This window comes from Macaca fascicularis, chromosome 10 (assembly GCF_037993035.2).
Source record: "Macaca fascicularis isolate 582-1 chromosome 10, T2T-MFA8v1.1".
Taxonomy (NCBI): Eukaryota; Metazoa; Chordata; class Mammalia; order Primates; family Cercopithecidae; genus Macaca; species Macaca fascicularis.
The window spans coordinates 110,247,197-110,319,285 of NC_088384.1; the positions used below are offsets into that span (position 1 = coordinate 110,247,197).

The 72,089-nt window shown below is 41.0% G+C and overlaps 1 protein-coding gene across 1 annotated transcript; it reads left to right on the top strand.

The window, feature by feature from the left end:
- Positions 1 to 25,975: 25,975 nt before the first annotated feature.
- Positions 25,976 to 37,134, top strand: PFDN4 (prefoldin subunit 4). The gene is made up of 4 exons (XM_005569385.4): positions 25,976 to 26,015; positions 32,103 to 32,210; positions 33,068 to 33,208; positions 36,749 to 37,134. The coding sequence occupies exons 1-4, from the start codon at positions 25,992 to 25,994 to the stop codon at positions 36,878 to 36,880; spliced, it is 405 nt and encodes a 134-aa protein (XP_005569442.1). The 5' UTR covers positions 25,976 to 25,991; the 3' UTR covers positions 36,881 to 37,134.
- Positions 37,135 to 72,089: the final 34,955 nt, after the last annotated feature.

Consider the following 72,089-nt stretch of genomic DNA (forward strand, 5'->3'; position numbering starts at 1 on the left):
CCGTGATTTGCTGGGGACACCAAGTAGAGAAGGCTGGCCTTATGGCAAAGCCAGCACAAAGGAAAGCACAACTAAGAGAGGAGCTGGAAGACGGAAGAAAAGGGAATGTCAGATCCTCATGCCATTGTTCGGGGCCATTCATCCATCTCTGGATTTCCTGTACATGAGCCAGCAAATTCCTCACGTTGCTTATTCCACTTTGATCTGGGTTTCTCCTCTTGCAGTTTGAAGAACACTGACTGATACCGTCATTCTAAACTATATATTGCTATTTGGATTTTATTTATTTTTAATGATGGGAAAAATCATCCAGGACTAGGAAAGGGTATAATCTTTCCGGCCTCAAGCAACTTAATGAAGCACAATTATGCATGGACCTAGCTAGAGTTCCCAGTCCTGAAATCAACAGTATTTTATTTCTTTATTTCTATTCATTTTACATAGATGTTCCATCTAGTATGCTTTTCAAAAATATATTTAATTGTTGGTGTTGAGGCATAATGTGGTGGCTACACATGTGGGCTCCAGATTAGGCTGCCACCTTTATTTTTTCCCTTGTCAGCTGTGTGAGCCTCTCTGAAGATTTTTTTTTTTTTAATTGGGGGAAGCAATATTTACCTCGTAGCATTATTGTAAGGATTAAGTAGGATAATATAAGCCAATCACTTAGCAAGTGCTTGGCAGAGGGTAGGCTCTTACTTAAATTAGCTCTTATTATTATTCAATAGATAATATATGGCCCATCTGATGTCACGTGCTTCAATCTGGTATTATTTGTGTTTATTACATATGCTTCCCTCACAAATCAACCACAAGCTATCTGTTACTTTGTCTTTCCCTTTAGGTATCTCTATTGGAGATGAACGCACGTTCAATGCATGTGGCCTGCCTGAGTCATTAGCAAAGTGTCCAACCACTCTGAGGTACTGAAAAATGAAATGACTAGTTAACATAGATTGAGAGTCCACATGCCAGTCACATCTCGTCTCCCCTAAATCTCCCACCAAACTTCTAAGAAAGATGCAACCAAGATCGTGAAACTCAGGAGGACACCAAGTCACACAGCACTCAGTTGTGGTTTGAACCCCCGGGGGTCCCCGACTCCTAAGCCATCACCCTTGTTCACATTGAGACTGCCTGTGTCCCTGCCTTTCCCCAAAGAATATTCATAACTTGTAGGGCTTAAAATGCATGCCCATGACTTGAACATGAAAAAGAATAACTATTTTCTATAACTGGCTTCATCTGACTCTGTAACCCCTATTCTTGTTGTGCCACTCTTGGGTAAACACCTAGGAGTAGAATAGCTGGATCCTCTTGTGGTTGGGTGTTTAGCTGTTTAAGAAACTGTCGAGCTGTTTCCCAATGTGATTGTACCTTTTCACATTCCTGCCAGCAGCATGGGAAAGTTCTGATCCTTCCACATCCTCCCCAACACTCCATGTGATCTTCTAAATTTTAGCCATTCTACTAAGTGCGGAGTTCTATTTATTGAGTCAGTTTTTATGTTGTGATTTTTCGGGAAATCTGTCCATTTTTTTCTAAGACATTGAATCATTGACATATAATTCTTTATCATATGTCTTTATTATCTTTTTAATGTCTGTTAAAGCTGTAATTATATCTGCTCTCTTATTCCTGATATTGTTTTCATTTGTGTGTGTGTGTGTGTTTTTTATTAGTCTTACCTTGGGTTTATGTATTATACTCATCTTTTCAAAGATCCAACTTTATGAAATTTCTCTATTATTTGTTTACTGTTTCATAGATTTTTGCTATGATACTCATTTTACTTATTTGTTCTGTTTTGCTCTTAAGCTCCCAATATTTGGACACTGTTATGGATATCTTATCTTGTATTGTTATTGATTTCCAATTTAATTCCAGTATAACCAGAGAACATACTCTTGAAGATTTCAATCTTTTAAAATATACTGAGACTTATTTTTTCAATGTAGTACTTAGTTTATCAGGGTGAATATGCCATTGAGCACTGAAAATGAAAACGTATTTTGCAGTTGTTGAGTGGAGTGTTCTACAAATACCAGCTGGGTTGTTTTCCATTTATTCCTTCTGTTGTTGTTGGCACTACTGCTGTTAGAATATTGCTCTATTCTTGCCTTTTTCGAGAGGGTTAATCAAATCTTTAAGCATTCCATTTTATTTCTTTGATTGGCTTCTTTGCTACAACTCTTAATTGTTTATTTTTGTTTCTCCAGGGCAAGTAATTTGCATTCAGAATGTATCATGTACCCAAGCCCATTTAGAGTCAAAAGATGTCATGGCCTTCAACAATACAATTTTAGCTACGCATCCCAATTTTTTGTGTTCTTCTTATTATATCCTTTACTTCTATTTACATTATAGATCCAAGCTTACAATGCTGTGAATTTTGCTTTAGTCCTTTTAAGAAAATTACAGGAATTACAGGAAGCATAGCTTTTTATGTTTAGCCATTTATTTAACATTTCTGGGGCTACTCCCTCCCACTGAAGATCCACTTTATCTTTCTTTCAGCCAGAAGAACAAATGTTAGCCTTTCTGGGACTCTCCTCTGCTTTTTCACTTAATCCAGCAGTTTGGGAACAGCATCAGGCCTCTTGTTTTGTTTCTAGTTGCAGCCTCTTAACGGCATGCCCTAAGGGTGCTTTATCCAATATTGTAAAAGGAAACTAAAGCAAGATTTGTTTTGAGGATTGCTTGGTGCTCCTTTAAAAAAATTAGACACCAATCCAGGAAAAGAGTTGGAAAAAAGTATCCCAAAATTTTCCCATTTACCTAGGCTGTCTTTAAAACCAATATCAGTCACCAGCAATTACCTTTTGTGCCCAGACAACAAGAAAACTGAATGGATGCATCAACGCTAAAAAGCTTGGACTGAATCAGACACTTTCCTCAGAAGTGAAAAATACCTGACAACAAGTCCTAGTTAATTTAAGGCCACTTAGATGGCAACTCCAGGAAAATTCCAGCTCAGTGCCCCAAGATTTCTCAGGGATTTGGATTTCTCTCTAATCTTCTGGAAAAGAATTTGTCATCAGCAAAGCTCTTCCGTAGAGAAACTTGAGATAAAATGGGTCTTTCAACAGGGCTGTGATTGTGTGAAAGGATATAAACTGGCAAGAACTGTGCTCCTCATTCTTGATGGAAGGTTAAGATGATTAGGATCTCCAAAAGTCTCATATAGCAAGATTAAATTCTATCTTACATATGGAAATCTCAGATATTCAAATTTCCACTACCATGTTAGATTCTTAATGTGCTCCCTTTATGTGGGAAATCGCTAACAACCACAAAGCACACTCACTCCCTCCTCAGGCATAGGCACACCCAGACCCACCCACAGGCGCACACACCCATACATCCACACGTGCACCCAGGCACCCGTGGTGCATGCCCTCACATGCACAACCCTACATGCAAGCACACCTCCATGCAACTTTCCTCACCAACACGAACATGCACCTACATTACACACCCCGTATCTATTCCCCCACATGCACCTCTTCCCACAAACACATCTTCCATACATGCACACCCCCCGCACTCATGATTTAATGGCATGCATGATGCAGAATGTCTGTGACACCATTTCCAACCTGTTTCTGTAGTAACCTGTGCTTCTCAGTCCAAAAGATAGTGGAACTTACGTTTTCAGGAAAATATGAAACAGGAATTTCTCAATCTCCTAGCAGCATCCCCACCCTGCTGTACTAATATTAGTCCGTGTTGCTCATAGCAGCAGCCCATGGCAGACTGGCTGCCTCTCCTCCCCACCCAATCCCCACTTTGCTTGTTTGTAATTGAAGAACAACCGACCGTATCTCGTGCTCGGGTTGACCAACGAGTAAGCGAAAGTGTCATGAGGGGAGATAGCCTTCTAATTCTGCAGAAATTATTAAAATAATCCAACACAGGTACCTGTGCATTTTTCAGTTTCTGGGATGAGAGGTATGTCATCTTGCTTTCAAAAGGCCAACCCTGGCTCGCTTCGTTGGCTCCCTTCTCAAGGTCTGATACAGGACCCAAAAAGGTGTATGCATCCTGTGGCAAGAAGGTGGTATCCTCACAATCTGGGACCTGCCTCTGGTGAAAAGTGTTCTTTAGGGAACAGATGATTGATCTTTTTACCTTTGCTGCTCACCACCCTTTAAGAGGAAGATCTCCCCCAAATCTCTCTTCAAATCAAATGTCGGATGTCAATGGTTCTGACCTAAAGCTGAGCCCCTAGAATCACCTGGGCAGCGCGTTGTTTTGTTTTATTAGCGCTGATTTCTAGCCCCTCCCTGAGACCTACTCCATGAGACTCTCTGGAGTCTCTATGAACCAGAATTTCACCTGGGAAATCGAGGGGAAGCGAGGTTTGGGAATCACTGGCCAATATGGCGATGCCTGTCCAGAGCCTGGACTTTAGAACCCAGTGATGTCAACCACACTCATTCCACCCATCGTGCCTCGAGATGTGGGTTCCACATGCAGGGGAGGCCTCTGTGCGTGGTGGCCAGAGAACTCGCCATCCCTCTTTGTGAGCTCTGGCCCAGCTCCCCAGGCAGTCAAGGGCTAAAGGGAGAGGTGGGTGGGAGCACCCTTGAGCAGAGGGGCCTTTGTAGTGTTAGGGAGGCTTAAGAGGGAATTTCCTGCCCTGTTCTGGAGCTTGGGTCCCCAGTCCTGCCCGAAGCCCCAGAGCCCACAGTGGCACAGATAGAGGCAGCTTCAGTAGACCTTGGAGAAGAATCTCAGCAATAACTGGGGGCAGGGCAGGGTGCTAATTACCAAAGGACACTCACTCCCTACAGAGTTCTCATCCCTTACACAACTTGATGGAAAGTAAACACCCACACGGGACATTTAAATAATGCCCAAGCCGGAATGCATTGATAACCAATGGTGTGGACATTCGGCAGCTTTCCATTTCCAGCACATACTCGACTGTGGAGAAAAGATGATGGTAGCTACCTGAGGGCCTTGGCATTTGAGCCCTGGTAGGTAAGGGAATCTGTCACAGTGAATAATACACTTGGTACCCCCAAAAACCACAGCCTCCCTTAATGGTTTAGGCTATAAACCCTCCTGATTTTTTGCAAGAATTCCACTTGCTCTGTAGTTCTGCTGGTTACATTTTCCATAAATAGTGGTTAAGACCAGAGTGAGAGAAACCTGCTTTTAACGTATGAGACCAGGCAAGTGAGCCCATCTTTCTTAGACACAATTTTGGCTTCTGACAAATGGCTGTACTTACTTCACAGAATTGCTTCAGGAATTAAATAAGATCATGAATATAAAGCATGAATATAAAGCATGAATAAATATTGGTACATAAATATTAGCATATTACTAATTGTAAATTACTAATTATTAAATTAACTGAAGCCCGAGAAAAGGGGATTCCTTAGTTTCATAAGAAATGTTTATGGTAGATGTTTCGAGCAGGTTAATTTGTGGTGGAAATTTTGGCCAGGTGGCATTTTTATATGTATAATTTTATATCATAATTATATGTATATGTCTTTAGAAGCCTCCATCATGAGAGAGGAAGAGAAGATTCTTTTTTTTTTTTTTTTTTGAGACAGAGTTTCACTCTGTTGTCCAGGCTGGAGTGCAGTGGTGCAATCTCGGCTCACCGCAGCCTCTGCCTCCCGGTTTCAATTGATTCTCATGCCTCAGCCTCCGGAGTGGCTGGGATTACAGGCGTGCGCCACAAAGCCTGGCTAATTTTTGTATTTTTAGTAGAGACAGGGTTTCACCATGTTGGCTAGGCTGGTCTTGAACTCCTCGGCTCATGCAATCCTCTTGCCTCAGCTTCTCAAAGTGCTGGGATTACAGGCGTGAGCCACCGGGCCCAGCCTAAGAGAAGATTACTAAAAGGAATGTTTATATAATATCTTGAAAAGCATGCACCTAGAAGGAACTTCCAAGGGTCACATCCACCTGGTTAGCTTTAGGGAAAAAAGTGCCTACGGTGTTACATTTTCAAGGATGTTTGAAGAATGTGTGAATGGAATTTTCTATGCAGTTTCACAGGGAGAGCAATTATTTGGGTGTCCTTCAGAATTCAACACTACATCTCTCTCAGTCTATCCTACTTTAAGGCACTTTCCCTGCTATATAGCTTCATTCATGTTAGTTCTGCTTCGAGTGGAAATGGGGAATTAATATATAATAGCATTTCTAATGTTTTGATTTAATTTTTTAAAGTTGTGAATTTCCAAGCTCTCACCATCTCCTTAGATCTTCACAAGTCATGAGATAAATACCATGTTGACAACCATTTTACAAATAAGAAAATTCTGAGCGTAGAGAATTTAAATCCTGTCTTTATTCAGCTCTTACCATAATCCCCCATTTTCCATCTTGACTGTAGTATCTTTCCATACCTTTGTTGATTATTGAGTTTTCTTTACATTTAGATGACAAATACAACTCCAAAATACCCATCTATCTTGAGTCCTTCGCAGACCAACATTTGAACCTAGAGTATTTAGAGAAATCCTAAAACAGAGACATTGGCACCAATTCCGGAAGCTGAAGGGGCTCAAAACTCTGGGCTCTCAGCTCGCCAATGGCTAGAGATCATGTGACTAACCTCAGCCAATCCCATGCTCTGTCTGGAGGTGTTCAGCGTGCAAAGAAACATTGCAGACTTCAGACATATTTGGTGGCGGCAGCCACAGCTTTCAGCGTCCAGTGCCAGCAGTCTGCTATTGCTTGTAATACTGTCCATGAATATGAATCAAACCAGACTTTCCCTTTGGTATAATTTTGGCCGCAGTTTGGCTGCCTCATTTCCCTAGATGCCTGCCTATTTATTCAGGCCTGGTTGTCCAGCCTTCTTATCAATTCTACGGACTCCCCAATATTCATCAACAAATTCCATTGCTGCGTAACCACCAAAGACATCTGTTCTTCATAAACAAGAAATGTGGTCATTGCAACCACATGATAAATAAGAGGCGGTATTCTTCCCAGATGTTTCAGGGCATCTTCTCTTAAACCTTCAAAGCCTCCTGAGCTGCTCATTTCCGGGACTCGCTGAGCCCTGACAGTAAACAGACTTTTAACAAAGACTCTCTAAATGTTCAGATTTTTTTTTTTTTAATTAATAAGAGAATGGTCCATTTTCTTTTCAGATCTTAACACAGAGCTGACAGGATATCCCCCATAGAGTTCAGAGTCTGAAGTTTTTTATGCGCCGACATTCCCTTTGTGGTCCTCTTGCCTCTATCCAGCAGTTCTCATCTCCTTGGCTTGGTCTGTGCAATGGTTAAAAGGGGTTGATTTAATCCAGAGCACCTGAGTTTAAATCTAACGTTCCAGCTTTCTGGCTATACAACCTTGGGCAATGCTCAGTGTTTCTGTGTCTGTTTCTTCATCTATAAAATATATAAATTATGATAATACCTACCTCCTAAGGTTATGAAAATGGTTAAATGAGTTAATTCATATAAAGCACTTAGAACAGTGCCTGGCTGGTAGTAAATGCGCTGTAAAAGTCGACTATTAACGTATTATCTTCACCTCTGATCCATACTTGCTCACTTACCTTTTCTTTTCTCAAAACCAGCTCTTATAAAATAATCTGAAATTCCTGACTGTTTTCATTCTAAATCTGTTTCTCTCACAGGCGTGTCCTCAATGAAGCCTTGTCTCTAACTGTGAAATTCCTGGTAAGAGAAGCTGAGGCATTAATAATGGATCAGGAGGTATTTTTAGGGGAAGAGGAGTCTCAGTATTCATGGAACTCAATGAGAACTCCACCTACACAAGGCCAAGGCTGCATATGGATGTAGAGAAATAAAATTCAGGCGTTGAAAAGTATCTGAAGAGATGATAGCAAAGGGAAATTATCTTTTATCTTTCAGATAAATAGTCATTTCATGGAACGCCACAGGAGGAAGTTTTTGTTACAAGTTCTGAAGACTTGTGGTGAATGAGTCCATAGTTTAACCTTTGAAAATGTTCCTGGGAATGTCAATTCCATCACTTTTACTTATATTACACTCACAATCAGTTCATCTTGCCAACAAAAATAATAATACTATCCTCATGCCCAAGCTTGTGACTTGATTTCAAAACCAGTAAATCACAAATAAAACTTCCTGTGTGTTTTTTTACATGAATCCAAGTGACTCAGATATCGTGTTATTCAATAACACTATTACCATGACTCAGGTAAAAGGGCCGTTTATATTTTCTGAAGTCTCAAGTCTAGGGTCCAAAATAAAATTACCATCTTTTATAGAATAATTTTTCTCTAAAGTGAAAATGTGTATGTCACCTGGTTGTCAAAATCCCTTGTTTAAATCTTTAAGGCGAAAAGCAATGGTTTGGAGAGTGGACTTAGGCAATTGATGTGCTTGGATTCAAATCATAGCTCCAGATTCTATCAGCCTGTATAAGTATAGGCGGGCGGCATTACCTTTCGCAGTCTTGACTTTCTTATTGGTGAAAAAAAAAAAGAGAGAATATTCCCAGTCTTGAAATGTTGTTGTGTGTATCCTATTTAGCAGAGTGCCTGGCACATGTATGCAGGTGATATAAGGCTCTCTTTGCTTCTGGCCAAAACTTCCTGGCACAGGAGGACAAGGTACTCAGATGTGAGAACATGCTCTGTCTTCTGCAGGAAACCAGAAGGGGTTCTCCCTTCTTTGATTGCAGGAGAAAAGAATTCTAATGGAATCAGTGTCTTCTTTGGCCCCATTTAAAACTCCACACTCTGGAAAAGTAGATGGTGTCCTGGAGTAAATCCCAAAGTCAGGCCCACTGGAAAGGGTCACTGGCCTTTCTCCTGCTTCAGTGGCCTGGGATTTTAAAAGTTGGAAAAGTTTATCCATATGACTTTATTGGAAAAGATTGTTTTTTTATTCTATTCTTGCCCTTTTCTTTCATGGTATAAAGTCTTTGCTTTTATGTTGTTAATTTTAGATGTAGACGAAGTAAAAAGTTGGCAACTCTTTGAAGTTGCTGCAACCATATCCCCAGCTACAGTATCCTTCTATGCGCCTCTGCTCTCTTAATAGGTATAGCCCCAGGGATAGAAATAGACCAATTATTGGCCAGGCACGGTGGCTCACACCTGTAATCCCAGCACTTTGGGAGGCCAAGGTGGGTGGATCACGAGGTCAGGCGTTCGAGACCAGCCTGACCAACATAGTGAAACTCCGTCTCTACTAAAAATACAAAAATTAACTGGGCGTGGTGGCACATGCCTGTAATCCCAGCTACCTGGGAGGCTGAGGCAGGAGAACTGCTTCAACCTGGGAGGCGGAGGTTGCAGTGAGCCGAGATTGTGCCACTGCACTCCAGCTCGGGCAAAAGTGCAAGACTCTGATCAGGTAAAATGAACCAGGATATTTTATTTTAATTTTTTAAAGACAAAGTCTTGCTGTGTTGCCCAGGCTGCAGTGCAGTGGCATGATCATAGCTCATGGCAGCCTTGAACACCTGGGCTCAAGCGATCCTCCTGCCTCAGCCGACTGAATAGCTGGGACTATAGGGGTGTGCCACCATGCCTGCTAATTTAAAATATATATATATTTTTGGTAGAGATGGGATCTCGCTATGTTGCCGATGTTGGTCTTGAACTCTTGGCCTAAGCAATCCCTCCCACCTTGGCCTCCTAAAGTATTGGGATTCCAGACGTGAGCCACCATGCCTGGCCCCAGGAAATTTATAACTAGGACAATGAATGAAGGCACAAAAGACCAATCCCAGTTGGTCTATCCTCTACTATTTTATTTGTCAACAAACTTTTCATTTGTGACATTTATAGGATGGTGGCCTCTGCTGCATGCCAATCTTGTGAAGCACACACAGAGGGGCATGCCAGGTACAGGACAGTAATTACAGACTCCAACACAGAACTTCCCCGGAATGGAATCACTGCTCAAAGAATCCCACAAGAAAGACAAGTAAGTGAGTGTGAAAAGCCAGATATGAAAGGCCCCAGAAATGCTTCACAGGAAGTAAGCCACTTATGGAAGCTCTAGAAAAGCAGGAAGGGATTAAACATGTATTGATTAAGATATACTAAATGGGCCGGGCGCAGTGGCTCACACTTGTAATCCCAGCACTTTAGGAGGCCGAGATGGGTGGATCATGAGGTCAGGAGATCGAGACCATCCTGGCTAACACAGTGAAACCCCGTCTCTACTAAAAATACAAAAAATCAGCCGGGCGTCATGGCAGGCACCTGTGGTCCCAGGTACTCGGGAGGCTGAGGCAGGAGAATGGCATGAACCTGGGAGGTGGAGCTGGCAGTGAGCCGAGATGGCGCCTCTGCACTCCAGCCTGGGTGAAAGAGAGAGACTCCGTCTCAAAAAAAAAAAAAAAAAAAAAAAGATATGCTAAATGATTAGGAGGAGCATGGGAAAAGTTGTAGGTAGAGGTGGAAAGGCAGGTGAGTTATCTGGGATTACATTTTAGAGAGCAGGAAGATCACAGAGGAAAACTCCCTCTAGGGTAACAGTCTCATCTGGGATGAAGTGGAAGTTTCTGGCATTGTTTCCCCAGTTCGTGAGGAACTGCACCACTGCTCCCGCGTTCTGGAAATGACTTCTATTCTCGCCCCACAGGCCCGGGCCCTTAGCAGCCATGCAGACACAGCATGACACTAGGTTTTGGCCATAGATGAACTTGATCCAATCTGGGCCACTCAGACTTTTACTCGTAAGCACTGATTTGGGATTCGAGAAAAATCCAGCTCATCCGTGTGATCTGGTCTCTTGATCTCAGAAGCTAGGGGAGACCATTTTGCTCCACACATAACTGAAGCCAGTAGAGGAAGGTGGTTTGCAGAGGTAAAGAGGATTGAAGCAGTTGAGCAGACAGCAGACAGGAGAAATGAGGCAAAGGTCTGATGTCCTGACGGTTTCCATTTGCAGTCTCTTCCAGAGGCACTTTCTGATCAAGTAGCAATTTGGACTTTTTTTAGTTGTAAGCAACAGAAACTGGCCCTGGCTATCCTCATCTATAGAGAATGCATTGCATTTGGCAAAGGCTTGCAAGAGTGTGGCTGGATGATCAAGCTTGGGATGTGGGGAGGATTCCAAAACGGAAACCCACCACTGATGCATGGCCAGAACCCCCCACCAGAGGATCCTGCTGTAAAGAATTAAGAGCCACGGATCCATCGACGCCAGGTCATGTACCCACCCTCTGGCTGCTGGCAGTGGGAACGGCAAGTTAGTGCCCTTCCACTTCTGTAGTTGATACTGGTGTCCTGATTGCTACCTGGGTGTCTGGTTATATATCACACTCCAGACTTGGTGGTGTGAAACAGCAATAGTCTTTTATTATTATCATACCTCCTCATGCTGGGAGTGACTCCCATCTCCTCACTGAGGTTTCCTGTGCAGTTGCAGAGAGTTGGTGGCTGGGGCTGGATTCACTTTAAGGCTTCCTCACTCAGGTCTGGCAGTTGATACTGGCTGAGAGCTGGGGTCTCGGCAGGGACCACTGACTGGAACACTGACATGTGGTCCTGCTGGGTGCCTGGGCTTCCTCGCAGCACAAAAGGTGGGCACCAAGGGTGAGTACCCCCAGAGAGAACAAGTGAAACTAGATTGCCTCTTCTAACCCAGCCTTAGAAGTCATAAGGCAACTTCTGCTTCTGCTGCACTCTTTTTGGTTAGAGGGGACTCACCAGGTAAGTCCATATTCAAAGGAAGGGCAGTAGGCTTTTGATGGGAGGATGTCAAAGAATTTGCAGAAATGTTTTAAAAGTACAATTGCCTTAACACGAAGGAATCTACTTGATTTCCTAAAAATAGAATCCTGGTTGCTAAAGGTTCCATAAGACACGCTATGTATTGCTTAGCAAATCACCACTCATTGTTTAAAGTAGTTCGAATGTGTTTCAATTGCTTGCAGGCAAAGACACCCAGTGTAAGCATTGGATTCCAAGAAATTGAATTCCTTGAAAGGAGAGATTTAAAAGTAGAATTGTATTCTAGCTTCAAAAGTAGATTTAGAAGCTAGAATACAAGCTTCCAGATGACATTTATTAAAATTGGTCAACTATACTTTGAGAAAATGATTGATATGGATTACAGTGTGATTGACCTGTGGTCTCAGATCCAAACCATAAATCCTACACATTCCATTAATCATTTTAGAAGTAGACCAATCTCCAGATAATAAATGAAGACTCAATGGATTTTGGAAGTCAGTTTGGCACAAAGGCCCTGGAACAGCTTCCGGTGCTAGAGGTGGAGTTTCCCGTTGCTAAGGTGGAAGATCACCAGACAATGAGGAAACACGCCTCTTCCATGGCTTGAGGGCAAGTCTAAGTTTGCTCAGTATCTGTAAGTTACTCTCTGGTTGAACTTTCTTTTAATTCTCCTATCAGCCAAGCCTTGTCTCTGAGGTCTTATAGGAAGTTTTTGGCCAAGTGGCAGAGGTAGTGAAGGACACACCATGACAAAATCTGGAGCCAATGAAGCCGAAAGACTTATTCTAGAATACATGGTGTGGCTCCTAGAAAACTCTAGATATGAAAGGTAAAAACCTGTGGAGGGAAGAGTGCGTTAACATTCAACATTGAAGCAAGTTAACCTCAACAAATGGTTATTTGGTTTATAAAAAACAGACCCAAACAGAGTGATATTCAGCCAGTATCATTCAAATACCTGTGGGTTATTTGAACAACGTTCTTGCTTTCACATTCTTAATGCTCAAATTGCTTAGGCATTTTTCTTTCTCAAACAGGTGGGTAAATCTAACTTTTTTGGTATCTCTCTTGGACATTCCAGTTAATGCTGATAGTTAAAATTATACTAGCCAATCCCATAGGAAGCTGCCCCTCGGAGAGCCCCCTGCTTCCCCTTGGAGACATATCTGACAGTTTTCAAAATCACCAGATTGCCATCCCTGCATTAGAACCACCAATGTAATCACTGATTCTTCAGTTGTACTCCAGGGGCTTAGGGAACAAGTTGCATGAGCAATTTTATGTGTATATAATATATAATTATAGATTTATTTTATCTACATATATTTATGTAATGTAAATATATAAACATTAGTTTATTGATATAGTTATAGAGGGCAGAGGGTATAGCATGGGTGAGTGCCCCAGAGAGAATAAGGATGGAACAAATATATAATAAATATCTATATTTATATATATAAACAAATGGAACAAATATATATAAATATTATATAAGTATATATGCATATATAATAAATATATATTTAATTTAATTATATATTATTTATATAAACATTACATATATAATATATATATACACACACATAATAGTGAATCAAGCTCACTATAGCGAGGGCTCATGCTGTGAAAGATATCTGGGAAAGGAGACTGATGGAGGGAACCATATACATCCCAGGCTAGGCTCTAAGCTTTTTGAGTATGGGTGCCATATCGGTTTTGCTTGCCAGTGTATGCCCAGAACCTAGCACAATAAGTGACACCTAGGTGACAGGATGGACTTTGCAAGCATGCAGCCCGTGTAGTCACATAGGATCCCACACTCACACGATCCCCGCATTGTTGCCATCCTGAAATTCTTATTGGTGTTTGAACAAGGGGCCCTGAGTTTTCGTTCTGCACCGGGCCTCACCATCTGTGGTTGCTCCTGATGACATTCAATAACTATGTGTTGCATGAATGAGTTAGAGGCCAAGGCCAGGATCACGTTCCTACCCTACCCTTAAACTCTGGGTCACGGTGAGAGTGTTCCTTTACCGGAACCTAAGGCTCATCTCTCTTGCTCTCATTTGCTGTTTTCAGGCTGATTTTTCCAGCAATGAGTAACAGCAGGGGCCATCCCTTTACTTCCAGAGAAAACTCTCCTCCCCGCATGCAACTGATCTGACCCAGTTCTGCAGCAGAACAATTCGCCAAGACTATGATACACAAAATTCCCTTAAGGGGACTTCTTTGGTCCTAAGTATCGTGTGTGAAAGACATCGATATTGAAGTTCTGGTTGGGCTTCATCAGATTCAACCCTGTTCTTGTCCAGTTTTGTCAAAACTTATAAAGTTTAATGTTAGGGAACCAATGTGTGGTGCTGATAATGAATTTTAATAGCATTGGGCATCTTTGATGCCTTGTCTTATGTCCTCTTGACCTATCTTGTTGCTCTGGCATTGAACTGACAAACAGCTGTGGCCAGGTGAACCTGACCTCAGTAGTACCTCATGTCCTGGGGCTTTTCTACTACTGAGGTCAGGTTCTAGGGCAGGATCAAACCTGGAAGTGCAGGGGAGGTAACACCCACCGGGCCAACCCTTGGCTGAATGGGGCTGGGTGGATAAATGCTGTCTCTGTAGTGAGGACAATTCTGAGGGACACATGCTAGACCCCAGAGGGTTTGCAGGAGGAGCAAGTTCCAGCAGCCTACAGGGTCATCAGCCCAGTAACAGCCCTTGGAACAGCTTCCTATCCTCACCTTTTTCACTTTTCCTCCGGCTTCCCCAGGATCACTTCCCACAACGAACTGCCTGCAGCAAGCCCTTGTCTCAGGCTCTGTCCGGACATTAATGTAGCCATGATGTATCAGTGAGCACTCTTTTGATTTTAAGTGGCAGATAACTAAGCCAAACTTTCCTAAGCAAATGAATTCGATGACTCAAGTCATTGAAAAGTTCAAGGGGAGGGCTGGCTTAGCTCTCCGTGTGACTAGGGGAATGCTTTTTATCAGGCCCTGTTTTATCTCTCCCTGTTCCTCAGTTTCACTTCTTTTTTTGGTCCCATTTTTAAATAAGTTCACTCCTGATATGGCAAGATGCCAGCCACTATGCTAGAGCTTCCATTTCTACAGCTTCACAGCAAATAGGAAGAGAGGGCTTCTGGCTCCCATTGGAATCAGAAGCTGAGGCTCTGATTGGCCTCAGTTTGTTTCTGTGCTTATCCCTGAACAGTCATGTGACCATGAGTTGCTGAATGACTGAAGGCTGTTCTTAGGCTCCATCACTAAGGGGGTATGAGAGTCCACCCAGGTCACATGGACTGATTGGGAGGAAGGGGACGGTCCTTACATTGAAATTAGGGCTATTGCTAGAAGAGCAGGAAATGGGTGTTGGGAGGCAAGCACCACAAATTCAGGAGAACTAATTCTTCTTGGGCAGCCAATCAAATGTGGAGTCTGATAAATACAAATTCCCATTCCCCATCAGCAAAGAGACAATTATAAAATAAAGTCTGTAATGATGAGTTACAGTTGGATACAAATCTATTAAAATAATGCATTATATAGATCGATTTCCTATGTATGCATTATTCAAGTGCTTTTAATACAATTCACCCCTCTTTGGGGAGTGGGATCTTAAAATAAAAAGGAGAACAGTTTTCATTGCTATGTTGTCCTATATATCTTGTCAAATTATGCAAAAAATACAGGTAGACTTGTTTCATGAACATAACTAGATAGCATAATTACTTGGGTGGTAGTAAAATTTGTTTGAACAAAGTTAGTTCTAAAGGAAATGAGGCAGAATTATTTTTGAGAAGTAAAGTATTTAATTTTTTGTGAGAATGAGAAAATATGGTATAGATGAGAATAACTAGGATTTCTATCCTTATTTTTATCAGATAACAGTTATATAAGGTATAGAAACTTAGAGACATTACCCAATTGTGCTGAGCCTCTATTTTCCCACCTACGAAATGAAAATTATACCTATAGTTTGAACTGAATGAATCTGCAAAAGTTAAGAACCCAAAGTATATATTAAATGCTTAATAGAAATACAGCCTCTTTGTAATGCCAGTGACAAGTTAGGGACTGCCTCTCCTCCTCAGGAGAGCTCTTCCTGAGCTTAGCAAGTGGCAGCTCATAAAATACTGCAATCTTCTCCTAGGATCCATGTCCTACACTGCTACAAGAATCAGTGATTACACTGGCGAGTCAACATTTATTAGGTCAAATGGAATTCATTGTAGCCAGGACCTCAGCTCTCCTTCAGTCTGCCCAGGCAACACCTGACCGAATATGGGAAGAGGCTCATTATGTAAACACAAATGTGGAAGTGCCTTTTATTAAAACAATATTTTACCTGTAGAAAGATTTGAGCATTCAATTTGCCTCGAGGTAGCATCTTTATCTAGAAATGAAATCTCACTCTGTTATTGGAGCCAGTGTGTTTATGTCACCATTGGATGCAGGAACAATTTAAAAAATAATAGTATACATATGTTATGATTAACTCTAAACTTTTGTTTACTTTAAGGATAGGCTAAAAAATCCCACTATTGTCAAAAATAGCTTCTGTAATTTGTTCTTTTCACAAGAAGTAAAATTCTTGGGTTAATCTTTATTCTCTGTACTTTGGGAATAACTCATAACTTAGGACGTCTCAAGTTATGTTCATTCCTCCATTGCAATCTCTGTCCCTCAGTTTAACAGGGACATAAAATTCAAAAGGGAATATACCAGGGAGGCATAGAAAGCTGCTTTAGGGGGCAGGGGATGCTGCTTTTGTCTGGGAGATGGGTGTTTAAGGAAAGCTTGTGTCTTAGTGCGTCTGTGCTGCTGCAACTGAAGTCCTGAGTCTAGGTAATTTATAAACAATAGAGATTTATTCCTGACAGTTCTGGAGGCTGGGAAATCCAAAATCAAGGCACCTGTAGGTTTGATGGCTGATGAGAGGTCCTGTCTCTCCTTCTAAGATGTCACCTCGTTGCTGTGTCCTCTGCAGGGCAGAATGCTATGTCCTTACCTGGTAGAAGAGCAGAAGAGAATGAACCCTGATTTGGTTTGGCTGTGTCCTCACCCAAAATCTCATCTTAAATTGTAATCCTCATAATCCCCATTATGGGGAAATGGGGATTATTGTCAAGGGAAAGACCAGGTGGAGGTGATTGAATCATGGGGATGGTTTCCCCTACTCTGTTCTCGCGACAGTGAGTGAGTTCTCATGAGGTCTGATGGTTTTTATAAATGTTTGGTAGTTCTTCCTACATTCACTCTCCGTCTTGCCGCCCTATGAGGAAGGTGTCTTGCTTTCCCTTCACATCCCGCCATGATTATAAGTTTCCTGAGGCCTCCCCAGCCATGTGGAACTGTGAGTCAATAAACCTCTTTCCCTTCTACATTACCCAGTCTTGGGCAGTTCTTTATAGCAGTGGGAGAATGGACCAAGACAAACGAATTCCCTCAAGCCCTTCTATAAGGGACCCAATCCCATTCTTGAGGGCTCTGTCCTCAGACTTAAAGGTCCCCACCTCATAATACAACCACATTGGCCATTAAATTTCAACCTATGAACGCTGGAGGACACATTCAAATCATAGCAGCTTCCTTGATGGAGTAACATAGATGCTGAGTCTTTGTAGAATGTAGCTGGCTGAACAGTAGGAGAAAGGCATCATAGGCAGCAGGAAAAGCAAGTGTAAAGGCCCTGAGGCAGGCGGGAGCATGTAGCATTCACAGAAGGGAGGCCCAAGAGGGTGGAGCACAGTGAGTGAGGAGAAAGATGGTCCAAAACAAGGTCAGGGAGGGAGGCTAGGCCCTAGTAAGAAATTTAAGTGCAATGGGAAAACAATGAAGTGTTTCAAACAGGGTTATGGAAAGACCATTTGCAAAATTGCGTAGCTAAATACAAACTGACAATACTTAACGTTACCCAGAACAGTAAGATTCAAAAGAAGTGCAAAATATTTGGAAGGTGGATTTGAATGGTTCAAGTCTGGGGAACATTGTCATGTTCCTCGGGTGCCCTCTGCAGGCGCCAAACCAAATTGCTGCGTGATCCTGGGGCTTGCTCCTTCTTGCTGCTCACTCCTCATGGCCAGCATGGAAGGTGAATCTGATCAAGGTTTCCTTTTTAAATCAGAACCAGGAACCTGGAGCAGGTGTTGCAGGTTTTGGAGGGCACCCAGGCATGTACTGCCAGGAAATGATGTGATAATCTCATTAGCGCTTTGTGACAACATCTAAATTAAACTAGGACATGTCTGGACAATTTTGTAGCTTACATACCAATTCAAATAGGTCTTGTTTTTTTTTTTCTCTCTGTTTTCCAGTCAATATACTGACCATTTCTGTCCTTATATCTTCGTCATGGAGTGTTCGTGATGGTAGTCACACAGTCTTTTATTATAATTGCATGATTCTTGTTGGAGCAATTATTAGCATTTATACTAATAACACTTTCTAACATACTGTATAATTTACTTATATGTTTTGGTTATGATCTTTTTCCTCTCAATAGAATGTAAGCTACATGAGGACAAAGAGTTTTGTCTGTGTTTTTTCAGTGTTATATCCTCAATGCTGAGCACCTGCCCTTCTTGGTCCAAGCAACATACCACTGATTCCACAGTCCTTGGGGACCACTCCAGCCAGATTCAAGCTTTTTCTCCCCTGGACTCACCCCAGGGTTGCAGCTTCTGGTGCTATGATTTTGATCGTATGTTTGTCAACCATAAGCTCCATGATGCCAAGCACCTTGTCTGCTTTATTTTTCTACTTGCAATAGCACCTAGCATGGTACAAATTTCAAACACACACACGCATAAATGCTCTCATTTAGGTATGTTAGAACAGAAGGCTGGGAGTTACAAGTTCCTTTACCTGGAGGGCCTGACAGGTGAGCACACGGATGGGCAGGTGCCCTACATGTAGCTGTGTGTGCTCTGTGAGTTGGGGGTCTGCCATGCCTGGAAGAAAGCCTGCTGGCTGAATGTGCCAGGTCGAAGCAGCACCAGCAGCTGCCCATCATGCAGAAACACAGGTGCAATGTCACCAGGACGCTGATTGTACCAGCTCAAGCAAAACTAAAAATCTCAAATATTGGTTCCAGTAAAGAAAAATACCATACGGGTCAAAGAACACATAGCTTGGATCCAATCAGTGGGTGGCCAGTTTTCAACCTGGCATAAGGGAAAGTCTTTTCAAATGGTCATTGTTGATTCTCCTCCCTAACCTGCAGGATCCAAATGCTTCCACCTGTACGCCATGCTTCTCCCCGGAGAGCCAGGGACAGTCCCCAGCTGAAGAAAGGACCAGAAACAAAGGTCGGAAATGCTCCACATCAGGAAATGAGAAGATGCTCAACAGAAGACTTGAAAGTCCCTGTACCATGCGGACTTGCAGAACTAGTTTTTCTGCTAGGAGAGAGTTAGCTCAAAGGATAGCATGGTCTGGGGAGAGGAGAGGGACAAGAACAGTGAGAAATAGAATTGGAAGGAAAACCTTAGAGGCAAGGGGAAGCCAGGGGCTTCAGAGGGAGCTGAGTCAGCACCAAGACTGCCAGGAGCCACCACTGTCCTCTGTCTAGATTCAATGACACTTCCCTGTGCCCAGAGACTCTCTGCCCAGCGCCTTTTCTCTTTGCTTTTGCATGGCCTGTGTGGGGAACTAATGCTTGGAGAAGCATTCACTGTCTCGTGATAATGACGGAGTAGCCAAAGACTCATTGAGCATCCAGTTGGAGCCATGGCTTCTTTCAGCCCAGCCAAAGGGATCCAGCCCAGCCATCCCCTACCTCCATATCACCTGTTAGAGGAGACAGTGCCCCCAGCCCTTCTGTCTCTGGAGCCCACGTCTCCTGGTGCAATTTCTCAGCTCAGTGACTAGTTAACCAGGCGCTTGGATATTAAGGAGGCATGGTGATGAATAAGTGCGCTGCATGAGGCTGGCTTCTCAGGGTTTCTCAGCAGCACATGTATTAGCATTTGGACCAATCTGATTTTATTTTATTATTATTTACATTTATGTATTTATTTTTAATATTGTGGATACATAGTAGGCATAAATATTTATGGGGTGCATGAGATATTTTGATATGGGCATACAATGTGTAATAATCACATCGGGGGCCGGGAACCATGGCTCATACCTGTAATCCCAGCACTTTGGGAGGCCGAGGTGGATGGATCACCTGAGGTTGGGAGTTTGAGACCAGCCTGACCAAGATGGTGAAACCCCACCTCTACTAAAAATGCAAAATTAGCTGGGCGTGGTGGCGCATGCCTGTAATCTCAGCTATTCAGGAGCCTGAGGCAGGAGAATCGCTCGAACCCGGAAGGCAGGGGTTGCGGTGAGCCAAGATCACACCATTGCACTCCAGCCTGAGCAACAAGAGCAAAACTCCGTCTAAAAAAAAAAAAAAAAAAAAAAAAAAAAAATTCACATCAGGATAAATGGTGCATCCATCACCTCAGGCATTTATCCTTTGTGTTACACTCAGTTACACTGTTTTAGTTATTTTAAAATGTACAATAAATTATTGTTGACTGTAGTCACCCTGTTGTGCTGTCAAATACTAAATCTCATTCATTCTAGATAACTAATTTTTGTACACATTAACCATTCCCAGTTCCCCCTCCCCTAACACCCTTTTCAGCCTCTGGTAACCATCCTACTCTCCATTTCCGTGAGTTCAGTTGTTTTAAGGTTTTTAGCTCCCACAAATCAGTGAGAACATGCAACGTCTGTCTTTTTGTGCCTGGCTTATTTCACTTAACATAATGACCTCCAGTTTTATCCATGTTATAGCAAATGACAGGCTCTCATTCTTTTTTTATGGCTGAATAGTACTCCATTTTGTATAGGTGCCACATTTTCTTTTGTGTTTTTATTTTAGTTTAAGTTCTGGGATACATGTGCAGAACGTGCAGGTTTGTTCCATAGTTATACATGTGCCATGGTGGTTTGCTGCACCCATCAACCTGTCATCTAGGTTTTAAGCCTTGCATGCATTAGCTATTTGTTCTAATGCTATCCGTCCCCTTGCCCCCTACCCCCGACAGGCCCTGGTGTGTGATATTTCCCTCCCTGTGTCCATGTGTTCTCATTGTTCAACTCCCACTTATGAGTGAGAACGTGAAGTGTTTGGTTTTCTGTTCCTGTGTTCGTTTGCTGAGAATTATGGCTTCCAGCTTCATCCATGTCCCTGCAAAGGACATGATCTCATTCTTTTTTGTGGCTGCATAGTATTCCATGGTGTATATGTGCCACATTTTCTTTATCCAGTCTATCATTGATGGACATTTGGGTTGGTTCCAAGTCTTTGCTATTGTAAATAGTGCTGCAATAAACATATCTGTGCATGTGTCCTTATAGTAGAGTGATTTATAATCCTTTGGGTATATACCCAGTAATGGGATTGCTGGGTCAAATGGTATTTCTGGTTCTAGATCCTTGAGGAATCACCACACTGTCTTCTGTAATGGTTGCACTAATTTACACTACCACCAACTCTTTATCCATTCGTCTGTGATGGACACTTAGGTTGCTGCTGAATCTTGGCTATTGTGAATAGCGCTGCAATAAACATGGGAATGCGGACATCTCTTTGATATACTGATTTCCTTATTGGGGGTTATACACCTAGCAGTGCCATTGCTGGATTATGTGATAGCTCTATTTTCAGTTTTTTGAGGAATCTTTCTACTGTTCTTCACAGTGGTTGTACTAATTTACATTCCCACCAACAGCGTATGAGGGTTTCTTTTTCTCCACGTTCTCTCTGGCATTTGTTAATGTCTGTCTTTTGGATAAAAGCAATTTTTAGCTGGGATGAGCTGATATCTCATTGTAGTTTGGATTTGCATTTCTCTGATGTCCAGCGATGTTGAGCACCTTTTCATATATCCACTTGCCGTTTGTATGTCTGCTTTAGAAGACTGTCTATTCAGAATTTTTGCCCATTTTTAAGCTAGATTATTAGATTTTTTTTTTCCTATTGAGTTGTTTGAGCTCCTCATATACTCTGGCTGTTAATCCCTTTTTTCTTGCCTTATTTCTTAATTAAATATTAAATTAAATAGTTTGCAAATATTTTCTCTAATTCTGTGGTTTGTCCAATGTAATTTTGAAGTCCTAAAAGAATTTAATTCCATGACTCTTCAGTATGTCATAATCTGAACTTCTTAGCTGATTTCATGGGCCTCTGTGTCAGACGGCACCTAAGGATGTGTCATGTTAAAGCCTCTTGGTTTAACCTGTCTTTGTCCTCACCTGCCATTGGCCACCTGCTCCACCCCAGGAGCCCCCACAGTGACCAGCTCCACACTGGCCATGGTGTGCAGACTTGAGGTGTGCAGAACCCAGCAGGGCTGCCTCTCGCTCCGGTTGCCTGGTGCTCACAGCCTCACACTTGTTCCTCTACCTGGGGGCTACCCTGTGGAAGGCTGAGGTAAGAAAAAGTATGGGAGCCTCAGTGAGCAACCTGGAAGTGTCTGGGAGTGAGGTCCCCATGGGGCCAGCCTTTGAATGGGAGGCAGGGACTGGCAGGTAAGAGTTCTCCCCAGCTGAACTCTCTTGTGCCCTGGTTATCACAGCCTCTTACAGGACAGTCCCCAGAGAGGGAGCAACCAGTCGTGCTTGATACCAAGCAAAGGTCAGCTTGGTGAGGTCTCCTGGTATGGGCTCTGCTGCCGTCCCTGACCTGCTTCATTCTACTTTTTCCTTGCTCTTGCTGCCCTGGGATTATACTCCTTAATGAAGAAGCAGTATCTAAGCCTTTGCCTCGGGCTCTGCTTTAAAAATTCCAACTAGGATGGCTTCTAACCATTGTCATTCTTCTCTCCCAGGATGCTTTCCAACTTCTACACATCTGAAATGGATGCTACAGTCTCAAAAGGCAGCACTAATAATGGCCATGGGGGTAGTTAGCAGTAATACTGAGCCAGGGGAGTTCTTTAAGAGGAGATTTGAAAGATCATAACTTGGGCAGAGGAATTTCAGAGGCAACAGGGCTGAACTGAGAAAGTAATCATAGCTAACATTTCCTGAGAGCTTACAATGCACTTTATTTGCATGTATTATCTCTTCTACTCTTCACAACAACGCAATTAGAGAGACATTATTTTTGCCATGAAAGTAACTTGTCTAACACCAAAACTAGAAAGTGGTGGAGGTATGATTTGAACCAAGGCAGTCTGGCTCCAGTACGCCCTTTAATGAGTCTTAAACACTTTACTCATGCAAGTTAGGTGACAGGAGCTGCAATGTCCACTATGAGCTACCCACTCCGGGACACAGCTGACTTTATACGTGACTTGTAGTGATGTGCAAATCCTGGTGCTTGGAGAGTGGTCTCTGGAGCCAGGTTCGCCAAGAGTTCAAACCCAGGCTCTGGTACTTCCTGGCTGCTGTAGCCTTGGCCAGGTAGCTTTGTCCTTCTGAAACGCTATTTCCTCTCCTGTAAAATGGTCGATAACAATATTGTGTGGTATGGGGAGGATTAAAACATTTAACAACATGCAAGTCACAGAATATGTACCGTGTCAGTTTTATATGTTACTATTACTGTTGCATTAGTCCGTTTTCACACTGCTGATAAAGACATACGCAAGACTGGGTAATTGATAAAGAAAAAGAGGTTTAATGGACTCACAGTTCCACGTGGCTGGGGAGGCCTCACAATCATGGCGGAAGGCAAAAGGCACATCTTATGTGGTGGCAGACAGGGAGAATGAAACAAGAGAAAGGGGAAACCCCTCATAAAACCATCAGCTCTCATAAGACTTATTCACTACCACGAGAACAGTATAGAGGAAACCACCCCCATGATTCAGTTATCTCCTACTGGGTCCCTCCCACAACACATGGAAATTATGGGAGCTACCATCCAAGAAGAGATTTGGGTGGGAACACAGTCAAACCATAACAACTATCATTATTATATATTTCAGCGAAAGGCAAAGGTTAGCATAGATGAAGGTTGAGGTCCCTTCTGGTCCTAAGATCTATGAATTTGAGGATTGAAGTGCTTCTCTCTTTGAAACCCCCTATGCTACTTTCGGTCCCCACCATACAATTACACTTCCTCAAAATTCATGCTCCATTGTTCCTCACCTTTCAACTCAGCCATTTCTCAATAAAGGTTTGAAAAAGTCAGAGTTCTTTCTCTCTTTCTCTCTCCCTCCCCCGGTTTGGCCTTACCAAGGTCTAAAACACACTCAGATCTGGCCCCTGCCTTGCACCCCAGCCTCGCTCCATGCTGCTCAGTCCTTTCTACCATGTCTCACCAGGCTCTTTCCCTCTCAGCCCTTCATCCCTGGGGCCCACTTTCATCTCCTCTCCCCATGCTGAGGCCTCCCATTTTCTCTTAGCTTGGAGGCCAGTTCCAGAGCCGGCCCCCACCCCTCCCCTCTGTGCTCTGCGTCAGCACCTCATTTATCTCCTTCATGCACTTGGTACCATTTGTGACAATTTTGCCCTTTATTTCTGTCTCCCTCTCCACCATTTGTTTCTTGCAGTGCTTTTACATTGAGCTCTGGAATAAACAGGTGTCACTGATGGAGCATATCCTATGCGCCAGACCCTGTGCTAAAATTTAACCCTGGAAAAACATTTTTATTCAACAAATACTTTTTTGAGCACATAAAAGCTACACACTGGAAAGTCCCAATACTAAGGGCCTGGAGAGCCCAGAACAGTCAGGAGAACAGGCAATGCCCGTGGCGGGCTAGGTGGTTCGGTGGGGAGAGCACAAGGTGCTGTAAGGTCTCATTCCCCTCATTGAACCAAAGAGGAAATTGGGACTTTGAGAAAGGAGGTGGCTTGTCAGGGGCAGTTCTCAAGCTGTGGTCCATGAACGTCGGGGGTCCCTGAGACCTTTTCAGGCATCCATGAGGACCTCCCTTTCCCAACTGCATGATTTGTGTGAGGCTGGGGTTTTTCATACCTACAACTAGACAACTAAACAGCATATTTGGAGAGACTGAATGCAGAAGTACACATGAGAATCTAACCTTCCATTAAGCCTGATATTAAAGACATCAGTGAAAATGTAAAACGATGACAGTCTTCTCAATTTGTTTTTGTCTTAGAAAATATAGGTATTTGTAAAGTGTGATTTTTATTACCATGGAATGGAGTTTTATATTATTTTAAATGAATTAATAACTACATTTTTAAAATTCTGCTTTAATTTCTAATACAGCAAATATCGATAAATAACCCACATAAAAATTCTTTGGAGTCCTCAATAATTTCTAGGAGTACAAAGAGATCCTAAGGCCAAAAAAAAAAAAAAAAAAATTACTAATTGGGAGATACAAGTGTCAGAATATACAGTAACTGTTCAGTAATATTGCTGTAAATTAATCAATAGGATTGCCTATTCACAACAGCAAAGGCATGGAATCAACCCAGGTGCCCATCAGTAGTGGATAGGATAAAGAAAACGTGGTCCATATACACCATGGAATACTATGCAGCCATAAGAAAGAACAAGATCATGTTCTTTGCAGCAACATGGATGCAGCTGGACATCATTATCCCAAGTGAATTAACAAAGAACAGAAAATCAACCACTCATGTTCCCACTTACGAGTGAGAGCTAAACACTGGGTAATCATGGACATAAAGATGGGAACAACAAATGCTAGGGATTCCAAACACGGGGAAGGAGGCAGGGGAAAGGTGTTGAAAAATTACCTAGGGAGTACTATGTTCACTACTTGGGCAACGGGATCATTAGAAACCCAAACCTTAGCACTATGCAATATATCCGTGTAATAAACCTGCACACCTACCCCCTGAATCTAAATTTTTAAAAAAATTACATTAAAAGATAGGAGCGCCTCCTCCTTTACACCACCTGAATTATCACGGCACGTAAGTCTCACACCCTATTTGCCAAGGCCATTCGTTCCTAGCTCTTTTACAGGGAGGTCAGCTTTCTCAATGCAAGTCTGTGGGACGGATGCAGAAAAATTCCCCCAGCCTCCCCTTTGATCCTGCCCCAGCTGGTCCCCGCCACGCTGAGGGACGCGCACCCTGGGACGCGCACCCTGCTGCCCGCAGCCGGAGCCGTTCGCCACACCCCCGTGTTTATGTCGGCCCACGGGGGTTGCCTGTCCCTTTAATTGGCATGTACCAAGTCTTTCCAGGTCACATTTCCTCCCTACGTCCCAGCCGTTTGGAATCATTAGCCAAAAGTCCAAGAGGAGGGAATGTGGAGACAGTGTTGTATTTCTGCGGGGAGTTCTGGGCCGACCGGGAGCGAGAGAACGCTCGAGGACGAAGCGCGCCATTGCGGCCCTCCCCGCCGCGTGCCGTAGTCCAGTCCCAAGATGGCGGCCACCATGAAGAAGGCGGTGAGTGGGGCGCTCGGGGCTCTGGATGCGCGGGTGGCGCCGAATCTCGGCCGCGGGGGTTGGGGCGCGGGATGCTGGGGGTGCGCAGCTCCGAAGCCCGGCGTGGGACCCGAGGCCGAGGCCGAGGCCCTGAGAGCGGCCCCGCGGCAAGGCCTGCCCGCGCCTGGCGCCCTGAGCGTTTTCCTAGGCACCTGGCCAGCCGAGGCGGGGAGCCGGGGCTGGGGCCGGGAGCCTCCGAGGGCCCTGGGCCGCCTCCCGCGATGCCGAGGGTGCCCCCGGGGAGTCTGAGGAATCTGCAGCCCCAGCCTTGCCCCTAAGGTGTGGGAAGTCGAAGGTCTCGTTGAGTGTGGTTGGCCTTGACTCGGGCGTTGCACCGGCATGATCGCATTAGCCTCACTGGTTATGGGTAGCTGCTGCTGGAACCGTGGTTACGGGTGAGGAAACTGAGGCCCAGAGATGGGAAGTCACCTGCCTCAGGTTACGCAGCTCATAAGGGGGACAGCAGGTTCCTGCATCCCCGGATTATCAGGCCCAAGAGCCCCCGTGTCCAACCCGGAGCTGCCCATGTCCACGCTCTATGCCCCTGAGTCCTCCAGGCTAAAACCAGTATTTATTGAAGACGGACGATCTGCCGGCCCAGCAGCCGGCCCTTTATCCGTTATCCTCCCCGCAGCTCAGCAAGTGCAATGGGTTCCTCCCCACTTTGCAGGTAGAGAAACTTAGACACAGAGCAGTTAGGGGCCCCAAAGTGACTCAGCTAGTAAGAAGCTGAGCTGGAATTCGAACTCAGGTTTGGTTTGCTTTTTCTCAAAGCACACCTATGTAACCACTAAGCAGGCTAAACTTCCATGTCGGGTTTATAAACCCGTGGCTTCCCAGATGTGTAAAGATAGCTAGACAGAAGAAAAAGAAAAGTGGAGAGGGGGAAGGAAATAACGACTGACAATTTGGGGAGCTTTACAGTGTGCTAGGTATAGCTGTACTTTTTTTTTTTTTGGGGTGTATTGTTTATCTTATGTACTTTAGGGGAGATACTGTTTTTATCCTTATTTAACAAATGAGAAAACAGGCACGGAGGCAAAGCTAGCATTTAAACACAGGCATTCTGACTCCGGAGTCTGAGTTTTAAACTGCTATAGGGGGTCTTCCATGAGAATCTCTTGGCTGGCGGGATTTGCATTCATTCCACTTTTAAGACCACATTAGAACTTCCTTTGCTTTACCCCCATCCAGTACCACGTAGTCTATGCCATCTGTGCCTGGTGTAGGGTGACCCATTGCCCCGTTTTATATGAATTTGAGGGACTGCCAAAACTGGGAACGCCCCAGCTAACTCAAGATGTGTTGCTCACCCTACTATTCTGCCATCCAAAAATTCTTACTGAGTCCCAGAGTAGGGTCCAGGGCCATGGTGATTCAAAACAGTATGAAACTTGGTGAGATTCACTTCACCTCTAGTTTGTGAAATTGGGCCCTCTGGTGTTAGGTATGGCCTTTAATTCCTTGAAAGATACTAGTTGTGGTTCACTCCGTTTTATAGGTATGGAAACTGAAGTGCAGAGAGGTGAAGTAAATGGTCAAAGAGGAAATGGCAGAAGAATGATTTGAACCCTGGATTTTGATTGCAAAATTTCTAATTATCAACTTTTTTTTTCCCCCTTTCATTGATTCAGTAAATTTTTGGGGGCATGTAATATGGCATAGTCTCAGTTTTAAGTGGAGACAACTGCGGTGACCAGTGAGGAAGTTCTTCTCCCCTTATTCTTATAGCCCCAAAGAACGTATGTTCCAGGACAGAGGCAGGCATTACTCACATAGTCACACAGAAAACTAGTTTCTCTGGTGAGAACTGTGAAGGAAAAGTACTTACGAAATGAGGGCCAAAATGAGGTCTGTTTTGAGATCAGAGAAGGCTTTCCTGGGAAAGTGCCATTTAAGTTGAGATCTGTGAGATTATGTAAGGAAAGGAAGGGAGAGTTGGATAGAGAATGAAGCATTCTAGCGAGGAGTATCTGCAGAGACTCTGAGTACATTTAATATAAGGAAGGCCTGATGGCAGATAATCAGGGGAAGAAAGTTTGAGCCATGATGGGAAAAGAACTTGTAGAAGGGTAGGTGGTGGCCAAAATATAAAAGATCTTCGTTAACTTTGAAGCCTTTGAGAGTCACATGATAGATGTAATGTCCTCCTGTAGATGTTTCCAGTGTTATGAACAATTCCCGATAGATTATCTTACATGTACGCTTTTCCCCTTTGCCCTCAATGGGAGAAAACAAACATGTATGCCAGTGAGTGAGAGTGAGACAGAGAGAGAGAGCCCTTTGAGTTTAATGAAAAGCAAATCATGTACAATCTGGAGTACTTTACATTTGTAACACATCGTTCTCTCTCAACTGGTCATGATTTTGCTGGGGAGAATGTTTAGATGAGATGATTCAGTACTCTCATCTCTAAAGTTCTGCCTTCTAAGATCCAGTTCTTGACCATAAGGAGATCTGCACTTTGATTTCTGTTGATTATCCTACATACAAATGTTCTTTCCTCAGAGAGGCTACCTTTGACCTTTATCTAAAGAAGCCTCCTTCACTCCCCAGGCCCCCAAAACTTTCTTCTCCTAAGCTATTGTATTTTCATCATCACGTTTGTCACCATCGAACATTATCTCGTTCATCTTGTTTTTTTCTCTTCCTCCACCAGGATGTATGCTTGCCAGGTGGGATAGTGGCTCTCTTGTCATGGCATATAGGAAACAGTAATTGTTAAATAAACTACTGCATGGATGAAAGTTGAATACAAAAATTAGCTGGGTATGGTGGTGTGCACCTGTAGTCCCAGCTACTCAGGGGGCTGAGGCACGAGAATCGCTTGAACCCAGGAGGTGGAGGTCGCAGTGAGCCAAGATCACGCCACTGCACTCCAGCCTGGCGACAGAGCGAGACTCATCTCAGAAACAAAAACCAAAAAAAAAAAAAAGAAAGTTGTTGAGTACAAATACAAAGCAAAAGTTTACATCATACAGACTTGGTAGATATATTTTTAAAAGTAAAAATAAAAGACTGAAATTGGCCAGAATTTATTTCTAGGGACCCAGCTGTCAGTGCAGACTCCGAGTAATACCTAGACTTGGTGTGGGGCATGACCGAGTATGGTTCTGTTTCCTCCTCTAATCCCGTAAGATACTAGTTCTCAAGAAAAGAGCCCGGGGAATTTTAATTTTTACCTTGGATCTCGAGCAGGCGTATTTCTCTTTGGCCTAGCAGAATTTCCTTCTAGATCTGGATCTGTTCTTTGTAATGATTTTTGATAAGCAATATTCAGGATATAAAATGCTTGGCTATCATTTGACTGACTCCATCATCAAGCTTTCTTCCACATGTTCATTTTATCAACCCTGTAAGGTAGGAACTAGCTTCTTTTTACAGATAAGAAACCTGAGGAGGTTCCATAGAATTGGGTAATTTGCCCAAGATTCCTGTTTGCTTGGATTGGATTCCAGCCTGACTCTTTCCACCATTCTGTGTGCTGCCTCAGATACTGTAGGATATGAAGAGCTTCCAGAAGAATGCACATACTATACATGCCATTTTGCATACAGTCTCGGGTTAAATTGACCTGTCAATGTCCATTGACCCTCCCCTAGTTAAGAATTACCCACTTCTGGCTGGGCGTGGTGGCTCACGCCTGTAATCCCAGCACTTTGGGAGGCGGAGCCTGGCGGATCACCTGAGGTTAGGAGTTCAAGACCAGCCCGGCTAACATGGTGAAACCCCTTCTCTACTAAAAATACAAAAATTAGCTGGGTGTGGTGGCACGTGTATGTAATCTCAGCTACTTGGGAGACTGAGGCAGGGGAATGGCTTGAACCCAGGAAGCGGAGGTTGCAGTGAGCCGAGATCATACTACTGCACTTCAGCCTGGGCAACAGAGTGAGACTCTCTCAAAAAATAAATAAATAAATAAATAAAATTACCCACTTCTTGCCAAAATGCAGCTTCAAGAATTGTAGGAATATTCTAGGACAGTGAGACTAAAACAGAAGCCTCTGTTAGCCATCAAAGGCACTGACATCTTACCTTCTGCTGTAAACAGCACTCCGTGGGCGGCATGCAGTGTATTTGACTCACACATCAACTTTAGCCCTTAACCCCAGTGGGAAAACCACCAGAAGGATCTGGATACCAGGGGCCAGGTCTGTGCTGATGGCTGTGGTTTGGTGGGGCTACAACAGGAAATATCTGCTTTGGAAAGACAGAAAGCAAATAGCCAAATTCTCTCTACCACATTTTGGAAACTATGTGTTTATGAGTTTGATCAAGCATGATTTAGGTTCAGATTCAGAAACCATGTATTAGCCTCAGTTATGTGCCAGGCAGTCCTGCACTGGATCTGTTCATGTGAATGGCTCTGTTGAGCCCTCACTGTGACAAATGCATCTCTAAATACCTGCTAAGGTTTTCAGGGGTTCAGTATTTAACCAAATGGCATCTACTCTTCAGGCAAACAGGAACTCTTCAGAATTCTTTGCTGTCTGTTTGCATAGGGAACTGACAGTTCTCACTTAGGCAAAATGACTTGTGTGCCAAGATATAGACTTGGTTTCTTAAGTGTAGCTCAGTGTTCCCCAACTTCCATATTCATCAAAATTATGCATACGGTTGAACACTCAAAGCTAGACAGAGTGTGATGTAAAGAGTTTTTTCTGGCTATCTTCTGGATTGTTGATGTGGAATGAGAGCCTGACAAAGGGGAGGGCTATGTGATATTCTGACCACTGAGCTCTGTATTGCTCGACACGGCCTTTCAACCTCTGAGAAATAAAAGGTCGCATACTTTAAGTCGATGGTCACGAGAGACCAGGTCAGGGATGGACCTGGATGTTGTGAGCTCATTACTGTTATTGCGAAAGAACCAAAAGTAGTTCTTCAGTATGAACTATTTTTATACACACACAAGTGTCTTTCCTCCTTTAAACTAGAATCAGGTGCTCTGGTTTTCATGTTATAAATGGAAGGGAAACCCTAAGGAGAGTCTGGTTTTATTTTTTAGCTTTATTTTTTAAAAAATATATGGTATCTCCTTGAAAATCTGATGAAAGCAGGCATCCTGCTGCCTCTTCCAAATGTTCCTAAGCCTGTGTACACACACACACACACACACGTGCACATTCCCACAGACCCCTGTTCGCATTCAGTTTCCAAGAACTCGTGGACCTGTGCGACCTCTGGAGCCAGTCTCCCTGGGTTGAAATCAAGCTCCACCACCTACTGGCTGTGTGGCTTTGGGCACATTATATAAAGTGTACCTCAGTTTCTCAATCTGTAAAATAGGACTGGTGATCCTCCTTAATAAGATGGATTGGAGGATTAGCAGAGATAATAAAGTACTTATAGGAAGTTTTGGCACATAGTAAACTCAATCAGTGTTACCTATTTTTTTTATTATTTAATGGGTACTTTATGTTATCCAAGTACTCTTTATTTGCAAATTTGTAAATTTAATCACATTAAATATTAATTTTTAAATACTAAACATTCAGTTTTCTTCATTTTTTAGTGAAGTAGACCTTATTAAGACATTTAAACAGATCCTACATTATAGACATAATTTTTGCTATGAATGGAGTATAGCCACTGAAATGTACAGTGACCCTTTAGCCAGTAAGCTCATGCAAGTTTTAGCTCTAAGGAAAAAAACACTACTCTGAGACATTTACCAATATATTTGACCGCGTGACTTTTTGTTCCCTGGGTCATCTTAATGAAAGAATGCTCCAACTTGAGAAAGTCTGCTCTGGGCCAAAAGTTGGCTTTTTTCTTTCCTTTTAAAAGGACTTATTAATTGTTCTTTATATCTGCAATTTTTTATAGCTTAGGAGTTTATTTATAGAGTATCAGAAAAGTTTATAGATTTATGAACAAACCTTAAGCTGGTGTAGCAAAGAATAAGGCATTTGTTAAATTCTGGACTTCATGTAATTCTTGACTGTATGAGTGCAAGTAGCTTATTGAGTTATTGTTGAGAAATATAAAAAGCTAACTTATAACTTCTCCATTAAAATTTTACAAAAACTTAAACACTTTTTTCAGGCTGCAGAAGATGTGAATGTTACTTTCGAAGATCAACAAAAGATAAACAAATTTGCACGGAATACAAGTAGAATCACAGAGCTGAAGGAAGAAATAGAAGTAAAAAAGGTATTGAAAATAATTATTAGAAGAATAAAATTTTTTTGTACTATAGCTACTAAAACTGAACTCAGTTAACAAGTGAATATATATTTCTCTGGGCTCTTTGTTGCAGATGAATAATGTGATTCACTGTAGTTAAGCAGAAAGTCATTTTTTTAAAGGGATATGCGATAACTTACAGAATTATTGAGGAACTTGAGTCTAGACCGAGGGTCCAGGAACAAGTCTTGGAGAATTTGGCTGGCGATGGAGCAGCTGTTGTGGCCTTCACTGATCCCAGAGTCAGCTGTCTTCCCAATGAGGAAGCCACTCTTGCAGATCTAGGAACACCAAGCTGCTGCTGCCAGTGCCACCTACCCCTGTAAATCGGGGCCCGTGTCCAGTCGTCTCCCTTGAGTTGAAATCCGGCTCAAGTGCATTTGACTGGTGGAATTGAAGTTATTATCACTTGTGCATGCTGGCAGAGCATTCATTACCAGCATGATTTACTTGCACCCTATCAGCAAGCAAGGCTGAGAAATGTAGGTTGGTTTTTTGGTTTTGTTTTTGTAGGAGGGCAGAATTCACAGTTGAAAATTGTTAAAATAGAAGAAATTCTGAGTGACCATAGGTGCCTGCTGTCCACCACAGGGTGCTTATAGCAATCTGAAAATATCCAGAGGACAATGCGTTAGATAGCTCTAGGTCCTTGCTTGTGAAATGTCCTCTAAAAAGTTACAAATTAAAGTCTTAGAAATTCTGATGTGGTAATAATACCTTTGTGAGAGGGTCCCTCAGAGAGTTGGTGTCCCCAAATTACAACTGGCCTTTAGCCTGCGTCAGAGAACTTTGGATACATTTTCTTTGCCATTTTGCATTTATAGAAACAACTCCAAAACCTAGAAGATGCTTGTGATGACATCATGCTTGCAGACGATGACTGCTTAATGATACCTTATCAAATTGGTGATGTCTTCATTAGCCATTCTCAAGAAGAAACACAAGAAATGTTAGAAGAAGCAAAGGTATGTTCAAAGTTAATTCTGAAATTAGAATTTATATCATTATAAAGAACATGTCATTGTAGATGTAGGGAAATAGTGGATGCTAGCGATAGCTAATACTTCCTGCCTTGTTAAGTCCCAGACATGCTCTGAATGCTTTGCCAGCAGGATCTTATTGAATCCTAACAATGACCTGTTATCCCAATTTAGGGACAAAGAATAGAGGCTTAGAGAGGTTACAGGATTTATTCAAAGTGACACATAGACAGTGGTCTTCTGACTCCAGAACCTTGCTCAAAACAAAGTATTTAGAAGGTATAGCATATATTGAAGCAGAAAAGAAAAATCCCCTGTAACTCTACCCAGAGGTAACCATTCATAGTGAACATTTTCCTGTATTTATTTTATGTTCTCTCTGCCTCTCTCCATGTAGTTTGCTTCCCAGTTTGGACAGTTAATGTTCCAGGAGGAGCATTTTTGCGGTTTCGTTGAATGTTTGTTTGTCCAGCAGATACTCATTGGGAGCCTGCTCTGAGCCAGGCACACAGGCCTTTTCAAAACATCGTTTTTGATGACTGTTTAATATCATGTTGATGGTTATCAACTGGGGTCACGGGTCTTATTGTTAGCATTAATTTGTTTCCAGTATTTTGCTGTAGTAATGTTACTGTGAGCATTCTTCTACATAAATCTTTGTTCACATTTAGAAAATTGTTGTGAGGAAATAGAGAAGTATAATTACTGGGTCAGCATATGAGTTCTCTGATAGTATCTGAGACATCTGATACATGGTATGAAATTTTCAGTTCACATGCCTTCTAACTATATGGCAGGGACAGTCCCATCGTTTGTCTATGAGAAGCTGACGGCAATTAAACCTTTCCTAATGCTTTTGCTAATTAACCTGATTGCTGAAAATGATAGTCGCTCTTCTTCAAATGTCATAAAAAGCAAAACTTCGTATGAATGAAACCCACATTTAGTGAATCTGGGGAAGAACTATCATTTACTCCTGTGTCTTCCCATGCAGGCATGTTGTATGTCTCCCTTATGTTTAAATCTTTTCTTCTTGGTCAAATTTTGTGATTTTTGTTCTTTTTATTTGTTTAACCATTTAAAAAATGTTTGGAAGTATTCCCAGATAGTTCATGGTTTTTGTGGCTATTGTGAATCCCCTGCCCCATGCAGAGATAGATACTGAACCTTGATTTATTAATTTTTTAGTGTTTGAGATGGAGTCTTGCCCTGTCGCCCAGGCTGGAGTGCAATGGCGCAATCTCGGCTCACTGCAACGTCTGCCTCCTGGGTTCAAACAATTCTCCTGCCTCAGCCTCCCGAGTAGCTGGGATTACAGGCGCCCGCCACCACGCCCAGCTAATTTTTGTACTTTTAGTAGAGACAGGGTTTCACCATATTGGGCAGACTGGTCTCGAACTCCTGACCTTGTGATCCACCTGCCTCGGCCTCCCAGAGTGCTGGGATTACAGGCGTGAGCCACCTCACCCGGCTGAACCTTTATTTTTTTACTCATTTGTTCATTCTAGAATTCTAGAATGAATGAATTGAGTGCTTACTCTGTATCAGGTTCTGCCCTGTACTGGGGATAATTAGGGACAACAAAACCTGCCTAGCCCTTGCCTGCATGGAGCATATAGTCTAGATGGAAAGAAAGAAAAGTAAACAAAACTGATAATGAGTAGAAAGTGGTATGAGGATAGACGTGGCTTTAAGAACATAGGGAGAGGAATCTATACTAGTCTGGACATCAAGGGTCAGGGAAGGGCTCCCAGGGAAAGTGCTCAGCTAGCAGCTGAGGAATATGTGGCTATTAGCCAGAAAGGGGCGGAGGGTGTTCTAGTCATGAGAAGCAGCATGTATAAACGGCCATAGGATGACGGTGGTGCAAACATAGACCTGCAAGAAGATGTATTTGCTGGAGATTTGGGAGCACCTGAAATTGTGGCCACATCTTGGAGAACTCCAGTCAGTTGAGTTGAAGAAATTGTACTTTGTCTTAGCAGGGGTCAGCAAACTTTCTGTGAAGGGCCAGAAGTGTACATATTAGGTTTTGTGGGCTGCACGGCCTCTGCCGTAATTGGTATGAAAGCAAGATGAGTCAATCTGCATGGCTGTGTTCCAATAAAACTTGACAGAAACAAGCTTCAGGCTAGATTTGGCCTGTGGGCTGTAGTTTGCCCACTCCCGTCCCAGAGCAAAGAGGAGCCTTCAGAGATTTTTGGAAAAGAGAGAGATGATTGGACTTGTGATATTAAAATAACTTTCTAGTGTCTTATTTTACTTATTAACCAGTGTTTCTCAGTATAGAAATTTAGAATTTATCCCTTTCTAGCAGCCATATGTCTTATTTCTATTTCTTGTTTTGTAACAGTGATTCTCAAACTTTTAGCACACATAAAAATCACAATCACCCACAGGGCTTGTTAAAAATTCAGATTGCTGGGCCCAACCCAAAGAAGTTCTTTCAGGAGGGCTGAGGTAAGGGCCCCAGAGTGTGTATTTCTGACAAGTTCCCAGGTGATTTTGTCCCTGATACTGGTCTGGGGGCCACCCTTTGAGAACCATTGGCTAGATTTCTAAAACAGCAACACTGTCAATATTAGATGTTCTTTTGTTTCTAATGTTAGTGGGTATTTGGTTTGTATGATTTCATATTTTTTTGTCATGTTTAGGGAAAAAAATTGTTTTGATCCTAGCCAGGAAGGAACTTATGACTTTTTTTTTTTTTTTAAACAAAGAATATATGTTAACATTTAATCTATTAATGAGGGAAGCATTAACATTACAAAACTGGTTTTAGAATTGAAGAGGCTAAGTATCTATAGATAGGTAGGTAGAGAGAATTGTCCTTTGGAATTGTATTTTTAATTATAAATTGACAATTTATAATTGTATAAATTTATGGGGTAAAACGTGATGTTATAATTTATTAATACAATGTGAATAATTAAATCAAGATAGTTAACATGTCTATCACCTCAAATACTTAGAAAACTATCTGACTTTTCACTGGGCAAAGCTGCTCTGTCTTACAAATGAGGCACTTTTTACCACTCTTTTCCAAAGTGTAGCCCCAGAGGTCTCAAAGTCAGGGCAAATTTCTGCCAGATTTGGATCCTAAGTTGTTATTCTTCATTATTGGTGGTTGGTGGTGTGAGTTTCTATCATTTCCTGTAGTCTCATAGTTATTTTTGTTGTTGGAAAAAGCTGGGTTAGAAGCCAGCAGGCCCAGGAGAAACTGTTTATAGAAGTCTTTGTATTTGCTTCTTTATTAGAAAATAATTTAGAAATTAATTTTTTACTCTTTTTTGGATCAGCAGAAACTGAGAAAACAAGCTTGATTTATTCTGTGATAAGCAAGTGTGGACCGTGAATTCAAAATGCCCGCATTCAGACACTTAGACCTAATTATCAGTGTTACTTAGCTGCCTGTCCAAGTTTAGAAGGTTCTTGACCTAAAACTCTTCCCAAATATTATTTCAGACACAGATGCTCAGAAATCATCCAATTGAATAGAATTAATTTAAATTATTTTTTTTCCAGAAAAATTTGCAAGAAGAAATTGATGCCTTAGAATCCAGAGTGGAATCAATTCAGCGGGTGTTAGCAGATTTGAAAGTTCAGTTGTATGCAAAATTTGGGAGCAACATAAACCTTGAAGCTGATGAAAGTTAAACATTTTATAATATTTTTTTATTTGTTTAATAAACTTGAATATTGTTTAAAATGATAATTTTCCTTCTTCAAATGACATGGAAAGCAAAACTTTTTTTTTTAAATTTTCATTTATTTAATGGAAACTTGCCTATTTTCACATGTCTGCTTATTTATTTTATATTTTTAAAAGAAGACAGTATTCACCTATGTATTTTGCATAACGATTATATCAAGTCTAGGAGCTTCGTGTCATTAAAATCAGTTAAGCAATCTTTCCTGTTTCTATATTATTTAGAATATTTGTTGTTGCAATTTTCACATAAGAAAATTTAACAGTTGTGTCATGTTGTTTCTGTCTGATTTTAATTGCTGTCTAATGATGGGGAAAGCACGACAAAAAGATGTACAGTCCTGCATCCTTGCTTATTTCACAACTAAAGCTTTGTCACGGACTTCAGAATATATATGTATATATTTTATTTAAATATGTTACATATTATATTTAAACATACATATTTAACATATTTTTTACATACCTATTAATATCAGAGATTTGAGTAAAAGAGTGGGTAATGTTTAAACATGTGCCCTTTATACAAACAGGGCAGAACCACAGAAAAACATCTTAGAAACCGAGAGATGTGCAGAAAGAAATGTTTAGTGTTTTTTTTTTTGTTGTTTAATTTTAGATTTTTGGTGCTTTGTAATTAATTGGGGTTTATATTGATAGAGATGTGGAAGTTAAACAGCTGTGTACTTAAAAGTAAGACTTATTTCTTAAATAAAGGGTATATTTCCTCCCACTACCCCACAAAAGACATACATTTTGGGATTTGGGAAACCTGTGTATTAACTTTCCAGTAGATGGCACTGATGTGCCAAAATGTGAATGGAAGGATCTTAACACAAAAGTGAGGAGATTGTTAGGATTGAATATACATAATTTTAGAGGAAATATTTTTAATTTTTAAGGCTAAACTGCGTATGTATTTTTTGGTTCAATGTTTATAAACATGAATTCAGGCTTAAAGATAGATGATTATATAATTTATAAAATTCTTAATATTATAAAGGCAATTTTTTCTTTTCTTTTTTTGAGATGGCGTCTCACTCTGTCGCCAGGCTGGAGTGCAGTGGTGCGGTCTCAGCTCACTGCATCCTCTACTTCCTGTGTTCAAGTGATTCTCCCACTTCAGCTTCCCGAGTAGCTGGGATTACAGGTGTGTGCCACTACACCCAACTAATTTTATTTTTAGTAGAGATGGGGTTTCACCATGTTGGCCAGGATGGTCTCCATCTCTTGATCTTGTGATCTGCCCGCCTCGGCCTCCCAAAGTTCTGGGATTACAGACGTGAGCCACTGCGCCCAGCCAAAGGCAAATTTTTAAATTGCTGCAAAAATCTTCCCAAATAGTGATATTCCACTTCTAGAAAATGACTCTTACCAAGGATATTTTTTTCTTGCATCCATTTGGTTAATGTTCAGTTATAGGAGTGAGGCTGGGGAAATAGTCAAGTTGCAGCAGGAAATAGAATAATTTGAGGAAACTATCCAAAACAACAATCGTGCCGGGTAACCACTAGGGTCCTTCTGTACCCTCAGAGGCCAGGGGAAAGAGCAACTGCCCACTTCACTCCCTGCCCAGGGAATGTTGCTCTACATCTGGGGAGGAACACAGCCAGCCTGTCATCCCTGCAGTGGTAGAGCCAGGGGACCAGACACCCTGACCTCATTCTCTCTCCCTCCAAAATCCACCTCTGTCCTACCATTGGCCAAACCCAACCAGAGTCCGGAGGTGGTCCATAGAAGTCAGTCGCCTGCAGGGCATGGGAGAGGTGGGGAATGGATGGATCTGGGGATCCCCCAATGGAAGATCTAGGATAGGAGGGCGACTAAAGTTTAGCCCTTTAGAAATGTTAACAGTGAACACTCGTCTGACATGGGCCAAAAGACTGAACTGTGTAATTCAATGGGACTTCAAATTTTGTCCTGCCTATTATCAAGAAAACCTAATACAAAAACCCAAATATCTAACATCAGTGGGATGGAAGGGTGTGATTTCCCTAACTTCATTTTCTTAACCTGTGACACTTTAGAACATTACAAATATTTGATTCCCATTTTAAATTCATTTCTAAAGGCTTTGCTTCTTTTTGTGAATAGTAACTTCCCTGCGCTAGGTGAAGACTGGTGAACAGCACGCGCTGTATCTGAAGGGAAAGGAAGAAACGTCAGCTTCGGCCAGTAGTTGCCACAGAGGGAAGTTTTGATCTGGATTTGTCACTTTTTTTTTAAGCAGGAATCCTGATTTGTATGTGCAATCACTCTTTTTAGACTGTCCCACTATTTGTTGTTTAAAGCAGTGCAGGCTACACAAAAGATAATTGCACAACAAATCTGACCCTGAGACTCTGCCAGTTTGCAGACTCAGGTGGACCATAGGATACGTCTTGTGCAGGCTTTTCACAGGAAGTGGTAGAAGTCTTATGAGCGGCTATGCTTTGCTGCTGACTTTACTGTTTCAATATCTCTCAGATCCATTCATTTATTTCCATCTCCACAACTACCATGATCCTTGTCCAAGCCTGTGGGCTCTAGTCATAAGCATGGCTAAGTAAGAAAGCAAGGGGATGGAAAAGCCATTTGAGGTAGGGTTTTGACAGGGGGTCTCTGAAGGGTTTTGAATAGAAAGGTAATTTACTTGATTACAGCAGTGTTTTTTAATAATTTGTCAGTTGTTAGGTGGGCTTTACTGCAGAAAGACGGAGGTGGAAATACTGGATGTTATTGTACCTTCTCTGGTGCGCCGAATCAGTTGGCTGAAGATATACCAGGACTTAGAGAAGGAGTGAAATGAACAAATTTTGTCAATGATTGGGGAAATGAAGGTGAAGATAGAAGGAGAAACCCAAAGAGAACTTGGTTTTGAGCACAGGCCAGTACAGCTTGCAACAGGTTTTCTTTGGCTCCTATCGTTTAATAACAACAACAACAACAACAAAAACAACAAAACAAAAACCACCCTGAATTTGTTGCCACAATCAAATCCAGAGATCTCACATGAAAATGCACAGTTTGGCAACATTGAAACCATATTTCTAAAAGGCAGTCTTCAGCTGCTCACGCATTAGACATAGCAGGCTGTCTCCAGTTCACCCCAGTCCCCGCCTAGCCCACTACCCTTATTAATATTACCTGCGTGGTGCCCGTCTGTATTTGCTTTGTAATCTCTGGATGCCCGCTGGTAGTGTAAGCAGAGGCAGGAAAGAAAGAAGTGTCTGGTTTGCAGGAAGCAGGGCTGAGGAGGGGGAGGGTGAGAGAAAGGCACGAGCTTGGCATCAGCACTTGGACTTCCCAGGGCATCAGCCACGTGGAGACATGTAATTGGCAACTGGAAAAGTGTGTTGAAGCTTAGGATATGCGGGACTAGGGAGGTATATTTGAGAACCCTTTCATTCTAGAGAAGGGTTTCTTAACATTTAACGCACATAAAAATCACCGGGGGATTTTGTGACACTGCAGAGTCTGGCTCCGTGTGGGCTCGGCTGAGATGCTGCCTTTCTAACAAGCTCCCAGATGACACTGCTGCTGCTGACCCCTGGGGCCGTGCATTGGACAGCTAAGGTAGCTTGCCACGAAGAAGGACGTGGGGGAAATGCAGGTGGGAGGAAAAACAAACATGAAAGGAGACAGAAGCTGCAACGGTAATGGGAGATCCACAAGAGTTGGTCATGGGAGATCCACAAGAGTGTGGAATCCCAGAAGCCACGATGAGAATGTTGAAAAGCAGGAGGGAGTGTGAACAACAGCCAACAGTACAAAGTGGCCAAGCCAAGAAGAGCTGAGAAGATGGAGCTCTATTTGATGACTAAGAAGATCCTTATTTCCTTCAAAAAAAGAGTTAACCCACCCCTACCCCTTACACACAAACCAGAGAAGAGCTGAGAAGATGGAGCTCTATTTGATGACTAAGAAGATCCTTATTTCCTTCAAAAAAAGAGTTAACCCACCCCTACCCCTTACACACAAACCAGAGCTCCAAATACCCTAGCCCCCTGACCTGAGGCCCCCACACCTGAGCCCCATACTCCTGAACCCCACGCATACCTAAGCCCCACGCACACCTGAGACTCCACACGCACCTGAGACCCCCATACCTCAGCCCCCCCCCACATCTGAGCCCACACACACCTGAGTTCCACACACACCTGAGTTCCACACACACCCGAGGTATCAGCTCCCTCCCATCAGGCACCAGTGATTCTCAGGGGGTGATAATGGTGTGGTTTGAAAAAGCCTGAACACATCAGGTGCTAAGGATCAAAAATACATTAAAAATTCTCTAGTTCAGCGTTTCTTCAGGTGTGAACATGGAACCAACATCACCTGGGAACTTGTTAGAAATGCCAAGTTTTTCACAGGACTAAAACCTGATAAAAAATTCCCCCATTGGGCAGTGATGTTGAGCAACATAATGGTCATTGCCTTCAAAGGTGACTTCATAGCATCTCTGCAGACAGGGCCCAGGGTTTTAACAAGCACTCCCGGTGATTCTGACTCAGCGAAAGAGCTGATGGGGTTCAAACCATTCCGTCTTTCTGGGATTGGAGGGCGTGGGGGTGGTGTTGGGAGAAGAGACTGGAGCACCAACTGAGAATTCTTAATGCAGATTATAGTGCTGAAGAGGGTAACAAGAGAGGGCAGCATCAAAGAGAACTGACCCATCCAGTTTAGGGATCAAGTGTAGCTAGAAGCATTCTGGTTGCTGGTAGTAAACAGATTATAGAAGATTAAGCAGTAGGTGGTGTGAGACTTGCAGGCAGCAAATGAGAAGTATTTTTACAAGAAAGTTAACAGTGGTGGGAAAGAGGCAGACCATAACTTAATGCCACTGTGATGCAGAGGGAAAGGCTTTTTTTTTTTTTTTTTTTTTTTTTTTTTTTTTTTTTAAAGACTAGGGAACACGGCCGGGCGCGGTGGCTCACGCCTGTAATCCCAGCACTTTAGGAGGCTGAGACGGGCGGATCACGAGGTCAGGAGATTGAGACCATCCTGGCTAACACGGTGAAACCCCATCTCTACTAAAAAATACAAAAAACTAGCCAGGCGAGGTGGCGGGCACCTGTAGTCCCAGCTACTCGGGAGGCTGAGGCAGGAGAATGGTGTGAACCCGGGAGGCGGAGCTTGCAGTGAGCTGAGATCCGGCCACTGCACTCCAGCCTGGGCGACAGAGTGAGACTCTGTCTCAAAAAAAAAAAAAAAAAAAAAAAAGACTAGGGAACACATGAATACACAGAGTAGATGGGAAGGATCCAGGAGAGAAGATGATGGAAAAGTCAATGGACAAGAGGTAATAGTTGGAGCACGTCTGTGTGAAAGAAAGGGTTGCTATAGTGCTTATACAAACGGTGGACTGGGTAAACACAGAATTAGGTGTATATTTGACAAAAACTCTTTCTTGAGGAACAAATGGTAGAGAAAAAAATGTAGAACAGTGATGAACTGTAGGAGGAAGATATAGTTGGGGGAGGTAAAAACAGGAGGAGGCTTCAATAATCTTTATGTTCTATTTCTTAATTGGGTCATGGGTCCATAGTTATTGATAGTCAATATGTTTATTATGGATTGTTTTACATGCATAAAATTCTTTACAATAACAAGTTTTTGTATAACGTTCGGTTGTGGCACACACTAGGAAAATGTGCATTACTGTGGCATTGTTATTGATACTTCTGTATTGCATTCAACTACTTTTTAGTCATTTGACATAAAATGGATCATTGTGACTCTCCAGCTTTTTTTTTTTTTTTTTTTTCCCGGTATAGAGACAGAGTTTCCCTCTGTCACCCAGGCTGGAGTGCAGTGGCGTGATGTTGGCTCACTGCCAACGTCCACCGCCCGGGTTCAAGCGATCCTCTTGCCTCAGCCTCCCGAATAGCTGGGACTACAGGCCCACGCCACCACGTCCTGCTAACTTTTTTGTATTTTTAGTAGTGACGGGGTTTCGCCATGTTCACCACGTTGGTCTCAAACTCCTGACCTCAGGTGATCTGCCCGCTTTGGCCTCCTAAAGTACTGGGATTACAGGCGTGAGCCACCACGCAGGGCTGACTCGCCAGTTTTAAAAGTAGAAAATCAGCAATACCCAAAAAGTTAAAAGTTGGCTTAGAGATTTAGTATGGAAAATTGTGCAACCGTCATTAGCATCCGTTTGTATGTAGGATTTTCTGGTAACTAAGTTCTCTGATCCTCCATTCTGGTATAAGGGAATAACTCTAGTGATGGTGCCATTAACAACTAGCTTTGAGTGCTTATTGTAGGCTGTCACTCTTGTGATTTTTTTTTTTTTTATATTCCTTCCTCACAAGAGCCCTTTAAAGTAGATTCCTTATCATCCCTCATTATGCAGAAGTAGAGAAAGGTTTAGAGACGTTAAACAACCTGCCCCAAGTTTTGCAGCTTACTTAGCAAATGGGTGTTAATGAACGCACAAATTATACTTTTGAAATTTATTTTGTTAGGTGAGTTTATTTGTGTTTTGTTACTTATCCAAAGGAATTTCAGATCGATTCTCATATAGACATGTAAACGTATATGTGTGTATATATAAAAATATAAATATAACATTAATAGATTAGGAAAAAAAGGGAGAATAAGTTGGTCACAGAGTCCACCCTTCAGGTTAATGTTCTCTGAACTTCTATGTAGCTAAGACAGAGAAGGAAAAATAATGAGTAATAATACATGGAAACCGGTGGTATATATGAATATCACAGGAGACAAAACATCTTTCAGAGGCCTAAACCTTAAAAAAAAAAACCAAAACCCATTAGGCATTGACTCTGAGCAATGTATTAGACATTAACTTTAACAACGACTTCAAAGGCAAGAGCAAAATTCATATGGCAAATTCTTGTAGTAATTAAACAGTTAACCTAAATCCAAAGGAAATAATTTAGAAAGAGGCCGATAATACGCAGCCAACATCCATAGAACTCTTACGTACCCTGAGTTAGGCATTAGGTAAGTATTCACATACATTAATCATTACAAGGTGCAAACTAGTATTAGCATGACCATTTACCGATGAGGACACAGAGGCCCAGACCAAAGTTCCAAAGCCCCTAAGTGAGGAGCCGTAACTCAAACCCAAACCGTGGGGCTTCCAATCTGTCCTCCCAACCAGTCTATTGCAATATTGAAGAATCTTCTTGCAATCTCCCTAGATCCAAGGACGGTCTATAGGTCACTTCAAACTCAGAATTTCTCTTCAAATAGGAATTAGAGAGCAGAATAGTGATGGCCTTTGTCTATGAATTAAATTAAAAGGCCCTTCTTCCTAGGAACCCATTTTAATTCAGCCTTATAAGATAGCAAAGGTATCAGATTATACCCACAGAACACCTGTAATTCTGAACTTGACCACTGTGCACAATAGTATTGGGGGCCAGATATGGAGGCCAGGGGTGGGCGGATCACTTGAGTTTAGGAGTTCGAGACCAGTCTGGGCAACATGGTGAAGACCTATCTGTACAAAAAATACAAAAATTAGCTGGATGTGTGGTACATGCCTGTGGTCCCAGCCACTAGGAAGGCTGAGGCAGGAGGATTGACTGAGCCTAGGAGGTCGAAGTTGCAGTGAGCCATGATCAAGCCATTGCACTCAGCCTGAGTGACAGAGCAAGATCCTGTTTCAGAAAAATAAAAATTAAAAAAGAAAGAAAAGAAAGAAATGAAAAAGAACAGAAAAGAAAAGAAAGAAAGAAAGCGAAAGAAAGAAAGATAGATATTGGGAAGGGATAGGTTCTATTGGGAAGGGACAATGAACTCTATAGTCATAAATTCTGCTGAATTTTGTAATACCTCTGACATTCACAATCATTGTAACTTGGAGTAACACTGGAATTGTTAGTAGAGTTCGATAAAACCTATAGTAACACAGATGAGCAAGTGTACTAGGAAACTGAATTAAGCTTTTCTCAGGGTGTGATACTGATGGATAATAATTGACCTGAAGAGACTTGCCGTTAATTAATAATCTATTAATAATTGTTTTAAATCATTTGACTCAAACTTATGAAGTCCAAATTATAGTAGCTGATACTGGCATAAGAACTGTTACAGTCATGCAAAAATTTGAAACTTATGTACAAGAATCTTGGTTTGCTTCACCTGTCCCATCCATGTCTCTACCACCTTGGGCTAAGAGGCAGTGAGTGTTCATTTGAACTATTGCTGGTGTCTTCTGATGGGTCTCCCAGCCTCCCTTCTTACTCACACACATCTCCTTCAATGCATTTTTGTAGCCAGATAATCTTTCTCAGACTACAAATCTAATTAGGTTACTCTTTCTTTGATAACCACCTCCTCCCCCACCACCCTCAAAAAAAAAAAAAATTAATGTTCTCCCCCTTAGTGAGAGTAGTGAAAATGAAAACACCTAACACAGCCTGCTTGGTCTGAACCCTACCTACTTTTCCGCTTCCCCTTTCCACTGCGCACCAACCACACCGGCCTTATTCCAGTTCCCCAGGTTTATTATTACCCTTCGGTCATAGGACCTGCATCCTTACCAGGTCAAAGTCCCAGGTATACTTTCATAGTTCCACATGCCTCTCCTTTGCTGCAAGCACAGCTATTACATTTATATTGATCATTGCAAATTATCGACTTGTCTTCCTCATTAGACTGAGATCAGGAACCATGGTAATGCTTTGCTTATTCCTATCTTCCCAGCCCCTGCCTACCACGAAATCAAGCACACAACAGTGCTCAATCTACACTGGAATTTGGCAGTTTCGCTTGATATGATTTGGCTTTGTGTCCCCACCCAAATCTCATGTTGAATTGTAATTCCCAATGTTGGGGGAGGGATAGGGTGGAAGGTGATTCGCTCATGGGGGCAGATTTCTCTCTTGCTGTTCTTGTGATAGTGAGTTCTCATGAAATCTGATGGTTTAAAAGTGTGTTGCACTTGCCCCTTCGCTGTCTCTCTCTCCTAGTCACCCGTGGTAAGACGTGCTTATTTCCTCTTCGCCTTCTGCCATGATTGTAAGTTTCCTGAGGCCTCCCAGTGATACTTCCTGTTAAGTCTGCAGAACTGTGAGTCAATTAAACCTCTTTTCTTCATAAATGACCCAGTCTCAGGTAGTTCTTTATAGCAGTGTGAGAATAGACTAATATACTGCTCCTAGATATGTACCTAATAGACATGAAAATGTGTGTCCATCAAAATACACATTAAAGAATGCTCATGCAATAGCCCCGGTTTACCCAAGGGGGATAATGTGCCAAGACCATGCTTGAAACCATGGATGGTACCCTATATATACACCATTTATATATCTATATATATATATCCATGCCTATGATAAAGCTTAATTTACAAATTAGCACAGTAAGAGATTAATAAAATAGAACAATTTCAAAAACATACTGCAATAAAATTTATGTGAATGTGATCTCTTTGTCTAAAATAATATTTTATTGTGCTGTACTACAGGTAACTAAAATCTCACAAAGTGAAACTGCAGATAAGAGGGGACTACTTTGGTAGTTTTATTCTTCACAGCCCAAACCTGGAAACAACCTCAATGTTATCAACAGGAGAATGGACACATAAATTGTGGTCTAGTCATACAGTGGAATACAACACAGCAGTAAAAAAGAACACCTCACTATGACTAAAAAAAAAAAAAAAAAAAAAACACCAAAATGCCTGAATCTCACAGACACGTTTTTGAGTAAAAGAAGCCAGACACAAAATAGTACATTCTGTATTATTCCACTTATACGAAGTTTAGAAACAGTGGAGGGTAGGGAAAGGTCACTGCTTAGTGAAGGCTAATAGTAACTACCATTTATATGGAACATTTACAAAATCACCAGCACTATGCAGAGAATTTGACATGACCTTAACTAAGTCACCCTCCCCAGAGCTTACAACCTTGATTTTTTTTTATTATCCCCATTTTTTAGATTAAGAACTAAGGCTGTGAGCAGGGAAATACCTTTCCCAAGGCTACATTGCTGGTAAGTGCAGCTCTGCACAACCTCACAGTATCCTGACAATTACTGTTAGTCATTTCTTACAGTGCTGCACAAGACACATCTGTCATTATTTTGCCAAAGGATTGCGTGAGATGACGCTCAGCATTAACCCATAAGACCTAAGACATAGTAATGACTCAATAAATATCATCTATTATGATCAGTCCCATGAAAATAAAAATAGAGGCTCAACGAGGTGGCTCAAGGCCATATAGCTAAGTGACATTGCATTTATGTAGTTTTGATTGTGAATTCTATTGTTCAAATTGATTCTAACTGACTTACATAGTTACTCTAAATGCAGCACCATGCTGTGATTTTCATGGGTGTTGAGTATTTTTGCCTTCCTGAGCCCCTTCTTTCATAAGCCAAATATTAAAAAGCATATTTTATGACTGCCTTGGGACAGACAAATGTAACCCAGGCTGGATTATATTCACTCTGTTTTCTGATTTTAAAAGAAACTAAACATTTTCACAGGCCCTTAAGGTGCCATGGGCCCTAGGCCTTCTGCCCCCTGTGCCTAATAGGGAAGTAGGCCCTGCCGCAATGCAGATGAGACTGTCATGTGCTAGGTGAGGATGGTGGGTTTCTTCCGGGGAGTGGAAGAGGCTGTGGTTGAAAAATACAACTGAAGACGAATTCTTTGTTGATGAGAAGAGATTATACTTGCTCTTTTTGAAAAAATAGCCATACATAAAAGATTTAGCCAACGGCGTGAAATGTCATTTGGGTTCAAGTGATTGTGAAGAGTTTTTGATTTAATGAAAAAATCATAAAATGATCCAGAAAAAATAAGAAACTGCAATTCATAGAAATGCTATTTTGTGTGATTTTATCTGATTTGGAATGGGGTTGAGGAGAAGTAATTGATGAAATGTTATGAAATGCTCGAATTTAAATAGGCCTGATGTAAATAATGAAGCATGCTTTCAGGCTTTCAAAATATACAATTCTAGTCTCAGTTTAAGAAGTAGTCAGTTGGAGCCAATCTAAACACATATTGAGACTGATAGCAGCAACCATGGTATGGAATACATGTTTCCTTCAAAGTTTTAAATTATCTATTTGCCTAGAGTCTGAACCCTGCTAGAAGGCCTTTGAAAAAGCGTTGAAGGGGGGAAAAAACCCACAAACAACTTACATAGTATTTGTCCATGGGATTTGAATGGCTCTTAGCTAGTAACTGGTATTTGCAATCTTTTATGGAGGTCTTTAAAAGCAGACAAACACGTAAGAACAGGGGACTGAAGTAGTATACTGGACATATGTTATGGAGGACAAAACAGGATACTTACACATCTTCATTATGTGTACTTAACCACGGCTGTGTGCCGCACAAGACAATGGGTAAGTGTAACATATGGGTTAATTTTGGCATTATGGCTGCTATTAATGCAAAACCAGGACAGCACAAAGACAATATCACACCTTTCCATTCTGTCAAGAATGGTGGGTGGAATTGCTCTCAGGACCCAGTAATAGAAGAGCAGATGAATATAAAACCAACAGGAAAGCCATCATCAGTGCAAAGAAAATGGGTGCAGGGATAATTTTTTTTTTCTTTCTTGAGATGGAGAATCGCTCTGTCACCCGGCTGGAATGCAGTGGCGCAATCTTGGCTCACTGTAACCTCTGACTCCCTGGTTCAAGTGATTCTCCTGCCTCAACCTCCTGAGTAGCTGGGATTACAGGAACGTGCCATCATGCCCAGCTAATTTTTGTATTTTTAGTAGAGATGGAATTTCACCATGTTGCCAAGAATGATTTTGATCTCCTGACCTTGTGGTCTGCCTGCCTCGGCCTCGCAAAGTGTTGGGATTACAGGTGTGAGCCACCGCTCCCAGCCCGAATGAGATAATCTTACTCTGGCCCCAGGTGTGTTCAGACCAGAAGTGCTATGGCTGGATCTCACCCAGATGTCTCTGATGACTGTGGGGCTCACATCAGTGAATGAGGCAGGGTGGGCTGGTCACAGCTGTCCTGCTTAGACGGGGCAGAACTCTCTAGGTGACCACAATTTTATACCCACCCTGATTGTCTCAATAATGAAGTCGCTGTGGCTTTTATGGAAGAGCAATTTCTAGGTTGTCTTTCATTTTATGTTGATATCATGGGTTTTTAGAGTACTTGGCAGTGGGGGAAACGGTGATGACAGGCAAAGATGTGTCATACAAGAGGAAGAAACAGCCCCGTGGCTTCAGCCAGCTGTTGCCGTGGTGGAATGTGGGCAAGACTGGCCAAGCTTTCTGACTGTCCAAGAAAAGCCAGTAATCTGAGTTTCTTTTGTGTGAAATTTCCCAATTTCTAAATGTTGCTGAATCATTCAAAGATTTAAAAGACATTAAGAAGAACATGACGTTGAGGAACAGATGACAAACATCGGCAAACCCCAGTTCACAGACCACCGACTCACGGGGGAATCTGAGCCTCAGTAGAAACCAGTGAGGGCTGAACAAAGCCATTTAATAAATAGTAAAAAGGAAAATCTCATCTTTCATTTGGAATTTTAACCAAACAACACTCTTTAACAATGTGATCTCTATCTTCAACCTATGGGAAGAATCTCTTTCCTTAACCTACACAAAAAGTAAATAAATCTACAGCAAGGATTTTTTTTTTTTTTTTTTTACAACATCAACGAATGGTTTAAATGTGATTTTTTTAGTTTATGTCTTTCCCAGTTGCTATCATGGGTTAAAAGAAAATGCAGAATATTGCACAAAAGGAAAGAAATATGAAGTCACTTCAAAAGATGAAAAAAACAGTAATGGGCAGATTTAAAAAAAAAATAATGGTCAAGAAAATATCCAAACAAACTTAAATACCACCGGAGAGTTTGCCAATAAGTCCATAAAACAGAAAGATTATTAACCTCAAGACAGCTACTGTTGGGATCACAGGAAAACCATCAGCTGTGTACCATTTTTATTGACACTTCAGGGTAAACTAATAAAACTCCCCATTTCAATTAAATTTTGGAAACTCATGTTCCCTTTTTCTTAAATGCTGTAAACCAGCTTATAACTGCACAGCCTCTTTTTTCTAAAATCTCCTCTTGGCTGAGGAGTGGAGCCAATGGCACATTCTAGCATTTTCTCACTATGGCTTTCCTTGACACAGGTGGCTGTAAGACGTGATGTTAATGAAAGGGGGAATTGTAACTATACGGTTTTCATTTTTGCAGGTGAGCTGGTAGAGCCATTTTGAAATCAAGTGCTCCTTTAGGGTGTGCTTTGTGTTCCTTTTCAGGGGTTCCTGGAATCATGTCTGAACTGAAAGGGATCTTGGGGAATTTTAGTACACATTTTACAGACTGGAGAATTGAGGCCCAGAATGTCTAACCCTGCCAGAGCCAAAGAGCAAGAAAGAGTCAACTTCAATTCCATGTCTTCAGTAGGTATCCTTCTAAATTGTTTCCTACTTACCCCTGCTTCCTGGTATTCATGCCTCTGTATAGCCTTCTTCCTTAGAATGTGGGCTGGACCTAGTGACATGCTTCTGATGAATGGAACACAGCAGAAGTGATGGATGTCACTTCTGTATAAGTCACAAAAGACTGTGGCTGCCATCTTACTTGCCCTCTCTTTCACTGACACACACACACACTCTCTTTCTCTCTCTGGCTCTTCTCACATGCTTGCTGTAATAAAGTCAGCTGGAGAGGCCCATGGGACAAGGAACTGAGGGAGGCCATCCATCATTGCAATGAAAGAACAGAGGCCCTCAGCCCAATCGCCCTAGAGGGACTGAATTCCAACAACAACTATGTGAATGAGCTCAGAATTGGAGCCTTCAGATGAGACCACAACTCTGGCTGACACCTTGATTGCAGCTTTGTGAGAGATCCTAAGCTCTAGAGGCCCCTAGCTAAGTGATACATGGATTTCTGACCCACAGAAGCTGTAAGTTACTCTATTTCCATAGTTGGGGGAAATTTGATACACAGCAATAGATAGCTACCACGATGTCCAGGGCTCTTGACTCTAAAGCCAGTATTCTTTGTTCCATTGGCTGCCTTGATATTCTTTGTAGATATCTTTTCAATTACTTTGTCTGCATCCTATTAGTGATCACTGGCAGAACAATGTGCTAGGTAATGTCCAGGATATAAAGATGAGAGTGGCAGAGTCCTTAGTTTCACTGCTTTTTTGCTTTAGGACTAGAACTAAATTTTAAACTGGCCATCTTAATGGGATACAACAGGGCTTCCAAATAAGACTAGTTTCCTTATTGGGAAAATGAATATGACAATGCCTGTATCATTGCTCTATTGTAAGAAATAAGAAAAGCTTACACACACAATGCTCTCTGTGTGCTAAGCTCTACACCAAGCACATTATCAATATTAACTCATTTAATTCTCATAATTTTGTGATGAAGACAGTAGCATCACCCTTCATTTTATAGACAGGGAAATTGAGGCATATAGATTTTTTAAAAGATTACACTGGTGAAAAAGGACAGAGAAAAGATTCACACCTGAGCCATTTGAGTTCTAGAGTCTGTGTTTTCATCATTTTACTTTCTTGCTTTTAGAACAATGAAGAATAATGGGACAACATATATAATATCTTAGCACAGTACTAAATACATATTAAGTGCTCAATATGTGGTTGCTATTATTATTATTAAAGATACACTTCCATTGTTGCATTGGCTGGCAGTGGCACATTCTGCACATAACAAATATTTTATGAGGTTTTGGTGAAAGCTGACCCAAAGCACTCAAACTCTTCAGGATATCTTTCAAGTGAAAATGCCAGCATATAAAAATGTTTGGATCTAAAGATATCAGGATACTTTCTATTGACTGTGATCCAAAGCAGACAAACAGCCAGCCAAAAATTTCTCCTCTATCTTGCTTAGGCTAAGAAGCAAATGTATTGTCATGCATAACTGAACATTCAGAGACAGGATTGGCTTCAGGCAGGCTGGATTTCGGCTCACACAATGTCATCTGGATTTATTCCTCCTACCATCTGCTGTGCTAGCTTTATCCTAAGACTACATGCAATAGTGCCCAGCATCTCCAGTCCACGCCCTTCTGTCATCATGGAGAGATGATTTCAGTAGCTCCATCTTTATTTGTTTCCAAGTTTGGGCCACATGAAAGAATGAAAACCTTGTAGAGCTTAAAAAATTAAAGATTCATTCTGATTGGAATGGCTTAGTCACATGCCCATATCTGATTCATATCAGCGAGATATGGTGGTTTGAGACCAGGTCATGTGCTCTTCTCGGAGGTGTAAGGAGCCATATCCTGACCCATGAACTAAAGCAGAGTGGGTTACTATCCAAGAAAGTATGAACTGATGTCAGGAGCTCACTACAAAATGTTGAAGCCTTGAAATAGCTACATGTTTGATGTCCAGTTCATTACAGAGAGTAAATATATGAGCCTTGATTCATTTTCATTCTTGCTTTTGCCTTGTGTACTCTTTTGATCATTATTTTTCATAGTCTGCTTTCTTAGCTAACTCAACATTTACAACAAGGTATCCTAGCAAGCCCTTTTTAAAAAAATATATAACTGCAAAAAAAGAATGGACCACTTTTCTGGGACTGTGCCTATTGAAGAAATGTAGACTTTATTATTATCTCTTAGTTTTTTGTGTAACCTTTTAAAGTGCTTTACAGCTCTCTCTCCTCCTATATTTATTTTTCATTTGAAAAAAGTGAAAAATGGGATTAATTCTTGGCATCAGAAGGAAATGAATACCTAGCAAAACTGCATCACTTTGGAAACCAATTCAGTGAATAACCACATTTAAGCTTTCAACAACACAATTCATAGTTGAATCTGTTATACAGCTGACATATCTTGGATGTCACACAAGGGATTCAGTTACATATGGCTGTGTAACAAATCACCCCAAAATTTAGCAGCTAGAAACAACACACATTTATTGTCTCACAATTTCTGCAGGTGAAGAATCTGGGAGCAGCTCAGCTGGGTAGCTCTGGCTCAGAGTCTCTCACAAGACTGTACTGAAGGTGTCAGCCAAGGGCAGAGTCATCTCAAGGCTCAGCTGCGGGAAGGTCTGCTTCACAGCTCACATATGTGGCCATTGTCAGATCTCAGAAGCTCTGTGTCCAAGCTTACTCACATGGGCCTCTCCACTGGTCTGTTTCACGACATGGCACGTGGCTTCCCCTAGAGCAAGCAATGCGTGAGAGAGTGAAAAAGAGCACCCAATAGGGAAGCACAGGTTTTCTGTAACCTCATATTAAAAATTACATCCCATCACTTCTGCCATGTTCTCTTCCTAGAGGCAAGCTGGTAAGTCCAGCCCACAGTCACACGGAGGGGATTACCCAAAGGAAGGAATACCAGGAGACCAGAAGGCAGGACATTGAGGACCACCTTAAGAGCCTGCCCACTATACCTCTATACTCAGAGCACTGTGTTACAGGACAGTTTAATCTCTAGGCAAACATAGAACCGATAAGACTATAAAGCAAATACTTTTACAAGATCCCAGTGTGGTCTGTATAGGCATTTATTTTTCAAAATTTGATTGATTTTTTTTTCTCTTTAGCTAACAACATTGATTTTATTTGAGGGAGAAAAAAAAAAAACCCTGCCAACTTCAATTATTGATTTCATTTGAAAAGACTTTTTAACATTTGGAAACTTCTGGATATACTTTGAGAGTAAAAAAAGAAACAGAACTGAAGATTCACCTACTAAAGAAATGGCTCTTGACTGGGTGTGGTGGCTCACGCCTGTACTCCCAGCACTTTGGGAGGCTGAGGTGGGCGGATCACCTGAGGTTGGGAGTTCTAGACCAGACTGACCAACATGGATAAACCCCATCTCTACTAAAAATACAAAATTAGCCAGGTGTGGTAGCCGGCGCCTGTAATCCCAGCTACTCAGGAGGCTGAGGCAGGAGAACCACTTGAACTTGGGAGGCGGAGGTTGTGGTGAGTTGAGATCATGCCATTGCACTCAAGCCTGGACAACAAGAGCAAAACTCTGGTTAAAACAAGAAATGACTCTTAATTTTACTAGGTCTTCTTTACAGTTTTGTACGTATAAAACATCTTGACATATTGAAAGGAAACAACTGGGAAATATCTCAATGAATTCACAAAGGCTGTGTGACTAAAGATTATGTTTGATTTTATAGAAAAAGGACTTATAGAGATGAAAAATGCTGTAGAAATGGACCGATACAGGGCAACCCAACCATTTTTCACTTCTGCGTGTGAGTATGGTTTTGATTCTATTCAAAGTCTGACTTTTCTAGAGGAAAAAAAAGAGTAACAGTGGCTAGAAAGTTATTCATTTATCTTTATGCTTGGGAATGAAAGAAAATGTGTTCCTCTTTTTGAAGGTGTGCACGCTTTCCTTTCCGTTGAGGTTACTTATGAGGCACATGGAAATAAGGAAATCAAATTTCTACTTCTTCTTGTGCTACAAACCTTTATAAAGGTTGCTATAAATGTCATAACTGCCTTGTTTCCTGAAAAGTAATTTTCCTGTCAGTCTGATCTGTTCCTTTGAGATACCATATTATTAGTCTATGATGATTTCTTTAAAGTGCATCAAAGTATGTGCTTTAGTATATTTTTCTCATTTCACTACCTTACAGTGAATTTCTCACTAACTTAAAGGCTTGTTCCTAAGTCACTAATTATTCATAAAGGATTGTTTTATTTTATCCCCCTAATGAAATGCATTAAAGTTGAAGAAAAACCCTTAACAGAGCATAAAATGCCAGAAAGAGCTTAGGAAATCAAAAGTCCTTCCAGCTAAAATGTGAATTTAACTACAAGAAGAGGAAGAAGCAGGAGAAAGAAGATGCTTCGAAATGGTGGTATGAAGAGTCCTATAGAGGTGGACAGAGGAGAAAACAGGAGTCATAGTTCAGCATGTATGGCTTCCGTATTGTCAATATCCATCAGGTGCATTAAACACAACCCTAGAAATGAACAAAAAGGCCAGGAATGCAACAGCAATCACAATGATGGTCTTAAAGCATCTAAACCTCCTCTGACCTCACAGTGTCTCTGATACCATGAAGAATATTTCCCAAGAAGGACAGATGATCATGAGGGTACACACACACACACACACACACACACACACACACATATATAATTGTTTTACTTGTACACCAAGAAATCATTGGCTCAAGCTCACAAAATGCAATCATATTTTATTACATTTTCTAGTTAGTCAAGACTCAACTACACCAGAAAACATTTTAAACAACACTTTTAAACAGGATGTGAATGCTTTGTATTACACAGCTTAATGTAATTGATTTAGAGTCCATGAGGAACACCAATTCTCCTTTGTTTTTTTTTTTTTTTGTGAGACATATTGATTTAGGGCAAAAAGCAGTAATTGATTGTATCTTTGGAGGTCAAAGGTGAGCTGATGAGAGAGGAAACTGGAGAGAGAAAAAGACATATATAGAAAGAGATAAAATGAGGTCTGAATATAAACATCTATTTCTGAGATTTAATTTATTATCACTAAGTTTTCATTTTCCCCAAATAGTTCTCTTCAAGGAACAGAATTCATTCGGACTCAGATCTGCACACATGTGAAGAATCTGTCTGTGTGCTGTGTGGCTGAGCCCATTTGTAAAATAAACAAGAAATATAAAGCTGTTAAGAAATAAAATGAGCCAGGACGTACAGGCACAGATGTACCCTCATCTTTTGGATATTTATACTGAGTTTTCTTAAGCACTCAAAACTTTAGAAGGGTTTTAAGATGCTTCACAGAGTCATTTGTCTAATTGGATATCTAGGAGAGCAATATCTAGGAAGAATGCATTCATTTGAGAAAACGAAAAAGTTATTTGTAATTATAATAGCGGGGTTTTCTGCCTCTTTTTGGAACTGGTAATGAGCATGCTGGCTCAGTTCCTCATCTTATGTCTCCTTTTCTCGCTTTTAAATCTTCTTCATTATCTCCTTTATTATCTGCTATTTATTTTACTGAAGGTAATCACTGCTTTATTAATCACTGCTTGAGTAACCACAGTGGGACTTGAAATGAGCTTGTTTGGATTGTAAAAGTCACAAATGCAGGTGGTGGCTGTTGCCTGGACCTCTTGAAATTTCCCTTTTCCCCTTCACTTTTATGAGAACTTCCACGTGTAGAAATGTCATGGGTGATCAGAAGTGGTTTGGTGTTTCTGAAGCTTGGAGAAAGGGAATCTGAAGATACTTTTCAGGTAGCATACATGTGGTGTGTCATGGTAAACAAGAAATTCCCATTGCTTACATGAGAGAGACTTGGTTTGCTTCAAGAGCAAAACAATAAAAATGTTTTTTGAAACAAAAGTAATTTAGGCACCCAGTTTGTTTTTCAGAACTAAAAACTGAGATGCGAATTAATTTTGGAGCTGGTATTATGTTTTGTTTCTAATGTAGTTGTAAGAAAGACTTATAAAAACTGGATTTCAAATAGCTTTTGCAAAATAACCTTTGAGTTAATTAAATAATCAGAAAGGAATTTCAATTTTCCTTGAAATACTACTAGATCTTAAAAAGTAGGGGTGTTATGAATCTATACATGATATTTCATAGATACACACACATACACACACCATCATGTAAAAACGGGTGAAATCTGAATAAAGCCAATGTTTGAGTTAATAGTATAATACCAATGTCAATTTTCTGGTTTCACACTGTACTCCATTTATGTAAAATACGTCATTATTAGGGGAAGCTGACTGAAGGGTACACACACGGTAACTCTCTGATTTTCTGCAACTTCTTGAGAATTCAAATGTGAGAAAAACGAAGATCAGGAACGTAAGAAGAAACTGAAGTTATTTAGAGCTATGTCTTGATGCTTCTTTTCTCATTTCTTTCTTACACACTTTGCCTAGGAGCTTTAAATACCACGTAGATGCTGACACACCCAATTTATATCTCCCAGGTGTATTTCTGAGTTTCAAAGTCATACCTAATTGCCTATTTGACACCTTCTTTTAGTACTATCACAGGCATCTCAAAATTTTTAAATCCAAGAGTGAGTTTTTAAACAATTTCAATAGTTTTGGGAGTACAAGTGATTTTTGGTTACCTGGCTGAGTTTTAGTGGTGATTTCTAAGATTTCAGTGCACTCGTCACCTGAGCAGTATACACTGTACCAAATATGTGGCCTGTTATCCCTCACCACCCCCACCTTCCCCCCACAGATCCCCAAAGTCCATAATATCATTCTGATGCCTTTGTGTCCTCATAGCTTAGCTACCACTTATGAGAAAATACAATGTTTGATTTTCCATTGCTGAGTTACTCCACGTAGAATAATGGCTTCCACCATCATCCAAGTTGCATTCCTTTTTATGGGTGAGTAGTATTCCATGGTGTATATATACCACATCTTCTTTATCCACTCATGAGTTGATGGGCATTTAGGTTGGTTCCATATTTTTGCAATTGCAAATTGTGCTGCTATAAACATGAATGTGCATATGTCTTTTTAATATAATGACTTATTTTTCTTTGGGTAGATACCCGGTAGTGGGATTACTGGATCAAATGGTAGTTCTACTTTTAGTTTTTCAAGGATTCCTAGGAGTGAGTTTTTGAGCAAGTTCCCTACCCCCAGATTTCAGCTGCACGTTGTACTTACTCAGGTTAAGCCTGGAAATGATCCCCTTTCTCACCAGCCTCTGCTCCCAACATCCAGTCTACCACCAAACCCAGGCAATTTTACCCTTGAAGAATCATTGGAAACTCTTACTGTATTTTTCTTACAGTTTTTATTATGGAAAATAGTAAGCATTTACAGAACAAAGAGAATACAATAATGAATTCCTGTGTAGCTATCACCCGGCCTCCAAAATATTATATTCAACTCATGTCCAGTTGTACTTTCTCTCCTCCCCATTTCCTTCACTTCAGTGTATTTTGAAGCCAGTCTCAAGTATCATATTATTTCTTCTGTAAATTTTTCAATATACTTTTCTAAAAACATAAATACAATACAATGTTACCTTAAAATTGTAATAATTTCTTAATATTATCAAATATCTAGTCATAGTTCACATTTGTAGGATTAGCTTATGATTTTTACAGTATGTTCCTTCAAATCAGAGTCAAACATTTTCATACACTGCAATTGGTGGATATATTTCTTATCCTTTTTAATCATCTCATTTTTTTCTGATTTGTTTATTGAAGAAACTAGGTCATTTATCTGTTAGAATTTCCAGCCCTCCGCATCTTTATGATTTCATCTGTGTGGCTGACACAGAGATGTACCACCCAGATCTCACTTCAGGAAGGACTTGCTGCACAGTTGCTGGGAATGTGAGCAGCAAACAGATTCCCTCTTCCAGCTTTCAGTTCCTTCGTGATCTTTCTTAGTCACACGGAGCTTCTTTGTTTTCTTTTTTTTCTTTTTTTGAGACAGAGTCTCACTCTGTTGCCCAGGCTGGAGAGCAGTGGCGCCATCTCGGCTCACTGCAACCTCCGCCTTCCAGGTTCAAGCGATTCTCCTGCCTCAGCCACCCGAGTAGCTGGGATTACAGGTGTGCACCATCAGGCCCAGCTAATTTTGTAATTTTAGTAGAGACAGGGTTTCACAATGGTGGCCAGGCTGGTCTCAAACTCCTGACCTCAAGTAATGCACCCACCTTGGCCTCCCAAGCTGCTGGGATTACAGGCGTGAGCCACCGCGCCTGGCTGGAGCTTCTTTGTTTTTTAGTATAACAAGGTAACTAATTCAGGGTAGTCTTGTACATTTCTGCCTTAATCCTAGAATGATCTATTTTCTTTTAAGGATTTCTAACTCCTTATTGTAGGAAATTATCTTTAGGGATCATAATCTGGGTGCGAGGAGTGTTCTTTATTTTCTACTCCGAAAACAGCGGCCAGAGCCGGAAAATTTAAAAATAGGGACTACTTAACCTTACGGAGGCTGAGATGTCTTAAGATCTGCTTTCTGCAAGTTGGAGACCCAGGAAAGCCAGTGGTATGGTTTGAAGGCCTGAGAGCCAGTGAACTGATGGGATAGACTCTAGTCTGGGTCTGAAGGCCTGAGAACCAAGAGTGCTGAAGGCAGGAGAAGATCAATGTTCCAGCCCAAGCAGGCAGGCAGAGAGCAAATTCAAGCTTCCTCCACCTTTTATTCTATTCAGAGCCTGAATGGATTGGATCATGCCCACCCATGTTGGGTGGAGGCGGGGGGCATCTGCCTTTACTTAGTGCACCAATCCAAATGCTAATCTCTTCTGGAAACACCTTCACAGATATCACCAGAAATAATGTTTATCCAGCTCTCTGGGTATCCTGTGGCCCAGTCAAGTTGACACATAAAATTAAGCATCACGCCGGGCGTGGTGGCTCACAAGGCCTGTAATCCCAGCGCTTTGGGAGGCTGAGGCAGGCAGATCACGAGGTCAGGAGATCGAGACCATCCTGGTGAACACGGTGAAACCCCGTCTCTACTAAAAATACAAAAAAATTAGCCGGGCGTGGTAGCGGGCACCGGTAGTCCCAGCTGCTCGGGAGGCTGAGGCAGGAGAATGGCGTGAGCCCGGGAGGCGGAGCTTGCAGTGAGCCGAGCTCGCCCACTGCACTCCAGCCTGGGCGACAGAGCAACACTCTGTCTCAAAAAAAAAAAAAAAAAAAAAAAAAAAAAAAAAAAAAAAAATTAAGCATCACTTTGTGGTCTTTAAATCAGCAATGGCTTCACCTGGGAGCGCGTTAGAAACTCAGATTTTCAGACTGAACTTCGCACCTATCGAACCAGAATCTGCATTTCAATAAGCTTGAGAAGCACTGCTTTAATTTAACCCATTTTACTCTTTACACACATGTAGAATTTTCCATCTGTATTCATTCTTTGACACCTTTTCTCCCTCTATCATGATAGCAAACATTGAATGTGCCAACAGACCATTGTGCAATTGTGCCAATTTGCACAGACACTGCATAGAGTGCTTTTGAAATTATTTAATACTCAAAGACCCTTTAAAGAAGATCTGATTATTATCTCCATTTTTCAGGAGAAGAAACAGAGACTTAGGATGGTTGGGAAACCTGCTCAAGTTACATAGCAGTGGTAAATTCAGGACCGAAAAATAGCTGGTCTGATTCATACATTGTGTTCAACTACTTTGCCATATTAACTCCCTGGGATCTTTCTAATCCTTCAACATTTCCATCAAATTCTGTCTTCTTCAGCCCCTTTGCTGAACTCTTGCGGCTATTCCATTGCTTCTCAGAAGCTGATAAATTATCCTATCTTCATTAACCAGTCAATCGTTCTTTCTCTGATACCCCACATTTGATCATTAACAAATGCTATGTCTGACCTTGAAAATATTCCTCGAGTGTGAGCATTGCTCATTGTGTTGTCCACTGCCACCAGTTAAAGCACCGTTGTCTCTTGCCTGGAACATAACATAGTCCTCTAATTGCCTCTCATTCTTGCTTGTCTACAGTGTGTCAAGAACAGCCATGGTGGTCTCCTGTTCAAAATCTTTCAATGGCTTCTAACTGCGCTTCTAGTGAAATCCAAACTAATTACCAGGGCTTATAAGGTTCTGCATTACAGGTCAGAAAACAATGGACTAAGGGCCCAATATGGCCTGCCACTGATTTTTAAAATAAAGCATTACTGTAACCCAACCATATCCAGTTGTTTACACATGATTTGTGGCCGGCTTTTCCTTTACTACGGTGGCATTAAATAGAGGTGACTGAGACTGTGGGGCCCACAAAGCCTAAAATATTTCCTATCTAACCCCTTACAGAGAAAGTTTATTAATGCACACTTTAGATGGTCTGGCCCTGCCTACCTTTCTGACTTCACCTCCTAGCTCTCTCCCTTGTGTGCCCTCTGCTCTGGCCACAAAGCCTTCTTACTCTTCCTTGAATATGCCAAGCTTGCTTCTGCCACAGGATTTCAACTAAAAATATTTACTTTGCTAGAATGTTTTTATCTCTAAGATCCACATGGCTCCCTCCCTAGCTTCATCCAAGTTCTGCTCAAATGTCGCTTCAGCATGGCCTTCCCTGGCCACCCTCCCTAACATCTCTCCACCCCTATTCCACCACTTTCCACTCCTTGTCCTCCTTTATTCTTCACGGCTTTTATCACCATCTGGCATCCGTCTGTTTGTTTGTTAATTTATTGTCTCTCTTCTTCCACGAAAACCTAAGCTCCATGGAATGAAGGATCTTAACTGTTTGGTCCTCTGTTGTATCTCTAGCAGTCTTAGACCGCATAGGTGCTTAGTTTATTTGTTAAATAAACTAACTTCCTAACTAGCTATCATGTGTGGCAGGTGCTGTGCTAGATACCAGGTTTACAGAGGTGAATTCTTGTTTATGGCTCTCCAGGGCCCACATGGGACCTGGACGTGGTGCTGGAAAGTGATCATCTTGAGCTTCGTGTGGCAATTCCTCAAAGACCTAGAACCAGAAATACCATTTGGCCTAGCAATCCCATTACTGTGTATGTACCTAAAGGAATATAAATCATTCTAATATAAAGACACATGCACACGTATGTTCATTGCAGCACTATTCACAATAGCAAAGACACAGAATCAACCCAAATGCCCAGCAGTGATAGACTGGATAAAGAAAATGTGGCACATATACACCATGGAATACTATGTAGCCATAAAAAGGAACAAGATCATGTCCTTTGCAGGGACATGGATGGAGTTGGAAGCCATTATCCTCAGCAAACTAATGCAGGAACAGAAAACTGAACACCACATGTTCTTACTTATAAGTGGAAGCTGAACAATGAGAACACATGGATACAGGGAGGGGAACAACACACACTGGGGCCTGTCAGGGTGGGGGCGTGAGCAGGAGGAGGGAGAGCATCAGGATAAATAGCTAATGCATGTGGGGCTTAATACCTAAGTGATGGGTTCATAGGGGCAGCAAACCACCATGGCACACGTTTACCTCTGTTACAAACCTGCACATCCTACACATGTATCCGGAACTTAAAAAAAAAGATACTGCAAAGGTCACCAGGAGACAGCACATCTATGAGGTGAAACCAGGTGTTCTAAGGCAGGGCATCTATATTTTTGGATTTCAGAGAATAAGGTATTTTTCTCTGCATTTTCTTTTTACTTCTGGAGAATGACATAAGGCTGCCAACTTCATTATTTTGTCAAATTGGATGTTTCAAGTAATAAATCTGCTGGCTGCAAAAAGATACCTTCAAGATAGGTGAAAACATTTAACTATGAACTGGATATTAGACAATATGATGGAATTATTAATATTTAGTGTGACAATGGCAATATGATTATATATGAAAATGTCAGTTTTGCTTAGAGATGTATATTGGAGTACACAGGGATGAAATGGCATGAAGCGTGGGATTGGCTTTCAAATAACTGAGCAACAGCAATGAAATGTGGAAGGTAGTAGTGTTATCCCCATTTTACAGAAAAGGAAAGGGAATCTTTTGATGAACTTGCTACTCATCAAGATTACGCAACTAGTAAGAGGTGGAGCTAAGAGTTGAACTCGGGCAATATGAACCTAAAAACCAGTGTTACTGAATGAGTCACTCCAATGAAGAACTTCAACTGGAAATTTGGGGCCCTACGGAGAGGCCACAGCATGCAAAGATGCCAACTGTCCTCGCTGATACTTCTATCTGCCCTTCCATCTGTGCTCCTGCCTCCATCCCCACCCTCAGATAAGGAAACTCAGGACCTCTAGACATGTCAAGAACATACTTGAGTTGAGAGACAGCTCTTCATACAGACAGGTCTCCACATAGACACCAACGTTTGTAGCCAGATTTTTTTTCCCATTTTTTTAAATCTTTCATCTCCATGGTGTTCAATGAATCCAGAACATAGACAGATGGTCTGAGTGGGCGGGCATTTTCACTTAATGCCAAAACAGTTGCCACCAATCCCACCTCTTAAATTAATACCATCTCCCTCTTAAATTAATGATGTCACAGGTAAGCAGCTCCCTGCAGACCTTGGCAATCACATGGGAATGTTTTTGGCACTTTTGAGAGATCAGATCTATGAAAAAAAATCTCAGAATCTGCAAATGTTTTCCAGAGAAACCTTATCCTGTTAAGAACTCTTGGACTGATAATCTCTTGATAACTGACAGTGAAATAACACTAATAATAACAACTAAAATGTAGCATGCATTTATGAGTATCAGGTACCATGCTGAGTACAAAGATTTTCACCAAGTCATTCTCATCACCACTCTGCTTAGTGGGTACCTTGTGACTATTTTGGAGGTGGGAAAACTTACAACCAGCTAACATTTTTTAGTTACGCATTCGCTCTCTTTCACCTCAAATATTTATGAAGCATCTTCCATACTTAAGGCACATTATGTACAACTTATTACAGACTTTCAAGGAGCTTTTAGCCTTAAAATAGGAGAAATTAACAGCAACAATAACACTTATGGAGTTTTTACCATGTGTCAGATGCTGTGCCTTTCAGTCTTTGGTTGTTTAATGATTTCAACAGTCTCTGATACAGATTGTCTTTTCTGCCCCATATTTTACAAACAGGGAAACTGGAGCATAGAGAGGTTCAGCGACATGCCTCAAATCGCACATGTACGAAACGGTAAGAGCTCAGATTTAAACCCCGGAAGCCTGTCTCTGGACCTGCATGCCTAGCCATCATGCCATACTGGTCTTCCTTATTTAAAATGTACACATCCACCCGCCCGTCCCCCCACCAACACACACTAAAAATAACCAGTAATGTGAAATCAACTTAGAATAAGTTCTATTTACTTTTTTCAACGTTCAATGAGAGCGTCAACATCTCTAGGCAAGAAGCCTCATTCATCTTTCTGTCCCCAGGACCCCAGACTAGTGACTCAGTGGGTAGTGGTGTTGATTTTTGCACCCCAGGGAACATTTGGTAATGTCTGCAGATCCTTCTAGTTGCCACAACTTGGAGGGGGGTGTTACTACTGGCTTCTAGTGGGTAATAACAGGGATGCTGCTACCCCCGCAGAACACACAAGACAGTCCCTGACATCAGAGAATTCCCCAGCCCCAAATCAGTAATGCCAAGGCTGAGACCTTGTCTGAGTATAATGACTAAGAAAGTAAGTGTTCAATATATAGTTTTTTGGGTAAATTTCAAGTCATATACCAACAACCTCCACCAAACAATAATCCCTAAAAGATAAACGTTTGCTTATCTTTCAAAACCCAGCTCAAGCAGCACCACCTCCTAGAAGCCTTTCTGACAACATCAGACAGCACTGTTTTTTCTTTTTAAAAATCCTAGTAAAATATTGGCTTATTTTACTTTCTCTTCACCACTCTCCTAGTCAGCTCTGCTCAGGGAATGCGAATGTCAGCCTAAGGATGACGCTATTAGGCCAAAAGTATGTCTCTTAAAAAGCAGTGTGAAACATTTCAATTTTTTTTTGAAAAGGAAAAACCTGTGAATTTTCCATGGCTTTGTAGCTGGGATTTAAATGGTAAGTTTCCAGCCACAAACAGTTATCCAGCTTTTAATGAAATGCAAGCCTTCTGTCCAGTTGCTAAATCTCCTGAGATAGTTTCTGGTTTCTTTAGTTCTCAATAGAACATTCTTTTATTTTTTTTTATAGACAGGTTTATTGAGGTATAATTTACATACAGTAAAATTTACTCTTTTTAAGTGGATAATTCTATTTGTTTTGACAAATGTACAGTGGTGTAAACATTACAAAAACAAACTAAGCACACATAAACTGTCAATAGTAAATGTTTTACATTTTACCACATTCATTTATTTGTTTGTTTATTTATTGGAGACGGAGTCTTGCTCTGTCACCCAGGCTGGAGTACAGTGGTGCGATCTCAGCCCACTGCAACCTCCACCTCCCAGGTTCAAGTGATTCTCCTGCCTTAGCCTCCCGAGTAGCTGGGATTACAGGTGCACACCACCAGGCCTGGCTAATTTTTGTATTTTTAGTAGAGACAAAGTTTCACCATGTTGGCCAGGCTGGTCTCAAACTCCTAACCTCAAGCGATCTGTTCACCTTGGCCTCTCAAAGTGCTGGGATTACAAGCGTGAGCCATTGGCCTAATATTTTTTTTTTTTTTTTTTTTTTTACAAGAAGCCTGTCTTGCTTTTGTAAGTATTTTCTATCTGGTCTATCAAGACATAATTTACATATAATAAAATTTACCCTTTGCAGTTCTAAGAGTTTTGGTTAAGTGTCTACAATCATGTAATCACTTCCACCTTCATGATGAAGAATATTTCTCTCACCTCTAAACATTTTCTCATACCCGGGTGCAGTTAAGCCCCTTCCCTCTTCACACCACGAGGCCCTGAGAGCACCTGTCCAATGGGTTTCTGAGCTGGTACTTTTGTTTTTTCCAGAATGTTCTAGAAATGGAATCATATAGCAGCATGTCTAACTTCTTTTGCTTCACCTAATGCCTCTGAGGTTCACCTATGTTGTTGGAGGTATCCATAGTTTGTTCTTTTTATTGCTTTTTATTCCATTGTATGAATGTACCACAGCTTCTTTATCAATTCATGAGTTGATGGGTATTTGGTTTGCTTCCAGTTTTTGGAGATGATGGAGATTATGAATAAATCTGCTCTAAGCATTTGCATACAGGGTTTCATTGGGACATAAATTTTTGTTTTTCCTGCATAATAGGAGTGAGACTGTTGGGTATATGGTAAGTACATCTTTAACTTTATAAGAAACTGCCAAACTGTTTTCCAAAGTGCTCGTGCTGTTTCACCATCCCACTAGCAATGGATGACAGTCCCAGCCACTTCACCTCTCTGTAACCACTTAAAATTGTCAGTGGTGGCCAGGCATAGTGACTCATGCCGATAATCACAGCACTTTGGGAGGCTGAGAAGGGAGGATCACTTGAATCCAGGAGTTCAAGACCAGTCTGGGCAGTAGAGTGAGATCTTGTCTGTACAAAAAAAAAAACTTAAAAATTAGCCGCACATGGTGGTGCATTCCTATAATCTCAGCTACTCAGGAGGCTGAGGTGGGAGGATCACTTGAGCCTGGGAGGAGGATGCTTCAGTGAGCCAAGACTGTACCACTGCACTCTAGCCTGAGAAACAGAGCAAGAACTGAAAAAAAAAATTGCATTTGCATTTCCCTGATGACTAATGATGTCGAGCATTTTTAATATGCTTATTTGCTATCCATATCTCTTCAGTGGTTATGCGTTTATTCAAATCTTTTGCTCGCTTTTTAATTTGGCTGTTTTCATGGTGAGTTTTGAGAATTCTTGATATATTTTGGATACAAGTCCATTGTTAGATTTGTAATTTGCAAACATTTTCTCCTAGCTGTGGCTTGTCTTTTCATTCTCTTAATATTCTTTCAAAGAGCAGAAGCCTGTAATTTTGATGAAGTCCAAGTTATCAATTTTTTTCTTTTATAATTTGTACTTTTTGTGTTTTACATAAGAAATAATTGTCTAGTACCAGGTCATAAAGATTTTTTTCTGCTAAGTTCCCTTTTAGCAGTTTTTTTTTTTTTTTTTTAGATTTTACATTTAGATTTATGATTCATGTTGAGTTTTATATATAGTTTGAGGTATAAGTCAAGGTCTCTTATTTTTGTATGTGATGACCAACTGTTCCAACAGAATTTATTAAGACATTTGCAAGTTGCAGGGCCTGCTCAAACCGAGTAACTATTGTTGAAGGTGTTTTGGATAGCATAGGGCCAAAATTGCAATCATATAGCCCAGGCATGCCAATGAAAAACAGCTTTAACCTCTTGTTAGTATCACCAGCCAGGCAGGCTGGCTGCATCGGCAGCACCTGGGACTAGTTAGGAACGTGATAGAGCTTGACCCATCTCCAAATCAGGGAGACAAATTTCAGCGTTGTCTCTACCTCCTTGCCAGTCAACTTGCAGTGAAGCTTTTTCTTGTCTCAAAAGCTGGTGCCATAATAGGGCCTTCTCTGCACACCAGGCATGAGTTGACTGCTCAATAACATAGTCATTATTCATTAAATTACCTTTGCACCATTATCAAAAGTTAACTGACAATATGTATGCAGATTTATTTCTATTCTGTATTCTGTTTATGGCAGCTTTGTATCTACTTTCTTGAGCAAACACTTACATGTACCAAACACAGTTAACAGCACTTCACAAATAATAACTCATTTAGTACTCATTACAACCTTCATGGCATCCGCTTGTAATGGTTCTATTTTCTTGGCAAGGAACCTGAGGCACAGAGAGGTTAAGTAGATTTCCTAGGGTCACACAGCCTGTAATTGTTGGAACTTTGCTTCTATTTTCTTCTCTCACTGTAAATCATCCTTTAATATAATTGTTGATTTGGTTGTCTGAATTTTTCATGAGTTGGTAAGCTGTTTGAGGATAGAGATTGTGTCTTTAAGCTTTGTGACCTGAGCACTTAGCTAATGCCAGCCTCAGAGAACATGCCCCATGAAGGTATATGCATGAATTAATGAATGAATGGGCAAATGCACAAAGTGTGGACCAAATGGGTGCTCTGAAGATTGTGCTCTTTGGAACCTCTGCCACTGGCATCATTTCCCAAGTGGAAAAAAAAAAAAAAAAGAGTGCCAACAATGCAGACAAAAAGCTAGATGAAAATGAATACACGGTCTGTCTCCATTAAAAACGGAAAAAGAATTATGCTTAGGAATATTCATCACTGGTGCATGATGGTCCAGATTTCAACAGATCAACTTTGATATGCTGGCAAGAGACTATTTGTGGAAAGACTGAACGTTGGAGGCCACACTGCAGAACTCATCCGGAGATATGACAATTGCCAACATCTGTATGGGAATTAAGGGATGGAGGCGTGAGGTTAATTGCCAGGGCTTTAAGAGGCAGGAGAGGAGGAGGTGGCAGAATTATCAGAATCGTGGTGCTGTTATTGGGAAGAGCCAAGGCTCTGGAGTCGGCAAAGAAGATTAAGCTGCGGGTGACAGGCAGGTGGAGGGAAACCGAGCGCATCCCACTGGCTCAAGGTGACCTTTCTTTCTTGTCTTTTCCTTTTATGATTAAAGGACAGTCATGCTTGTGGTTACAACTATCAACAGAAAAGGAGGGTAGAAATTAAAAAGTCTCCAAACTTCCCTGGTTCCCCTGAGAGAGTTCGTAAACTTGACTTTGATTCCAGAGATTTTTCTGGGTACATAAAGTGATCTATCATAAATATCTAACTAGCAGGCAAATTTTTGTGTTTCCCTCACCTCGGGGAGTCCTCTTACTTCCAAGTCTTTCCAAAGTCTCTCATATTCCAGAAAACGTATTTTCTAATTTTTGGCTTTTTTGCACAGCGAATAGCTCTTTGTTGCTCACTTTAGCTGCAGATTAGAGTCATCTGAAGATTTTTGTTATATTTATAAATGATGACTGCAGAAGCCTCAGTCCCAGAGAATCCGATAGATTTGTTTTTGGGTACGGCCTAGATATTGGTGTTTTCTCCACATGATCCTACTATGCAGCCAAATGGAAGTACAACTGATTCTCAAGTCAAATTGCACCAGAATTACTTCATTTCCTTTAACTATGGTTATTATCCAGGCCCCTCATGAGAGAGTTTGATTCATTCCTTTTGGAATGGAGGCAGGGCAGTGGTATTTTTTTTCATTGTTCCCCAGGTGCAGCTAGGGTTGACTCACTGCTGCCTGAAGCTTTTGCAATCCATGCTAACGGGAGATGTGTGGAGGGGGACCTTATATAATGTGTAGGAAAGGAGGCAAAGACATTGAACCCAGACCTAGTCATTCTCAGCAGGAGCTCACGATTGCAATTTGTGGGTGCTGTAAGCATCTCTGTGGTGGTCAGGAATCGCTACCTGCAAGATAAAGGAAAAAGAATTTTACTAATGTCACGTGATTGGTGACTTGCTGCAGGATCTTACCTGGAGGAACATCATTCGTTTAAATAAAAATGAAAGCAATCGGCTCTGAATCACTGTGTTCAATCAGTGCTCCTCAAACCTGAATGTGCACAGAAATCATCAGGGGATCTTGTAACGGTGCAGGATTTGATTCAGTGGATCTGGGTTGGGGCCTGAGATGCTGCCTTTCTAATAGGCTCCTGGGGAATTGTCTTGGGATGACGATTTGAGTGGTAGAATCAGTTCACTCAAAATGTGGTTCTGACGTGAGAACTTTGAATATAGTTATTTTATGCAATAAGAGAGTGGATTATATTTCAAACTGACTATTACATATGTATGATTTTAAATGGATATATAGCTAACATAAGAAATGAACATAGACACTGAACCATTCACTTGTATAGTTTAGATATACCATTTGGCCCAAATGCTTTTTTACTTACTTTTACAATCTTTTCATTAAGAATAAAGTTTTGCTTTGGGGGTGGGATGGTGGGTCATTTTGTATTCTGGCACATATATAATCCTTTAGGGATTAGCATTCATAAACATAGATAGTTCTCTGAAAGCATTGAACAAGTGGTAGAATGAAGTAGGAAGCCGGTGACTGAGAAAAATCTAGGCTGGTTAGCAGATGCCTTCACCTGGAAAATAGGGATAATATTCATACCTACCTCATAAAGATGCAGTAGAAATAAAATGGGGGGATACATATGCAAAGCATATAGCACAGTGTCTGTTCCATAAAAGGGACTCCATAAGCTATGCCAGTTTTATTACTATGTTATCAGTCCTTCAGGAGGTTATGGGACACTTAGGAGCATATTTGGACTCTTTCAAAACAAAATGGATGAGTAAATGTTTTTCTTCATTAACACCTATGCATTTACAATTTTATGTAAATTCTTGCATACTAACAAGTCATGCATGCCTTTCTTTAGTCTTTTTATTCTACTTTGTTGCCTGGGTCCTCCATCCTCACATATCAGCACCCCTCCTATGTTAACCTTGGTTAATATCTAGCATGTACTTTAAAATTTTTTTATTTTTTTCTAGTATGTATTTTTAAAACAAAAAACCCTGCACTTACGCAAAGTATAAAATTTGCGAAGTTTTTACATGTATATACACATATGAATGAATCACCAAAATCAAGAAAATGAAATTATTTTTCATTCCCGAAAGTTTCCTCATATACCTTTGTAACGCCTCCTATCATCTCTTCGCACCCTCTTACAGGTCCCAGGAAACATTGATCTGCTTTCTGTCACCAAAGAGCATTTTGCATTTTCTAGAATTTTATAAAATGTTATAAAGTTACTCATATAGTATGTAATCATTTTTGCCTGGCTTTTTTCATTTAGCATAATTATGTTGAAAGCCGTTCATGTCGTGATCATTGATTTAGATAGACATTTCTTCTTTACAAATATAGGCATTTAATACTATAAATTTTCCTCTAAATATTGGTTTAGCAGCATCCCACAAATACATTTTGTTGTGTTTTCATTTTCATTCAGTTCAGAATATTAATTTCCATTTTGATTTTTTTTCCGTCGGTGTTATTAAATTTTCAAATATTTGTGAATTTTCCAGAAATCGTTTTGATTTCTAATTTAATTCCATTATGATCTGAAAAGAGTGTTTCGTATGAATGAAACCCTTTTAAATTTGTTGAGCCTTGTTTTGTAGCTCAGAATATGGTCTACCATGGTAAATTTTCGATGTGTACTCTGTTTTTGGATGCAGTGTTTTAAAAAAACATCAGTTGGATCAAGTTGGTTGATTGTCTTCAAATCTTCTGTATTCTCACTGATTTTCTATACACTTGTTCTACCAATCCTTGAGAAGGATATTGATATCTTTGACTAATTGTAGATTTTGATTTTCTGATAATTTTTGTCAGTTATTACTTCCTGTATTTTGAAGCTCTGATATTGGGTATACAAATGTTTAGAACTGTTATGTCCTTTAGATAAATTGGCCCTTTTATCATAGTGAAATGATCTTCTTTATTCTTAGTAGTATTTTTTACTCTGATTTAGCTATTTCAACTTTCTTTGCACTTGTGTCAGCATATTTTTTTCTATCCTTTCTAATGTATTTGTAGCATTATGTTTAAAGTACATTTCTTTTTTTTTTGACATTCAAATAACTTGGGTTTATCAATTTAAAATATTACAATATTTGCAACTCTGTAACTTGAAAAAAAAAAAAAAAAAGGGTGGACCTATCTTCATGACCAGCCTAGGGTAACACCTGGAAGACAGGCTCCTGGATAAGAAAGTGGGGAAGCTCTTACCCAGGTACCCCACGGCCATTTCTTTAAGCTTGTGAATTTCCTTAAAAATTTTCAGCAGTACTGCAATCTAGGAGTTACCGTTTTTAAGGAATTGCTAAGAATGACATTTGCAAAGAGTTGATATTTACCCTGTTGTGTTCTGAGCAAGCAATGAGGAGTCTTCCTTCATGGAACCTACGAGTAAAGATTGCAGCAATTTCTGGCTTTGGGATTGTTAAAGTACATTTCTTGTAGGGAGCATATATTTGAGTGTTGACTTTTAAATCTAATCTAACAATCTGCTGTTTAATTGGACTATTTAGACCGATTTCATTTAATGTGATTATTGATGTGATTAAGTTAAATATATTATCTTGCCATTAGTTTTCGATTGTATCATTTATTCCTCGTTCCCTTTTGCTTTTCTCCCTGCCTTCTTTTGGGTTAATTGTATATTTTCTATAATTTCATTTGTCTTCTTTATTGTTTCATTGACCACGATATTTTTTGTTATTTTAGTAGTCATTTTAGAATTTATAGTTCATATTTTTCACTTATCAAAGTCTACTTTCAGGTGATGAAGTATGCTTTACATGTAGTATGAGATCTTTACAGTAGTCTACTTCTATTTCTCCCTGCCTGACTTCTACGATACAGTTATCATGCATGTAATGTATACATATGTTATAAAAACTAGAGATATATACACAAGCTCATACATATAGTGTGTAGAGCTATATATGCTTATATATAATGTTTATAAAATATAATGAAATATATAAAATAAACATATAAATATAAAAATATTGCGTTATTTTTGTTTAAATTATAAATATTTTATGCTTAGTAATTTTTATTTTATTGCATGCCAGATATTGTGCAATAGATCTTTTTGGGTACTGAATATTTTTGTTTTCCACAAAAATTCTCAAACTTTGTTCTAGGACACAGTTATCTATAGTAGTTACCGTTTATCCACAGTTTTGCCTTTTATGGTTTCAGTTATCTGCAGTACAGTACAGTGATCTCTTTGTATCTGTGGGGGATTGG

Coding starts and splice junctions, on each gene's coding strand:
- PFDN4 (XM_005569385.4), top strand. CDS start 25,992: ATGGCGGCCACCATGAAGAAGGCG. Junction 26,016..32,102: donor CGGCCACCATGAAGAAGGCG/GTGAGTGGGGCG, acceptor CACTTTTTTCAG/GCTGCAGAAGATGTGAATGT. Junction 32,211..33,067: donor AAGAAATAGAAGTAAAAAAG/GTATTGAAAATA, acceptor TTGCATTTATAG/AAACAACTCCAAAACCTAGA.